This window comes from Hibiscus syriacus, unplaced genomic scaffold (genome assembly GCF_006381635.1).
Source record: "Hibiscus syriacus cultivar Baekdansim isolate YM2019G1 unplaced genomic scaffold, ASM638163v2 tig00110247_pilon, whole genome shotgun sequence".
Taxonomy (NCBI): Eukaryota; Viridiplantae; Streptophyta; class Magnoliopsida; order Malvales; family Malvaceae; genus Hibiscus; species Hibiscus syriacus.
Window position 1 is genome coordinate 8328 of NW_024062645.1, and position 60948 is coordinate 69275.

Below are 60948 nucleotides of genomic sequence, written 5' to 3' on the forward strand. Positions count from 1 at the left end.
CAATTAGAGAAGGACAAGGGCATGTTCTCAGTGGATACGATACCAAGAGGAAAGATCTAAACATGAACTATGTTTCTCAAGCTGATGCCTACGTTTGGAAGGGAATGCATGTTGATCTCAACAGTAATCAAACCACGTACAGAACACCGTTCCTGAAAGAGAAGCAGGAAAGATCTCCTGCTGAAGTTGGGAGTTCTTTGATTCAGCTAATGGTATGGGCTTTTGTTCTGTTCTAAAGTAGTTGAACTGGCATCTAACATGAACAATCGAATATATTCACAAGATATTTGTTGCAGAACAGTTTGTGTGATCTTTTCCGCAATTTGATCTTCTTCCTATGTAACCATGTTTTATTTACATTCAGTTTTGACATGCCTGAAATATTCAGGTTATGATGAACATTTAGAGCAAAGTTTCTGGAGTTTTCAGATTAAACTTTATTGTTGCTTTTGAGCCAAAAACATTCTCTTTTCTTGAACCAGTTATAAAACTCCGAAAGGTACAGAAAAGCGGTTCACATAATCGAGAACTTTGATATGCGTGCATGCTTATTCTGATGGAAAACTGAAGCTTTATCTTTATGCTTACTCTGACCGTAAGTGTTTCCTCAGAATAAGTATCTGCAAAGGTTAGGTATGAAATCATCCTAAGTTCTTTAGACTTCTAAACTACTTTTGCTTCCGTCCGTAGCCGTCACATCAAAATTATGGTTCTGATATAAGCTCATACCATCTTAGATATGAAAACTTAGTAGTATTCTTGCTTATAATTTTGAAGATGGCATGTATGTTAGCACTGATTAAACATAAGCAATCATGTGAACTTTATGGAAGACATTTCCCAAGTAATGAGGAATAATCCGTCTAATTAATGCATCTGTTTTCTGTTTTCCCCATGTTTCGGTTAAACTGAGAGGTTGTTTTTCTCCCATCTTGTCCGTTTCTTTTGCAGGATTTCAGTGGTACAAGAAACAATGGGACAATTGTGGAGTTTCAGGACCATGCAACAGTTTCTCGGGAACATTATGATAAACGTGTTGAAATAGCATCCGAGCAAGGAGCTGTAGATGACATAATGGAAATTGCTGAACTCATGGCAAAGAATCAGTATGAAAGGTGTCTTCCTGATACTGAAATTGATAAACAGCTGCGGGAAACCAGTAACGCCAAAAATCATCAGATGGTGGATCTCAATAAAGCATATGGAAATGAAGAGATGAACCTGTTTCAAGAGACCGCTGATAAACCGAAACTTCAAGCTAAAAACGGAAGAATTGACAAATTTTTAAGAGGGGATAATGGGGGATCTAGTAAACAAAAGTCAGTGGATTATTTCTCACATATGGATCGAAACCAGTGCAGCATGAGCCAATTGGAACAAAGTTATTCCCCTGCAGGCTTTAAGTCTTTTCCTCTATGTGGAGAGAAGCCGTTGAATGGAGTCCAATTTTCTGCGACCAATTCCATCGAGAAAAACAGTGCTCAAAATTGCCAGTGGGTTGGAAATATGGCCGCACAGAAGACTTCTCATGCTAATCTGCAGGTGTTGGCAGTTTGTAACACATGCCATAGATCTCCACAGCAGAACAAGGAAGCGGCTCACCTATGGCCATCCATGATGCCGTACAGCATGCCCTACATGCCTAGCATCCCACACAAGTGTGCCGATCAGGTGACAAAGTTAGATGTGCCCAGACATTGCCCCAGCAGTCTACCTAAGGTAAATATGAGTCGGAATGATGATAGGAGCTTCTTGAATCTGGGTTCAAACTATGAGAAGCAATGTAGGAAGTTCGATTCCGAAGCCCTCAGAAGGACACATGCAGATTACCCGTTTTTCTTGCAAACATAACGGGACAGGGTCGTTAGATCTGTATTCTAATGAAACCATACCAGCCATGCATTTACTCAGCCTTATGGATGCAGGGTTACAGTCAGGGGAACCTGTTGATGTTGATGGAAACCAAAGGTTCGTTAAGAAAACTTCGTTTCTTCCTCGTCAAAACTCTAAAGATTTTTCAAGCTCGTCATCTGGTGGATATAGAACCAATTCAATGAAACATTCATCGTTTGATTGCTACGGTAAAAGCCACTTACCTTGGGAGTTTCTGTGAGTGTATGTCAGCCACTGCAGCAGTTGGTCCTTCTACCTCTTCATTCCAGCATGATAAACATTTCGAGAAAGCACCTGAATTTTCAGGTCAGTTTTCACTGAAGTCTAGAGAAAAGGTGAAGAAAAAATGCTCGGATTCACAAGGGTGGAATAAAAACCACAAATCTAAAAAAGCTGCACCTTCAAATAGTGGCTTAAGTACAACTTGTGGATCTATTCCCGTTCATAGTATGCCAAAACTGGCACTTGGAAATTCAGAGTTTATGATGTTTTCCGATAAACTTCGTGAAATGGAGTGTGCAACAAAATGGAAGCAGAAGGGCCATACTTCGAGTGGTACTCTTTTCCATCCAAAAAGTGGTTCAGAGAATGGAATCTGCGGCATTAATAGAAACCCTGCTGATTTTTCTGTGCCTGGAGCTGGAAATATGTACATGATCGGTAGCGAAGACCTAAAATTCGGAAGGGAAAAAGCTCCCTCGTCTGGCTCGGCAAAATTGGCCGGACACAAACGTCAAAGGAAGCTTACAGTTAGAAAAGAGCTTCCACGAAATCGAATTTCATGATACATTTATATTTCCTGGTAGCATCTCAGAATGCTTTTTCGACTTCATTTTGGTTACGAATCGATCTCTTCCCTTGCACCCCCCTACCTGAATTCTTCAATCAGTATCTGACCTATCTTAATCTTCTGCAGGAAAAATCCGAGTCACCTCCTTCGACATTGCAAAACAAAGATTAGCGACCATATTTACCACTCAAACTAATACCGTTCTACTCGCACTCGCAATCTCCATTTCCAAGCCCGAGGACATAAAAGAAAAAAAACGAAGTTACATCCACGGTAAGGCCTGTAAATATTCGCGTAAGCCTCGACCCCTGCACGCTCTTCCTTAACATACCAACTGAAAGTACTCCATGTTGTATGCTGGTGTTGTCCTGAAATAGTGTTTGTAAAACCTAAACATTACCCTTTATTAGTACTCAGAAGTGTGTTTGTGATTTAAATAAGTTGGTATATGCTCCATTGTTGAGCTATTTATTGAGAGTTCAAACAGAACAGGCAATCAGTCAAATATAATGCCCCCTACAGGGATAGTATACCCTTTGTTGTTACCAATTTATTCAGCTGTAAATATATATATATATATATATATATAGTATTAGTTTTGTAGTGTGTTTCTCTTCACTTTTCTTGTGCTATCCCATGTTGATTACTAAATTGGAGAAAGAATTTGAGGATGATGAAAGCTTTGTTTCGGTATAAAAATTTATGTTGATTACTCCTTCCATTCCATTATTTTTATTGTGTTGACCAAGTACATAATTTTAGGAGATAAATTTAAGGTAAAAATCTATCAAAGGCCCCTGTACTTCTGAAAAAAATCAATTTGGTCATCGTATTATTTTCTCTCAATGTGAATCTCCAACTCAGAAAATAAACTCAAAGAGACCCTTCGACAAACATTTTTCGTCGTTGACCATTATAGTACTGGCGTGTCAGTTCACTGTGTTGACATGGGAAAGTGACAGTCCATCTGTCTTATTTGAGTTATCAATTTAGCTAATACGTCATGTCATCAGTCACGTTAATTTGTCACCCTGGATTGTCATGTCAGCACCGTAGACTATTATGTTAGCATCACGAACTGTAACATCATCACTGTAACGGTCAACGACGAAAAAACGTTGGGTTTTTTTTTTAGTTGGAGGGCCACATTGAAATTAAAAAATAATAAGAGGGTCACATTGTTTTTTTTAAATACAAGGACCTCTGACGCTTTTTTGCTTAAATTTAACCACATATGAAGTATAAAATAAAGAGGAAATGGTTTATAGATTTAAGCACAATCTTTACAAGGTTAATTAGTAATTCTATCTCCCATTAAAGTTGTCTGTTGTTATTTTTTTAAAAATATTTTAAATTTTGATCATAATTATTTTATATCGAGTCGAGGTTACGAATGACACTATTAGAATCGAATATGTTTTTTCTTTCTTTCTTTTAGCAATGCCTATTGTTGTCTCTCTCTGCAATTAGCCAATTACTAAATTATTTCTTTGAAAATAAAATTTAAAATCAGAGGACCAATCTGCTAAAGCATCAAAGATTGGAGGATGAGGATGGTGAATATCTGCAAACTCTAGCTTCATTATAAACAAGTCCTGGTTTGCAGAAGTACCCTTTACTTGGACTGCAATGTCTATCTTCCGAACAAACGCAAAGCCCTTCCAAAGCACATCCATCGCTTCTTACGCTTCCTTTTCCGAACAATATCTCGTCCGACCAGTCGCCGGACAACATGTTTTCGGGGTCCAATTGCTTCTTCGCCGCGACAAATTTGTTGAAATTCGGGTACTTGGTCCGAACATTCGTAAACGCCAGGTTCCTGTTCTTACCCCAATGTGGTCGTGCCCCATACTTGAAAAACGCCATCTGCTCGATCTCTTCCATGACATCCTCGTTTAGTCTCGGTGTCGAGGCGTCGTCGGCTCGATAATAGTTGAAATCGATCACGACGGAGTCCTTGGGTTGTCCTAGATACGCATCGGAAGCCTTTATGTATCGGATCATGATGCCATTGTAGTGATCGATGCCGCAGAAGCTTTCCGGTTCGATGTCACGGAGTCTTTTGACGTCTTTGATGAAGTCTCCAAACTTCGGGATATCGAATATCGCCGTCGACTCGTAGAAGAAGAGGCCTTTGATCCTGGGGTCCCAAGCACAGGAGGCGTCGAGCCTTGTCGTAGGTGAATATAGACATGAACCGGATGTCTGCATATTGCCTTGGCGGCCGACGACCGGATAGCCGGTGAAGATCAGGCCGTTGTTCTTCAATCCGTTGCCGATCAGTTTCTTGTACGATAATGTAGTGGCCGCCAACGTGCAGTGTCCGGTGACGCTTCTGGTGCTCTCGAACAGTTTTTCTGCAAAATTTCTCACGTTTCAAAGATCTAAATTCACGATGTCAGTCACACATCTAACAATTATAAATTTATATAAAATTAAAAAAAATTTACGAATGGATCCTAAAATATATATATATATATATATATATAAAATTGTCGACTAAGTGAAAATATAGGACAAACTAGAATGTGTGTATAATTATCGGATAAGTGAAAATACGTGACAGATTATTAAAATGTGTATAAAATTAAATATTTTATCTTGTGTCCTATTATATATATATATATATATATTCTTTAATAATAACAAATCGACATGTCAAAATTAACTTCAAAAGTTTATTAGAATAATCGTTTTGGTCTATATTTTATTTGGAGTATTCTGGTCCCAACGTCTTATTTTAAGATAAAAATATCTCTAACGTTTGATTAAATATTTGATATGAGTCAAAATGATCATTTTAATAAACGTTGAGGACTATTTTTTTTATATTATACCTAAGAAACTTGGATATTAACCTATCAAACAAAGCACATCTTCGTTCCTGCATGTACCGATGTTAGATATGCGTCCCTATAAATACTAGTTGTTTGATTTATGAGTAAATTGTATATTATGTTCTCAAATTATGATCTATATTTTAAATTGATCCTTAAACTTTTAAAATTTTTAATTTCATCCCTAAAATATTACCCTCGTTCTGCATTAATTCTTAAACTTTTAAACATTCTAATTTCATCCCAAACTATGACTTTCATTCAGAATTGATCCTCAAACTTTTGAATCTTCCGATTTCAACCCTAGCTTAACCTAAATTTTATTTTATTTTCAAGCATATAATATATATCTGTATAAGAAAGAATTGAGTACCAAGTGGAGCTTATACCTGATGTTCTCACAGATTGAGAGATGAGGATTTCATTGGATTGGAAGCCAAGAAAATCATTAACTCCATCACCAGGGGAGCTAATGGACACTCTATTATCGTATCTGTACACCGTCGTATGTTTCGACGGATACCATGTGATATCTCCGAACTCGTATTTCTTCCCGTGTTCTATGAAATTTTCTTCCATCAAATCATCTTTCGTGAAATTATACGTAACGCTTCTCTTGAATTCCGGTTCCAGTAAAAATTTCACCTGCATGTATTATTAATTTTAATATAGGTTTTTAAATTTTTTTATGTGTTTCGATACGAAATTTTTACTATACAATCCACCTCGTAATTTTAGTAAGAAATCTATTTGATTAAGGGCATAAAATTAAAATTACCCCAAAGTTTCTCAAAATGGTCATTTTGACCCCTAACGTTTCATTTTAGGATAAAAAACTTATTTTTTTTGTTAAAAATCATAGTTAACAACTTATTTTTATCGAAATGTTGAGGATCAAATTGAAACTTTAAAGATCAAAATATTAAAAAGAATTTGAAAAGTCAAAATAATTATTTTGATAAACATTTTGGGGGCTATTTTTAACATAATTTTTACATTATGCCCTTGATTAGATATGTACAGCTTATGTTTCCTTTGCCGCAAAGTTTCCTAATATTTTATGTCCATAAAACAAATAAGAGCATATCATGATCCAGACATGTAATTAATTAGTTCTTACGCTATTGTCGTTTTCTTTGGGTTAATTATATAAGAGGTCGTAAACTATATATAAAATTTCAAATTAGTCCAAAAACTTTATTAAAGAGAAACAAATTACCTTGGAGATGACACCCAAAACTCCCAGTGAGACTTTAACTGCATTTAGGAGTTGATCTTGAGGACCAATTTGGATCACTTTGGCGTACCCTTCCGATTCATTTGCAGGAACAATCATGCTAATTCCGACGACATGATCATGAACGGCTCCTCCTTTGCCCCACCACGAACTTCCGTGTGCCCCGGTGGTTATCATCCCCGCCACGCTGACACCCTCCCAATACGGCGCCGCAACCAGACTCAAACCGGACTTTTCGACCCGATCGATCAGGTCACGTAACGCCACCCCGGCATCGGCCGTCACCGTCGAATTCGATTCGATTCGAATGACGGAATTGTATTTCGCCGTGCTTATCAACAACGAGTCGCTTGACGAAGGGCAGACTAGTTTCGGGATCGTGTGCGAGAACTTGCTGACCACTTTCAACTTGAGCTTGTTTTTGTTGGCGTACGCGACGGCCGAACGAAGCTCTTCTTCGGTCGCTGGGTACTTCACGGTTTTGACGTGACAGTCATTTCGATCCCCCCACGGACCGTAGGAATTGGAGACGGTGCACCCGGTTCCGTTGCATTGGACCGGGTCTCGTGGTGGGATGGCATGGACCGAGATGGTCCAACACCATAGAAGCAGAAGCAGCCACCGAGAACAATACATGGAGTGCATGTTTTTTTTTGGACAATTCAAAGACTGTTTGTAGATCTGAGGGTTGGGTGTGAAAGTATTTATTTGGTGAAATGTCTTAGTATGGGATCTTTTTATACAATAGAAACCAATGCTTAGAAGAAACTAAAAAGGAAATATATTTTTATATTCTAAATAAAAAGATTACATGCATTGTACACCAAGATACAAATTTGGGTAAAAAGGGTAAATCAAATGTTTAGTACATAAACTATCAGTTTTGATCTTTTTTAGTACCTAAACTTTCATTTTTTTCAAATCATACTTAAAGCTTAGTTTTTGTTTCATTTTAGTACTCTGCCGTTAAAATTTTTAGTTTTTGTTTCATTTTAGTATACCGTTCAAAATTTAATGTTAAGTTTTAGAAAAATTGAAAGTTTAGGTACTAAAACGGACCAAAACTTATAGTGTGTACTAAATGCATTAAGTTTTTAATGAGGGGTACCAAAATGAAATAAAAACTAAATGTTAGGTATGGTTTTGAAAATATTAAAAATTAGGTACTAAAACAAACCAAAATTTATTGTTTAGGTACCAAATGCGTAATTTACCCAAAAATAAGGTGACAATATAACAGACCAAAACTGAAATGAAATGAAAACTTAATGTTAGGTATGATTTTGATAAAAAAAATGAAAGGTTAGGTATTATAACAGACCAAAACTGATAGTTTAGGTACTACATACATAGTTTACCCAATATTAAAAGATTAATATGTTTATTTTGATGCTAAGAAAAAGGAATTAAAACCATAATTATCAGAAGCTGACTAAATCGATTAATTGAATAAGTTAAACCAATAATTAATAGTTTGGTAAGTTGAATTAGTGAATTTAAATACATTAAAAAAATCATTTATTTTCATTAAGAAGAAGGTGACGGTACGAGGAAGTACGTATGGTTGGTTGGTCAAATTATTTATCTTTATTCTCTTGTATTCCCGTAGTCATAAGTTCTAGATCAACTAAGAGTACTTTTGTTCTTTTTCCTAGGGTCTCCTTCCTTTCTCGAATTAAATTTAAAATCGTAAAAAAAATTATAACACAACATTTGTTTAAATAAAAAAATTTATTTTTTCGTTGAAATTTAAACATAACTCCTAGGCTTTCTTCTTTTTAGGTTTAATCTTAAATTGTTTAAACTAAGGTAGGTAATGTGATAAGTAATTAGGTATTGGAATAGGGTTACTTTGGTGAGAGAATTTTTCAAATATATATTATTTTGGTATAATGTCAACAAAAAAAAAACTCATAACATTTGACTAAATATAGCTATTTTAATCCGGTTAACCACTTTGCCCCTGTAGTAGACCTAATTTATCATTTTCGTCCCTATCGTATTTTCGCATCAATTTACCTCAAAGTTGTTTAATTGCATCATTTTATATCTTACCCTAACTTAAAACCCTAAATTATAAACCCTAAAATAGGGTTTAGAGTTATATTTTATAGTTTAAAGATTATGGAGTTATGATTTAAGGTTTAAGTTAGGGGTAGGGTATAGAATGATGCAATTGAGCAACTTCGATGGCTAAATTGATGCGAAAATATGATAAGGGCAAAAGCGATAAATTGAATCTATAACAGGGGCAAAAATTATCCTTTTGCCTTTTTTTTAAAGAATTTTGGCACATAATGTTTTTTTTGGGCAAAAAGGCCCTTATGTGGATAGAAATCATTAACTAACGAATGGTTAGTGCTCCAAAGTACGGGTTTTTATCTCCAAAATGAAACATTGGGGGAATCAAAGTGATTATCTAGTCAAACGTTAGAGGCTTTTTTTGTCTTAAAAAGAAACGTTAGGGGTTAAAATGCTCTAAAAAATAATATAGGTCAAAATAACTATTTCGATAAACATTAGGAGTTAATTTTGACATTATACCTAATATATATTTAATATGAAGTTTATAATTCTAGAGTGCGATCACTATTTTAAAGAGTATTATTTTTATAAAAAAATAAAATATAAAATTAGAATAAAAAAATGGGAGGTTTCAAAATGTAAAAATAAAAATTAAATTCTTCTTAAAAATTGTGTTTTTTTTTTTAAATAAAAAAAATGTTGTGAAGAAATTGGGGTGACGAAACAGACAAAGTAATAAAAGTAGTGGAACTAAACAGTATACAGAAATAGCATAGGGGGACTGACAGTGCAAAACAAGCATACGGCGTCGTTTGACATTAATTGAAAACATTTTATTAAAAATTCATATTCCATTTCTCATTTAAATTTTATAATAACCTTATATTTAACATATTATTAATATATTAAATAATATTTTTAAAATAATTTATATAATTAATTATATGTATGAAACATTTATCAAATTATATAAATTCATTTACTCAAATCGAATTTGTTCAATTAATTGATTAAATTATTAAAATCTAAACAATTTGGTTAAGAGATCACAAAAAATTAATTATCAAAACTGAAAATAATTGTTTTAAGAAAAAAATTCTTCAAAATATGACATCCCAAATGAAAAATATATTATTTTACGGGTAATATTTTTTAAAATATTAAAAATTGTTTATTGTCAATGAAATAGATAATAATAAGAGATCTATTACTTAGTCGAGTGGTCAAAATTATTTATGTATTTTATTTTATATAATTTCAAATTTTAACATTTATCTTAAAATATAATATTTTTTATTTAATAAAATTTTAATAATTCTTCACGAATCAAGCAACCTCGGTGATAATAAAATTGTAGTTATTTCTTGAGATCCCGGTTACGAACACCAAGAATGTCATGGGTGCGAGTGAGCAACGTCAAATGGTTGAGAGTTATCTTTAAAACTATATTATCTTGTATTTATCTCAGATTAAAAAAATATTTGTCAATTTTAAAGATATACAAATCGGTTTATTTCATAAAAAAATATTAAAATTTAAAATTTTATAAAAGTATATAAAATGAATAAATTATTATTCAAATTGAAAAAAATTTGAATATTAAATAATAATAATAATTTCATTCCAAAATGATAAATCCAGGGGTAAAACAAATTAAATGTCCTTTGCTTTGCTGCACTTTTTGCGTGATCTGTTAAATAAGATATTATAGTTTGATTTGATACACAATCAAAAGCGTCGAGATGTCCGTGTGGTTAAGGAGACGGACTCGAAAGCTGTTGGGCATTGCCTGCTCAGGTTCGAATCCTGCTGTCGATGTTTATATATTTTGGGTTAATTACACGTTTGATACCTAAAATATTAATTTTTGCCTGTTTTAGTAATTAAACTTTGATATTTTTTAAAACCATACTTAAGGTTTAGTTTTTGTTTCATTTTAGTATTTCATTCAAAATTTAACGTTAAGTTTTAAAAAAATTGAAAGTTTAGTTACTAAAACAGACCAAATCATTTCAGTACCTGTTCAAAAATTAACGTTAAGTTTTGAAAAAATTAAAAGTTAGTTACAAAAACGGACCAAAACTGATATCTAAATTAATAATTTTGGGTAAATTACACGTTTGATACCTAAACTATTAATTTTGGTCTATTTTAGTACCTAAACTTTGATTTCTTTTAAAACCATACTTAAGGTTTAATTTTTGTTTCATTTTAATATCCAACCGTTAAAAACTTTAGATTTTGTTTCATTTTAGTATCCCATTCAAAATTTAACGTTAATTTTTTAAAAAAATTGAAAGTTTAGTTACTAAAACGGCCAAATCATTTCAGTACATGTTCAAAAATTAACGTTAAGTTTTGAAAAAATTGAAAGTTTAGTTACTAAAACGAACCAAAACTGATAGTTTAGGTACTAAACGCTTTAATTTTTAACGGTGGGGTACTAAGATAATATGAAAACTAAACGTTATGTATGATTTTGAAAAAATTAAAAATTTAAATACTAAAATGGATCAAAATTAGTAGTTTAGGTACTAAATGCATAGTTTACGCTTGATTTTATAGAATAACATATTTTTTTTAAATAACTTTAAAAGTTCAAATTCTAGTATTATAGATAAAATAAATTGAGTTTGACTTTTAATATTATAATTTTTATAAAAATATATTATTTAAAAATGACAAAGACACTACATATACAAAAAAGAAAACTACGTAAATAATAACCGAATTTTTAGAGCAAAATGTTTTTTGTTCATCACTCTTAAAGATGTTATAGTCGTAACCCACCGTTAAAAATTTAACGCGTTTAGTACTTAAATTATCAATTCTAGTCCATTTTAGTATATAAAATTTTAAATTTTTTAAAACTTAACGTTAAATTTTGAATATGAATACTAAAATGAAACAAAACTTTAGGTATGATTTTGAAAAAAAATAAAAGTTTAGATACTCAAACAGATTAAAAATGATAGTTTAGGTACTAAACGCATAAATTACCTAAATATATTTTAGATCATTTCTAATTTTAAAATTAAATAAATTAGAGTATATGGTTTTTTTATTATTTTAAATATATAAATTAATAATTAGACTCCAATTATTATTTTATTTTTATTCAAATAATTTAGATATTATATAAAAAAAATTAATTATTACAAGGAATATCATAAGTATATATATATCACACGTATTGCTCAAACTTGTGGTACTCTACTTCCTCGTTGAGGACCGGCTCGCATATAGTTGTTTGTATTCAGTTTAAATTTCACGATTCAATTCGTTTTCCCTTCTGCTTTTCTTTTCAAATTCCTCGGATTTTCCATGGATCCAAACACTTACGTAATCAACGAGCTTCATCGGTTTTCTCCTTGTTGTATTGGACTTCGCTCGCTAAACTCCAAACCCGCCGCTAAGTTCCCTCAATCTTCAACTTCCAATGCATGCTCCCCTCGACGGCTCCGCCCTCTCAGCCGTGTAAGATTTGGATCCAACTCGCCGGTTGTCGCCTGCAGCTCCATCTCCGAGGCCGAAACCGCTTCGCCGGCAGCCGAGAGGCCGGTTCCCGTTAAACCGGTTTATGTTCCCACGCCGGCCAAACGAGACACTCGAACTCCGCACAGCGGGTATTTCGACTAGTCTTTAAGTTTTTAAAATTTAAATTAATATTATATCATGCATGTTATGAACCGGAATTTTTAATTAATAAAATTATTATTTAAGTATGAATTGTTATTTGGTGCAGTAATAGTGGATATTTTCATAAACAGTTTTAATCTACTCGTGCGTCTTTAATTAATAATTAATTAATTAATTAATAATATATCTGATTTTAGATGAAGAAAAATTAGTATAATTGGATTAAATTGCAGAAGTCTCACGGAGTAATCCAACTCTTACATTACTGTCAAACGTCCTTAAAATGTAATAATCAGGTTCCTCAGGGCTATATTTTAGAGTGATCAGCTAACCAAAGGCTCTGTTTTATAAAATTCCAATAATTGAATGCTAAAGTTGTTTGTAGGTACCACTTTGATGGGACTGCTCGACCATTTTTTGAGGGTTGGTACTTTAAGGTATCAATACCAGAACGAAAACAGAGCTTTTGCTTCATGTATTCGGTTGAGAATCCTGCATTTAGGAAGAAACTGTCGCCATTAGAAACACTGCAGCACGGACCTAGATTTACAGGAGTTGGGGCTCAAATTCTTGGTGCTTATGACAAGTATATATGCCAATACGCCGAGGAATCTCAAAGCTTTTGGGGAAGTAGTTTTCTTCTCTGCTAGCTTTTAAGCATTTAGTAGTGGAAGTATGAAACTGCTGTCTTTAGGATATATGCTGATATTCTAATTTGTTTTACCATGGAAATATATGCTGCACCATGCTGATTTCAGTGTAAAATAGCATATATGCTGATATTCTAATTTGTTTTACCAATTCTTACGAAAAAAAATAATTTGTTTTACCAAGCGAATTTAACTTGATGTTGATTCATTTCAACCTCTTAATTTTGTTGCACTGTGATGTTTCACCCATTTTTTGCACCATAGCAACCTAATAACATTATATGCGTGCTTAGGTTGTTCAGCATCGCTATATCCCACTGTTATAAACTTTATAAAAGCTCAATTGCATCTGTTTAGTTGTTTTAGTATACTATATTCAACTTTTGGTGTTTTTACCTTTTATACCTTAATAGTGCAGCGATAAAATGTATATGCCTAATTAACAGTTTTTCATTGCATAGGAAGACACGAGCTAGTATTGGGGAATACTTTTGTAGCCAACAAAGCCTCACGACCTCCAAGTAAGGAGGTTCCTCCCCAGGTTAGTCAGCAGTTTTTGGATTCTACTCCTCGAAGTAGAATGCCTGCAAAGCTAGCCTGAACGCTTCTGCTTTGAGATATTTTATATTGGTTAATCTCAATTCTTCAGTAACTTCAAATGTTTTGTATGGTTGCTCCTTGTAGGAATTCAATAGAAAAGTTTCGGAAGGCTTTCAAGTTACCCCTCTTTGGAATCAAGGCTTTATTCGTGATGATGGCAGGTGATTCCGCATATCAAAGCCATATTAATATCCAACATATGAAATAAATCCTTGCTTTGGTTTTACCTTCTGTCATTTTTACTTTCCGTAGATAAACATAAATCATTTAACTCTAGCTGTGAAGATGTATCAGACTGGTGGTGCCAGTGTGTGAAGAAACAGCAGATACTTTTTTTTTTAAGTGTCCTAAAATGTTACGCCTTTGTGAGATGTATCGATGAACTGTATTTTTATGGTAGTTGTGCTTGTGCTCCCCTGCACAGGAATTCCTGCTCAATAGTTACAAAAGTTCTTTCCCTTACAAACATGCCATCAGAACAGAAGTGGTTTTCCCTTCAAGTCCTATTTCCTGTTTCCATTCAAAAGTATATTATACAAAGTTACATGTTAGGTTAATCAAAACTAGAAATTGGGAAACATTTCTAACATTATTATCAGTTATTTCAGCATTCCTTTTATATGGTCTGGTTTTAATTGCAGGACATATTATACAGAAACTGTTAAAACTGCATGTTGGGAGTACAGTACTCGCCCCATATACGGATGGGGTGATGTTGGGTCCAAGCAGAAGTCAACAGCTGGTTGGCTTGCTGCTTTTCCCGTATTTGAACCCCATTGGCAAATTTGTATGGCCTCTGGACTTTCGACAGGTACTTGCTTCTCTCCTTCCTATTTTCAATTGTACATTGATTGGATTTCCTCTTTTTTATTTACTTTTTTTGTGTGTACCGCGGTCTGCGTCTGTACTCAGTTTTCTATGCCGATCAATCACTATTATTTCCGATCATCTTGACTGAAATTTATTCTCTTTGGAAATCCATGCTTTTATTGAGAATACTATCTCATGTTGTGACTTTGGACTGCAGGCTGGATAGAGTGGGATGGTGAAAGGTTTGAGTTTCAAGATGCCCCTTCATATTCAGAAAAGAATTGGGGTGCAAGCTTCCCTAGAAAATGGTTTTGGGTAATTCTTCATTCCTTCGCATCCCCTTGAATGTTTAGCTGAACTATGGATGATCCAAAGACATTTTTTGGTTGTGCTAGGTTTTCTACTGAATCAAACTTAGCCGTCTTCTTTTTAATCATGGTGATTTCATGATTGACCTATTACTGCAGGCTCAATGTAATGTCTTTGAAGGTGCTACTAGGGGAGAAATATCTCTGACTGCTGCTGGTGGATTAAGGCAACTGCCTGGCCTGACCGAGACCTTCGAAAATGCTGCATTGGTACTTCAGTTTTAGCAATTTTCATGTCTTCTTTTCTTCTCTGGCTCTGTCAATGATTCCTGTAGCATGAAAAGAATCTTGTAAGGCCATATATGGTTGTATTCTTAAAAGTTTTAAGAACTGAAAGCTGGATATTGTCACATCATCTATGCCTTTTAATCAAAGCAAACTATATCTTTTGTTGTAAACTGGTAGTTAATTGTGTATAGCTTGATGTATAAACTGTTTCTTTATGCTTGTGTAGATCGGAGTGCACTATGACGGAATTTTCTACGAATTTGTGCCATGGAATGGCGTTTTAACTTGGGAAATTTCTCAGTGGGGTTACTGGAACGTTGCTGCGGAAAACACAACACATATGGTAATTTTACATTTGGCCTTGGAGATTTGAACTCATAGAATTGATTTTGCTAGGTGGTCTGGATGATTGTAAAATTTCTTTCAAGTTTAACTGTATTTATTGGTGAACTCTTATATACTCCTATTTACGAGCACAGGTCGAGTTAGAGGCAACAACAACCGATTCGGGTGCAACATTACGCGCTCCCACGGTAGAGGCCGGTCTTGCTCCTGCTTGTAAGGACACTTGTTCCGGTGATCTAACATTGAAGATCTGGGAGAAAAATGCTGGTGGCAGTAAGGGCAAGGTACGTTATCGTTACCTTCCCGACAGTTATGAACATATCGTTTCATCGATTTACAGCTAGAAAAAAAACCCATTTGTATCAGTTCTTGCTGACCAATGATCAGAAAATTTTTACATCTTATTCCTACCGATATATCATGCTTCCCTGGAGGCTTATACTCGCTACCGGTACATGTTTCCGATATGCAGCTAATTTTGGATGTTAAAAGTGACATGGCAGCACTAGAAGTAGGAGGAGGGACATGGTTTAACACTTGGAAAGGCAAGACCACAACACCAGAGGTCATTAAAAGTGCTCTCCAGGTCCCTGTTGATATGGAAGGTATCTTTGGTCCGGCTCCATTTTTAAAACCCCCCGGGCTATAACCGGATAAAGATCACGGTGGCATAGGTACGGACCATACTTCTAAATCTTTTCTACTTAAACAATATTGTCGGTGACGATCCATTGCCGTAAAATCATGTGTTGATAAAACGCAATGCCATTCTAAAGCATAAAATCACAGTTTGTATATGGTGAAGGGATTATACTACACAAGTTCTTGAGTAGTTTTTCATTTATAGGTCAATGCTCTGATATAGTTTGGTCGGGTGTAGGGTTGTAAACGAGCCGAGTTAAACGATATCGTAGGTGACAATCCATTGCCGTAAAATCATGTGTTGATAAAATGCAATGCCATTTTAAAGCATAAAATCACAGTTTGTACATGGTAAAGGGGTTCTACTATACAAGTTATTGAGTAGTTTTTTTATTTATAGGTCAATGCTCTGATATAGTTCGGTCAGTTGTAGGATTTTAAACGAGCCGAGTTAAGTTCGAGTATTGCTGAGCTTGACTCAATTCAAAAAGTTCAAAGTTGAGTTCGACTCGACATGAAAACTCGTGAGCTTAAAATTGTCAAGTTCATCTAGAACTCAAAATCAAAAGTTGAAGCTAGACTCGAGCTCGAAAAAACTTAAATTTAAAACATTCCCAAACTTAGTTCAATTAAAGCTCAAACTCGAATCTGAACTTGAAGTATATGAAAACCTTACAATGTTAATTTTCGAAAAATAAAAAATAATATAGTTTTTTTTCAAATCGGGTATCAAGTAGCTTGTTTAAAATTTGAGTTGAATCGAACTCAAATAGCTTGTGATCTATCTAATTTCATTTACAACCATAATTAACCAAATAATTATAATAATTAATAGGACAAACTATGCATTTAGTAATTAAACTATCAGTTTTGGTCCGTTTTAATAGCTAAACTTTCAATTTTTTTAAAATCATACCTAATATTTAGTTTTCATTTCATTTTAGTACAACTCCTGTAAAAACTTAACGCACTTAGCACCTAAACTATCAATTTTGATATGTTTTAGTACCTGAATTTTAATTTTTTCAAAACTTAACATTAAATTTTGAACAGTGCACTAAAATGAAACAAAAACTAAAGTTTTTAATAGTGAAATACTAAAATAAAGCAAAAAGTAAACGTTAGGTATAATTATGAAAAATTTAAAAATTTAAGTACTAAAACAAATCAAAATTAATTAATGTGAGATTTTACTTTACATTAATACAATTTTTTAGACCGGATGTTTATTCATCGTCGACCGGGTTTCATCGGTAGATTTTTTGTCATTTTCATCATTAAACACAAACATAAAAATATGTTGTTACAGTAGATGTAGATGGTGAAGTTTTTATATGAAATATTATTATGATTTCGATTAGAGACAGAAGTAGTATTTTATGTCGGGTAAATTTAAATCTATAAAATTTTAGGGAAGATGTATTTAAATTTATAAAATTTCAGGGGTGCCAAAATATATAGAAAAAATCTAAAATATATAATAATTTTTAATTTTCAAAAGAGACAATTGTCTCTGTCCGCCCCCTCATCCATCATTGATTCTGATAATAACACGTTGACTCAGCAGCCACGATGAACCGTTTGATTCCTCCATACTCAGTGTTAAAAACAACAGGTTAAATAAAATCTCTATAGGAATGTTTGATTAGTTGATCGATTATGGTAAAATGGTAACTTTTGTTTCTATAGTAAACCCAATTTATTATTTCCGTCCTTATTATATTGTCGTATTAATTTAGTCTTGGAAGTTATTCAATTACATCACTTTAGATCCTACCCCTAACTTAAAACCCAAAATTATATATCATAAACCCTAAACCCTAAACTTAAAACCCTAATTTATTATTTCCTTCCCTATTATATTTTCGCATTAATTTAGTCTTTGAAGTTATTCAATTGCATCACTCTAGATCTTATTCCTAACTTAAAACTCAAAATTATAAATCATAAACCTTAAATCATAAACTCATAAACCTTAAACTCTATTTAGGATTTTAAGTTAGGATAGATATAAATTGATACTGCTAAATAAATTTAAAGGTTAAATTGATATAAAAATACGATAAAGGCCTTAAACTATCGATTATTATTGGGTTGGTTATTTAATATATTGGAAAACACTGTTTGGTTACTGGGAAAGACGCAAGAAAATTTTGGCTTCATTACGTTTCAGTCAAGAATCGACATGATTGTCAAATCTTCAACCCATCACCATTAAATGGTCAAAACAAAACTGAATTATGCAAATTGCTAGAAAACAAGATGTGTATGTAAACAGACGTGATTATAGGGTAAACTACGTATTTAGTATATAAATTATCATTTTTTGTTTGTTTACTACCTAAACTTTTAATTTTTTTTAAAATTATTCTTAAAATTTAGTTTTTATTTTATTATAGTACTCCATCGTTAAAAACTTTAATTTTTGTTTCATTTTAGTATCATGGTCAGAATTTAACATTAAGTTTGAAAAAATTGAAAGTTTAGGTACTAAAACGGACCAAAACTGATAGTTTAGGTACTAGACACGTTAAGTTTTTAACAGTGGGTTCTAAAAAAACAAAAACTAAGCTTATGTATGATTTTATAAAAATTAAAAGTTTATAAATTAAAATGGATTAAAACTAATAGTTTAGGTACTAAATACATAATTTATCCTAATTTATATTATGGAGCATCAAACTTATGTTGCGATTGTTCCACTAATAAGATGTCGGCATTCTCTTTCCATAATACATTACGAATAAGAGATCAGATGAATGGTAATTTTTTTATTTAATCATTTGGTATTTGATCGGATTATACATTAAGAAGTCGATATATTTTTTTCATTGGTAACATAAATTATTTAAAGTTTGTACACGAGCGGTGGTCGACGGTGGTAAACAATAATTGATGGTAAAAGTTTTCAACGGAATTCTAATGTTGAGAGAGTTTAAAGGTTTTTTTTTTCTATTTGAAAAATATGAAAAATGAATGAAATTAAAATTCAGAGATCAAATTAAAAATTAACTCTTTTGTTCAAGAGCTAATAATCAATAACCAAATTATAACAAATTGGTAAATTAAGTGATCAAAATATAATTTTTGAAATTTCAGTCATGAAAAATGAGAAAATGAAAATAAATGACCCGAGGTAGTTTATAATATATGTTATGTGTCACGAAATGCATTCAAAGAGTATCGTGTGGATTTTTGTACGAAAAGAATAGGATGGCAATTTAACTCGAATTTGATGGGTTTTAACTTGATCCGGTTTTATAGGGTCATTTTTTTTAAAAAAAATATAGTTCTGATCAGGTCGATTTTTTAAGGGGTGAAGTCAGGTCGGATTAGATTCGGGTGGAGTGTGAAAAAACTCTTATATGACTAAACCCGAGAATAATAATATAAATTCTTTAAAAATTTTATTATTATTTTAATTAAATCCTTAATTTATATCGGGTCAGATTGGATCAGGTCGAATTTATACTCTAAAAAATTGGGTCGGTTCGAATTCGGGTGGATGATATATATTTTTCGAGTTAGATCAGGTCGGATGTATGATATAAAATTTTCAAGTCGGGTTAAGTTCAAGTGGATGTTGCATATTTTCGAGTTGGGTCAGATTGACAAAAAAACCGACCCATTGTCATCCAAAAAAATGGGTTCTGATAACATATATCATGATTAAAAAAATTAATTATTAAATTAAATATCAAAAATAATAAAATCACAAAATTATAATGAAATACAACTTCATAGGTTAAAAAATATTATTTAATCATTGAAAAACAATAAAATCTATTAAGTGTGAGTCTGCCTAAATAGAGTAGAAAATTTCAAACATCAAATCGAAAAATTCATTTTCCCCCTCCGATTCCAGAGTTTCGTCTCGATTAATCTGGATCAACTCGCATCGTATATTTGATTTCAGCGAGTGAATCTTTCAACGGTGATTTTTTGTACACACAATGACTCGAATCAAAGGCCTGACCGCCGTTTTATGTTTGAAAATGTTGTGGCACTCATAGCAATCATGGAAATTGGACCCTCAAGTCTCCACTAATTAAGAAAATTTTATTAACCCCTAATTAAAATATAAGGGCATTGGTTTGTTGTGGGAAACCCTAATTTTGTCTGCCACAAAAAAGAAAATATTTTTTATAAAAAAATAAAATAAAAGAGAAAGCCTTTTTTCTATAATAAAACAAAAAATAATGAAATAAGTACTATATATATGTCATGTATTAATAAAAATTCAATTGAGGGAATCAAGAGGGACATGGATTAGACCTTAGCAATTACAAGGGTGTTGATTGCTTAGGGCAGTTGAAACACTAATCCCCCCAATACCAAACTTGATACCACCTCAAAATAAAGGGTAAATTGTTCATTTAGAATCTAAAATATCAGTTTTAGTACGTTTTCATACCTAAACTTTCAATTTATTTTCAAACCCATACCTGAAATTTAGTTTTTGTTTCATTTTAGTACAACCAAAGCATATCTTATTGTTTTGAACGATTATTTTAATATTACATTAATAAATCATAGAAAATAATTAAATCCGGGGATTAAATTTTAAAAAGTAAAAAGTATGATTGAAAATATTAGGGGCCTCAATTATAAAGGTAAAAAGTGCATGGAGTTTAGTTTTTGTTTCATTTTAGTACAACAAAAGTATATCTTATTGTTTTGAATGATTAATTTAATATTATATTAATAAATCATAGAAAATAATTAAATTCGGGGCTTAAATTTTAAAAAGTAAAAAGTAGGATTAAAAAAATTAGGGGCCTCAATTATAAAGGTAAAAAGTGAGATTAAAAAATTAGAGGACTCAATTTTAAAGGAAAAATGTGGTATTGAAAAAATTAGGGAGCTACATTGTATAAGTAAAAGGTGGTATTGAAAAAATTAGGGGCCTCAATTATAATTATTACAAGTGAGATTAAAAAAAATTAAGGGCCTCAATTGTAAAGGTAAAAAGTGAGATTGCAAAAAATAAGAGCTCAATTATAAAGATAAAAAGTGGGATTGAAAAAAATTAAGGCAATCAATTATATATGTAAAAAAGTGAGATTAAAAAAATTAAGAGCCTCAATTATAAAGACAAAAGATCAAATAAAAAAATTTTAAGGTACTCAATTATAAAGATAAAAAGTAAAATTAAAAAAAATTAGAGCCTTCTATTATAAAGAAAAAAAAATTAAATGAAAAAAATTAAAGGACTCAATTATAAAAATAAAAAATTAGGAGTAATGTAAAAAACAGGGTCCTGAAAGATCGCTCAGGATACCTTAATAGCCGAATCTGAGGAAGATCCAGAAACTAATTTGATTTGTGATTTTTTGTATAATTAAGCATATGCATGGTCCCAGACAAAGCACTTTTACTTTTTTTTCTTTATACAGAAGCAATAACTATGATTAAACATTAGGGTAAATTACATGTTTACTTCTTAAACTATCAGTTTTGATCTGTTTTAGTACTTAAATTTTTAATGTTATGAAAACCATACCTGAAGTAAAGTTTTTGTTTCATTTTAGTACCTCACCACTGAAAACTTAAGTTTTTGTTTCATTTAGTATCACGTTCAAAGTTTAGGTACTGAACATTAAATTACATGTTTACCACTTAAACTATCAGTTTTGATATATTTTAGAACTTTTAATGTTATGAAAACCATACCTGAAGTAAAGTTTTTGTTTCATTTTAGTACCTTACCATTGAAAACTTTAATTTTTGTTTCATTTTAGTACCACGTTCAAAGTTTAGGTACTGAACGTGTTAAGTTTTTAATTGAGGGATACTAAAATGAAACGAAAACTAAACGTTATACATGGTTTTGAAAAAAATAAAAAATTTAAGTTCTAAAACGGATGAAAACTGATAGTTTAAGTATTAGACACGTAATTTGCCCTAAAAAGTTACTGAAAGGTGACAAAATTGGGATGAAGGGAATGATGACAATAATAATGCTTGCCATTTGGGGCTCGATTGTAAATTATTCAAAGTGTGTTAATTTTACAATTCTATGAGACCTACTGGCCAACACATGGGGTCCTAATGCAACCTTACACGTACCCTAATTATTATAAAGTTTGCAACTTGAAGAATTCACATTGCCCACCTTCCCAAAGGGGTATGGACTATGAACTCATGGAATTTGGGTGCATATCTATATCATATTTAAGAAAATCTTGATCATGGTGAAAATCATTGATGCTTTGGAATTCATGGGGAAGTTTTAAATTTGTTTAATATCCCACTTTGGGTGGTGAGATATTCTAATTAAGGGTGTGTGTTCGATCGAGTAAAAAAAATCGAACTGATGAGTCGTCCTTCGTCATTTAGATTTATTTGAAATTGTTTCGAGTCGAACCGAGTTTATGAAATCTGAATAAATTATGAATTTCGTCACTCGACTTTCTTGTCACTCTTAATCTGGTCATGAAAGGTTGAGCATTTTCAGTCCACTCTGTAAAGGTTCGATTTGGTCCATTGTTGATCGCTCGGGTGTTTAATCATAAACAGAAGGTTGATATGATAGTCATGTGTGCTGGTGTAGACTACTTTTATTGACATGGAATCTATGTGCCATCCACGTTATTTCTTCGTCTTTTTTTAACCTTCTTCTTTTAAAGATGAAAGTTTTACGATTCCACATGTGTTACGTTGGTGCTGCAATTACCATTCTATGGTGTTTTCTCCAACCACTGAAGATACCGATGAACTTGCCTCATTGTCTCCTGTCACTCTATCTATTTAGATTTTAGCTAAATCATTTTAAAACTCAATCTTAATCACAAAATTCGTGAAACCTAAAGCCACTTTTTTAATACCCATCATCTGGTCAGCATAGAATCAAAATATATAGCTCGTTTGTTCCTTCACCTCCCCACCGTTGTAATTTAGAAGAAGATGTTTAATTATTGAGAAATCAAAGAAAAGTCAAAACTGACAATTTTTCACAGAAAATAAAGAAAGTTTAGAGGTTCACAATTTTTAAAAGAAAAATGTTAAATCATAACATTGTTAAGAATTTAATGATGGAGTAACCAAAATAGATAAATTGAAAATTTAGTAACCCAAATTCACTCATGGCCTTGCCTTTAATAATACTTTTCCGCAAGTAGTGAATTTGTTGAGCGTTACAAAATGGTCTTCTAACTATAGAGTGTTGCTTTGCTGAGTCTCTCAACTATTAAAAGTTATTAAATGGTCACCCAACCATTCATTATGTTCCAAAATCGTCCTTTTATGTTAAAAATTGACGGTATTCTGAGTTTAACGTTAATCCACTAATTGTGATATGATAAAATCTAATCCCAGAATCTCAAAAAACTATCATATCTCAGTCATCATGTTGACTTTCACTTTAGACAATCGTCAATTTTTCAACGAAAAATAATGAGTTTGGAACATAATGAATAGTCAGTTGACCAATTTGTAACTTTTAATAGTCGAAGGATCAAGGGACTTAATGTAAAAATATCCTATAGTCAAGGGACCATTTGTGTACTTTACCCTAAAAACAAATAACATTTTTTATGCTTGAGGATATGAGAAATGGAAGATCCAAGCAACAAAATTTTGGCAACATTAACATCATCGAACCAAAATATTCTTGATGGGCCCATCAAGGACAAAGGAAATGACAATATTTAGGCGATGGGTACCCTTTTTTCCTTACAAGCAAATCAAACCCCCATGTGCTGCACTCAACGTCAACTTCTCAAACTTATTTCAAACCTTAAATTTAAATAGTGTTAATTGCATTGTATGTCCCCGAATTATGACTTCTATTTCAAATTAATCTTTAATCTTTTAAATATTCTGATTTCATCCCCAAACTATGGCTCTCATTCTAAAGTAGTCCTTAAACTTTTGAACATTTGAATTTCATCCCCAAACTATGAATATCATTCTAAATTGATTCCTGATCTTTTAGACCTCCCAATTTCATCCCCAGATTCATCCAAATATGTATTCCGTTTCAACCATAGTTTAACCTAAATTTCATTTTTTTCAAACATATAATAATATAACTTGCCTAATGATTTTATTAACAAGAGATGTGATTAGTATATACGAATAATTTAGGATAAAATTGAAATATTCAAAAAGTTTGGGGACCAATTTAGAATGAATATCCCAGCTCGGGGATGAAAATGAAATGTTCGAAAGTTTGAGGACTAATTTAGAATGGTAATCATACTTTAAGGCTGAAATTTAAATGTTTAAAATTTAAAGACTAATTTAAAATAAAGGTCATATATTAAAGACGTATGATCCAATTAACTCATTTAAATATGAACACTCTAAAATTATATAACCCTAAATTTTAAATTTTAAATAGCACAAATAACATCAATATAACTTGATTTATTGATATTGTATAATTTTATGCACTGTTAATGAATAAAATGATAATATATCATTAAAAATTTAAAATTGAATAAATTTATTTTTAACAGTGTTTCACATTTTATTTATCGATCGGTGCATAAAAATATATACTCGATATATCAAATATCAATAGTTAAAATTAATATTTTTTTAATAATATAGATGATTATAAATTAGTATTATTCAGAAAATTTTTTACCTATTAACAATATACATATACTCTACGGACCAATTACTCAAACCCGAAGACCTTCAAAGAAAACAACATTCTCTTTTATTGTTTAGTTCACTATTCTTAAAATTAATACCTAATAACGTAGAGATTGTATAATTTTATACATTATTAGTTAGTTAGGACGTAACACTTTATTAAATTATTGATAAACATATAATCATTCGATTTTCTTTTAATAGTTTAGGGTGATTTACAAAGTATAACTTATTAAGGGTTTTACTTAGTTATTGACAACATACAGGTCGATTAATGATAAGTGTATAATGTGATCCGTCATATGATCCCAAAATTTAAGTGTCCTACACATGAATGTAATTTAGGTCCGTCCATGTCATGGTTATCAAAATCGGACCGGACTGGCCGGTTCAATCGGTTAAACCGTGAACCGGTGGCATGTCCGGTTATCTCACAAAACCGGTCTGGCAATGAATCGGCTGAAAACCGATAAAACCGGTTTGAACCACCGGTTCACTTTTTTTCTTTTAAAAAAAATTAAACCAAACGACGTCGTTTGTTCAACGAGCCAAGTCAAATTCGAGTATTGCTGAGCTCGACTCAAACTCAAAAACTTTAAAAGTAAGCTCAACTCGACTCAAAAACTCACGAGCTAAAAATTATCAAGTTCAACTCGAACTCGAAATATAATATTAAAACTTGAACTCGAAAAGGCTCGAACTCAAAAAAAAATTAGAAGTTCGACTGAAACCTAAAATTTGAGCTCAATTAAAGCGAAAGAATAGTTCGCTCTGTGCTCACCAAAAGGCTTCATAATTTTGAATGTCAAATTACCTCTATTATTTATAGAAATAAGTTGGGATGCTCTTCAATGTTTCTTAGCCATGTGAGATTGTTTTGTTCTCATATTGTAAACTTAAAAAAAGTGTTACATATATATTAATATTACTTTGAATATTATGTAAAATTAAAAAAAAAATTATTTTATATAAAATCCGATTCAACCGCGGTTGAATCCGGTTGAACCAGTACCTTCACCGGTTCAATGTCCGGACCGATTTTAAAAACATTGGTCCATGTATAATATATGTGCTCTAACGATATTTACATTCAAATGAAAAATAAACTTTTCGTTTGATTCTCGAGAAAATGACAGTGTAAGTTGTAAATGAGAAAACCTATTTGATAGGTTCGATTCAATTTACTATAGAAGTATAAATTATATCATATGAGTTAAGAGATTAAACCTAGTGTCTTATAGTGCAAGGGAATTCCACTAATCAAGATTCCAAATACTAAACTTTTGTTTCTCTCACTAGGCTGTTCTATAAATACTTACTGGGATTTACGCCATTAAGACAACAACAATCACAGCTCGTCCTTATTAGTGTCGTTTTGAGCTGCATATATATATATCTGGCCTGTTCTTCGTCTCTCTCGCATGGATTCCCTGTCACTTTCTGGTGTTTGCAGGCACCATTTTCCAGTGAAGAATGGTGGGTTTTTCTTGGGGAACAAGGCTGGTTTTACTAGGAGACGGGTAGCGATTGCCGGAGTAGCGAGTCCGTTGCGACGGCCGGAGATTGTTCCGTCGTTGGAGGAGGAAACATTCGGTCGCCGGGATCGGAACCACCACACTGCATGGACGAGTGTCAGGCAAGAACGGTGGGAAGGAGAGCTAGTTGTGCAAGGAGAAATACCTTTGTGGCTGGTACGTACATCAGGAAAAAATACTATAATTACATTGATTTTTGGATAAACTACGCTTTTAGTACCTAAACTTTTAATTTTTTAAAATTTAACGTTAAGTTTTTAACATGATACTAAAATGAAACAAAAACTAAACTTTAGGTATGATTTTGAAAAAAATTTAAAAGTTTAGGTACTAAAACAAACCACAATTGATAATTTAAATACTAAACATGTAATTTACCTTTGAGTTCTTCATTATAATTAAGGGAATAAATAATGAAAATCACTATTCTATTCGAAAAGATAAGATAAATTATAAATTTCGTACTCAATTCTCCTCTTACTCCTATTTAGTCATTGAAGTTTAAAAAATTAATTTATTCATTGAACTCTCTATTTCCTTTTATTTTGATCCTTGGGCGTTAAATCATAAGTGAAATGGTGACATGGTAATCATGTATGCTGATGTGGATCGGTTTTTCGTAACATGTCATTCATGTCATTTTCTCTTTTTTTTCTATTTTTTTATTTCATCTTCTTCTTCTAAAGATGAAAATTTTATAATTTTATTATTGTCTCACGTTAATGTCGCAACTATCATTCTCTGACGTCTTCTCTGACCATTCAAGATATCGATTAACTCATTTTATCATCTCATACCACTTTATCAATTTAGATTTTACTTAAATTATTTTAAACTCACAAAATTTAACCCCATACTCTAAACTCATGAAACCTTAAATCATTTTGGCCTATAATATCTACCATCCGATCAGCAACGTAGAATCAAGATATAGAACTTACTTTCATTTTCTCCATCTCTCTATTGTTGAGATTTGGAAGAAGATATTTCATCATCAATAAATCAAATGATATTCGAAACTAAAGATTTTTTCATAAGAAATAAAGTTTTGGGTGCTTTTCATATTTTCTAAAAGAAAAATATTCAGCCATGATGTTGTTAAATATTTAACGACGGGCGATTAAAATAAGAATAAAACAAAAATTAGTGAGTAAATTAAAACAAATTTAAATTTTAAAGACCAAAATAAGACTGAAAAAATTGAGTGATGAAATTTGTATTTTACCTCAAAAATAAATTATACATCAAACTTTACATAATTTCATCTTTGATCGCCACTCAAAATCACAGCTACTTTGTCCTTTACATATTTAGTCCCTGAACTTTGTAACTTTTTCCAATTTAGTCACAACTTTCTTTCTGTATGTATTAATTTAAAATAATTTATGTAAACATTGGATCCATAGTCATCGTTTTTTATATAAACTATGGAGTACATATCAGAAGAGCTTGACGACATGCTAATATTTTATATACAAGAGATTTATAAACATATAATCAATATCAAGTGTATATTTTATATGGTAATTATTGATTAAAATAAATAATTAATTAATTAATTTACCTTAATGACATGCAGAAAGGGACGTACCTGCGAAATGGCCCAGGCCTATGGCATATAGAAGATTACAACTTCCGTCACCTCTTTGACGGCTACGCAACACTAGTCAAACTCCACTTCGAGAACGGCCAGTTGATCGCCGGTCACCGACAAATCGAGTCCGAAGCCTACAAGGCTGCAAGGAAAAACAAGAGGATTTGTTTCAGAGAATTCTCGGAAGTTCCCAAGTACAAGAACTTCATGGCCTACGTTGGGGACATCGCGAAGCTCTTCTCCGGTGCTTCGCTAACCGATAACGCCAACACCGGTGTAGTCAAGCTCGGAGACGGCCGAGTCGTTTGCCTTACGGAAACTCAAAAAGGGTCGCTAGTTATCGACCCCGACAGCTTGGAAACACTGGGGAGGTTCGAGTATAGTGATGGCTTAGGGGGATTGATACACTCGGCTCATCCGATAGTGACCGATACCGAGTTCTTGACCTTGTTGCCTGATTTAGTGAACCCTGGCTACTTGGTGGTGAGAATGGAACCAGGGACCAATGAAAGGAAGTTGATTGGAAGGGTTAACTGTCGGACTGGACCGGCTCCCGGTTGGGTCCATTCATTTCCGGTGACCGAACATTATGTTGTCGTGCCCGAGATGCCATTGAGATACTGTGCACAGAACTTACTCAGAGCTGAACCAACCCCATTGTACAAATTCGAGTGGCATCCTGAGTCTAAAGCTTTTCTCCATGTTATGTGCAAAGCTAGTGGAAAAATTGTAAGTGAATTCCCATTTCGAATTCGATTTTCTTTCTGTCACGCTTCGGTTTTTGTTTCATCCTGAAAAATGCTTTTGAAGGTGGCGAGTGTGGAGGTGCCATTATTCATTACGTTTCATTTTATCAATGCGTACGAAGAGGAAGATGAAGATGGTCGGGTGACTGCCATTATCGCCGATTGTTGCGAACACAACGCTGATACCACCATTCTCGATCGGCTTAGGCTTCAAAATCTACGGTCCTTCAATGGAGAGGACGACATATTACCAGATGCAAGGTAAGCCCCAAGACATACATGCATACATACATACATACATACATACATATTACATGCATGCATGACTTGCAATTAATTTGATTGCCAGGGTGGGAAGATTCACAATTCCATTGGATGGGAGTCCCTATGGGAAGTTGGAATCAGCATTGGAGCCTAATGAACATGGCAAAGGCATGGATATGTGCAGCATCAACCCTGCAAATTTGGGTAAAAAATACAGATATGCTTATGCTTGTGGGGCCAAACGCCCATGCCATTTCCCTAATACCCTCACCAAGGTAATTTATGATGATGATGATGACTAATATGACAAAAAGAATGTGCTGAAGTTGATTTGTTTATGATGTGGCAGCTTGATTTAGTAAAGAAGGTGGCAAAGAATTGGCATGATGAGGGAGCTGTGCCGTCAGAGCCATTCTTCGTGGCTCGGCCAGGTGCAACGGAGGAAGACGACGGTGTTGTAATCTCCTTGATTAGTGAGAGAAATGGAAGCGGGTACGCTTTATTGTTGGATGGATCAACATTTGAAGAAATTGCAAGAGCAAAGCTGCCTTATGGTCTACCATATGGACTACATGGATGTTGGGTACCCAAAGAGTAAAAATCAAACTCAACCTTCTTCACAACCAGAACCATCTCATGCTTCATAAATACAGATGCATTTTACATATTATCAATTGATGCATATTGTGAGAAGCTATTTCCCGATCGGGAAGTTAAGAAACTCCATTACCGATGTATGAAACAAGGACTCTAAGAAAACAAATGGAATATATAGTCTGTGCTTCCTTCGAGTGAAAGATGTATAAACATTCTTGATCAAGTATAAGCAAAGCCAATAAAATATCAATCTTATTACTACTATATCAAAGGCATTCAACCATGAATAAACTTTGACAAAACCTTTACAATAACAAATGATTTCGAGTATTAATATGTCTAAGAACAGTACAAGTGTGATTTATGACCAGAAACGAACATGATAACTATAATTCATGGCTAACAGTATGCATAATCCTTCTTAGCAGAAATGAGCCAATAAAAGTAGTAATGTGTATCTGTAATAGGGAAGCTTATCGCAGTAAAAACAATGCTGAGTGTCCTTATGTTTCTGTTGTTTCATTAAGATGTTACCGTACTATTTTCCTTGCGTTGAAGAAGGAAGATACTCCTTTATTATCTCCTGGATCCTTTTCTTCATCATCTTAACCTTCACACCAGCGAGCATGTTTCGATAGAACATTTCAAGCCTAACAAGATTGCTACGATCTGCTGACTCCAACATTCTTTCCCATTCCCTTGCAATATCAAAAGTGCCAGAGCTTTGCAATGAATTCGGGATATCTTGCTCTTCAAAAGGTTTACCAAAGATTGAACCATGAAGTATGCTTGCATAACGTTCCATGCTGGAAAGTTTCGATTGTAGGAGTTTCATCTCTTCAATGGCCAAAGATAACTTACATCTCTGAGTTTCCATCAGAGCCCTTCTTATCTATAGTTTTATCTGGCTGGTTCAGCTCTTCTTGTTTGAAATCCTCGTTCAGTGGGGGCCATAGCACAACTGACGGGGTGAAGCAGTCAACGGTTTTTCCATTTCCAAGAACTCCACTCCTTCCCCTGCCCCAGGACCATAGCTTGTATCCATCATGTGCAACAAGAACAGTATGTGCAGCTCCACAAGATACTTGGACCGGATCATTAAATTTTGGTCCATGCACTCCATCACCAGATATCCGCAGGGGAGAAATTGCATCTCCTGAATCTGTTCCTGTAAAACTAGCATCGGGGCATAGCCCTAGACCCTTTTCCATTCCCCATGACCACACATCTCCGGCTGATGAAACAACACTAGTGTGGAACAATCCGCAGTCAACAGAAACAAGATATATAGGCTGTTGTAACTCTCACTGGTTCAGGAACCAAGGCAGTTTGGGTGGTTCCATGCCCAAGTTGCCCTCTGTCCCCAAGGCCAAACGTCCAACACATACTCTCAACCGTGTCACTTGGTCTCTTTTTGCGAGTAAGCAAAGCTGTGTGGAAGGCACCACATGCTACCTCGTAAACCGTCCATTGAAAGTCCTGGTTAAATGTTCCAATCATTTCAGGCCGGACCCTGTTCTCTGTATCTCCTAAGCCTAACTGACCATGGCCATTTCCACCCCAAGTGTAGCATACGAGATCATCACCTCCATGCTTTTCTCCAGCACTGACTAAGGCTACAACATGCTCGTTTCCGCATGCAACCTTAACAACAGTATGGCCATGGAAATCCCAAACAGGAATTGGAGTAAAACAACTCACAAATGTCAAGCTTCCATCCCCATTGCTATTCTCCTGTGGACAATTGCCCCACATCCAAAGGGCTCCAAGATTATCTATAGCAAGTGACATCATCCCCCCAGCTTTCACAGCACAAATCTATGGTAGAAAAAAACGATGAGAAGAATGTAAAACATATCATTTGAATTACGGCAACAATTAACTCGTGTCATACCTTCAACGATGTTTTACTCTTTCTCTCCGAGTCTAACTCTAACTCGGCTTTCGATTGACCAGGGGAGCCCAATTCGAGGAACCGCTCCATCGATTGAGGTGCCAAAGAACTCTCCCCGTGCATACCAAGTTGGCCATCCATATGGCAGTCAAGGTATACACCAAAATGCATAAATAATGAAAGCACATAGAGTAGATGACAATGATGCAGCTTCAAAAACAAATCTTACCACAAATTCCACTGTAAAAAGGATACATGTATTATAACTCCATGACCAAACTGACCCATCATCTGCAATCCATAGGCGTCAAGGAAATCAAATTTAGATCAGCTAATAACAATGGAAATTCAGTGTGGCATTTTAACAAACATCAAAAAGACTATTTCAACAAAAAAGCAAGTCTAAAAAGTTTTAGCATAAAACCCAAGAATATACTGAACCTGCAAGAGCAAGATTGTAATAAGCGCCAGCAGCGACAGCTATGAACTTAAGCTCCGATTCCTGGAACTTGACCCGAACCGGGAAAAGTTCGTCGGATTCTGAACCAGTCCCAAGTCGTCCAAACATTCCTCTGCTCCATGAATACACGTACCGATCCCCTGCAATTTTCCATTCATTGCAAATTACATTATTAAAATCCCCCCCCCCATTTTAAAAATTCTTATCACTATATACAGATCAAGGAAGAAGAAATTGAACTAATAAACGAAAGCTTTTTGCTTTTGTCTGCCAGAGAGAGCCAGAGTATGAGCTTCACCGGCGGCAACTGCAATAACTTTGCGCGGCATGTTGCCGGAAACGGAGACAGACCCGGCGGCGGATTCCATTATTTCCGGCTAATGTATAGCTTAGTTTTTTATGTAGTTGACGGAGCTAATAAAACATATGAATCTGATAAAAAAAATGGCGCTCGTTGAGCATGAAATAGAGAGCTTCATTGATGTCTGAAAATGCTCGACTTGTAATTATCTTGATGCTTGGGGGTGCTTTTGGAAGTCCATAATATTTGGTTATATGAAGGTATTTGGTCCCTTTACTATACTCAAATTTGTAATTTGATCCTATACTTTAGTTTTATATTATTCAATCCCTCTATTTTTGTAATATCATTAATTAATCTAAATTAAACAATATCAACTATATTCACTAGAATATTGATGTGGATAGAGAGGGTTGATCATAGTGGGTGATCTCTTCTGAAAATTTTAAATTCATATATAATTTAAATATTTTTCTATTTTTTGTTGATAATTTATTTGTCTCTTAAATTTTTATAAGTTTTTCATATAGCATAAAATCATATGTGTCCTCGATTAGCATGATGGATTGGAATTACTCAAATTATAAATAGATAATTGGCCCGAACTTGATGGTGGTATGACCTGACCTTATAAGATCGAGGTTTTTTTTTTAATTTAAACGAGTCAAATCAAGTTCTTTAAATGATTGATTCGGGTCGAGAGGAGTTCGAGTTTATGGTGAAAATATCATACTCGACTTGAGAATAATTATATAAGTGACCTTTATATATTTACGGATAATTGCTACAATACTCTTTATTTATATTTTTTAGTTAGGTCTCTAATTTACTTAATAAAACGAGATATTTAATACTTATATATTTAAGTAGAAATTGGGTGAATTAAACGTCCGACTTAACCTGGCCCATGATATTTCTAATTGAAATAAATATTTGTAAGAAAAAAATTTTGCATTAACAATTTAACCATAATAATTCAAGATATTATTATTCAAACTAACTAATAACATTATAGAAAAAAATAGAAGGATCAGTTAATACTAAATAAAAGTATAAAGATTTAAATCTCTAGTTTGAACATAATAAATGGACCAAAACGACAATTTCACCTTTCTATACTTCAAATTTCCAACATGCAAAAGAACATGATTAAATCGTTTTTATAATTTAAAGGGAATTATGTGTCGGAATTCTAATAAGTGTGTCGGTCCAAATAAATGAAATAATGAATTATTATTATAAAGTTAAGGTAATGGGAATCAAAGATTTCGTCCGCAGCATGACTTGTTAATTTCTTGTGTACGTGTGCTTATGGTTATCTTAATATGTGACCAAAATGGATTGAAATTTGACCAGCTTACAAATAAAATAAAATAAAAGTTTATTTGTTTTAGGGTAAACTATCCATTTAGTACTTAAACTATTAGTTTGAGTACTTTTTAGTACATAAACTTTTATTTTTTTTTAAAAATATACCTAACGTTTAGTTTTTGTTTCATTTCAGTACACGCCATTAAAAACTTTAGGCAAAAGGATAATTTTTACCTTTGAAGTAGATTCAATTTATTACTTTTTCCTTTATCGTATTTTCACATCAATTTAACCCTCGAAGTTGTTCAATTACATCATTTTATATTCTACCCTTAACTTAAAACCCTCAATTATAAACTCAATTTATAACTTTTGCCCTTATCATTTCATCAACTGCCAAAGTTTGTTCAGATGCCCTCAGGGCCGGCCCTGGGCCGTGACAGAAGGGGCGCCCGCTCGGGGCCCATAATATTTTCCATAGTGCCTATTAATTTAGAACTACAAGATTTTGCATAACTAGGGGTCCATTTTTTTTATTTCGCCCCGGGCCAAAAAATACCCAGAGCCGGCCCTGGATGCCCTACACATTGTGTTTGATCTTGCACTTTTACAGCGAGGGATGACTACTGCTTCATTTTTAAGGAACTTAGCTATTTAGCCAGATTGATTGGTCACAGCATCAGGGAGATGATGTATGCAAAATTCTACTTTATTGTCACCATAATGTAGCGTCTAATCAGACACCTGTGCACTGTCATCCAATTAAGTCAAAATCTTTGAGCTCGGTCTTTTCTCGCTTTAGATGCTGATGTTCTTACCTTGTATGGTTTTGAAATCATAGTTTCTTGGTTGAAGGCGAGTGCACAGGCTAAGTTTATTGTTGGTGTGCGAGGAACATGCAACGATGGTTTTATTCTGGGCCATAGACGCTTTCAGTCATTCGATCTGTGTACAACTAAGATCTTGAAACATGCTTGTGTTTGTGTTCACTTGCTTTCAATTCATTTGAGAGCCTCTAATGCAGTTGTGGGGTTTGTCTGTCATGGTCTGTGCTAACCTATGTTACTCGGACCTTAAATGTCGAATATAGGTACATACTTGATTAGGGTATGCTCAATTTTCCAAGTTCTTCCGTGTATTTAGAGGACTTATGTCTAGATATGTGTCGGGGGCACGAGTACTTAGAACAAAAGGAAGAGTTGGAGTAGGTACCTGCCTCAACCATGTTACATAGTCGCTTCTTGTTCCGGACAAGAAACCTGAAGCAACAAGCAGGCATGTCTTACTAAAGTGACTTGTTTATGCATCATATATGTCTGCCTCCGTGTCGAAACTTGTGTCGAAATATTGATTGGTGATCGTGGTGTTTCTTGCAGTTTTTCCGGAACACTTCTTTGGCACTTTATTTTACATAATATATACGTCGGATTGTGGTGCGGATTGTGATCGACCAGTCGGACGGAAGAGTTGATAGACTTTATGCGGGTATTTTACCAATGCATCCAGCTTGAGATCAAATTCCAGAGATCTTCATAGCACTAAAGAATGATGGTTTTACGTAGGGATGAGCACGGGTATACCTGTTTTCAGGGGATGGGTATACCTGTAGGAAAACTTTCTCTATACACAGCTTTGGGAGGAGTCCGTCCATCTGCAGTAAGCATTGCTAAAATCACCTTGTTTTGTGCTCGATTTTCCTTTTCCGTTTTTCGTCTCCTTTTTCCCCTATGGATGACTTTGTACTGAAAACGGGGTTACGGTAAATGTCGCAGACGCAGTAGTGTCCTAATTGCGTGTATGATGTCGGTTCGGATCTCTGCAGCTTAACCGAATGGGGTAAACTCCTTATCAACTAATAAGTTCTTGATATTTCAGTGCTTGCCTATTACTATTGATGTCGGGACGAACAATGAGAAGTTGTTAAACGAAGAGTTTTACATCGGCCTCAGGCAAAGGAGGGCGACTGGACAGGTTTGATGGTTCTTCTTTGCTTCTATATGCTTAACATCCGGTCATATATAACATGCTTATTCTGTACATGTGTTTACTTCTCTGAAATACATACCGAATCACATCGGTTTCAATGGTGTAGGAATATGATGAACTTCTTCATGAGTTCATGTCTGCAGTTGAGCAGAATTACGGGGAGAAAGTCCTGATACAGGTAACTATCGATTCACGGTCGTCTTGCCATTTGGTTTCGGACTTTTACATACTCGATGAATAAGATAAGCAATATTTTCAGTTCGAAGATTTTGCAAACCACAATGCATTTGAGCTGTTGGCAAGATATAGTTCTAGTCATCTCGTTTTCAACGATGACATACAGGTAATATACTCTTTAACTAGATTCTCCTCTTCTCATTACCCTTGATGGCTGTGATTTTATTCTGGTTTCTTATTCGGAAACACTTTTGTAATGGCAGGGTACCGCATCCGTGGTGCTGGCCGGGCTTATTGCGGCCCTGAAATTACTCGGCGGAACTCTCGCTGACCATAGGTTTTTGTTCCTTGGTGCTGGAGAGGTAAGGCTTTTGTAGGCAATACTTGCTACTTATTAGGCTGTTCGGATTTCATCGATTCTTCGCAGTATTTCTATTCAGATCACTTAACCTCTGTTCCTTCTTTTTCATCTGTCAACCTATTACATATGTTTGTCGACTAAGTAGGCGTTTCGTTTTTGGTGTCGATAGGCCGGAACCGGTATCGCAGAGCTAATAGCTCTTGAGATGTCAAAGAAGGTAAGAAGTTACTGTATTTTCTCATGACAAGGATTTGCTTCCTCAGGTTCATGGCTAAACATATTTTATTTCGTGACAGACTGGAAATCCGATCGAAGAGAATCGCAAGAAGATTTGGCTCGTAGACTCAAAGGTACTGTGAATCTCATCTGAGTATCTTGTGTTAAAGATGCTTAGATCTTACCAAAAATGACTGATTTTTGTCCATCGTTCCTCACTGCGATGAGTTCGAACCATGCGGCAGGGGTTGATTGTCAAGTCCCGTAAGCATGGTTTTCAGAACCGGACCGGTTAACGAACCGGTCATGCTACCGATTCATTGGTTCCATCGGTCCGATCGGTCGGAAGAACCGGACGACGTCATAATTATTTAAAAAATTAAATAAAATACCAAAAATATTTAATAAAAAATAATTTTTTATATCACAAGTCATATTCAAAGCAAGTCATAACATATATAAGTTAAAAACCATAAAATCAAGTGAAACAAAATGATTCAAATTAACTACAACATAATATTTAAGGTAAAACATATTAAATAATAAATATAATTATATAACTATAATTAAAAAATAAATTTGGGGTTAAAAAATCATAACAAAATTATATAACTATAATTATATAACTATTCTTTCACTTCAATCAAACTCGAATTTTAGGCTTCAATTGAGTTTCTAATTTTTTTTGAGTTCAAGTTTCAATATTATATTTCGAGTTTGAGTTTAACTTGATAATTTTTAGCTTGTGAGTTTGAGTTGAATTGAGCTTACTTTTAAAGTTTTCAAGTTCGAGTCGAGCTCAGCAATACTCGAGTTCGACTTGGCTCGTTTAACAAACGACGTTGTTTGGTTTAATTTTTTTTAAAAATAAAAAATAAAAATTCCGGTTTTTCCTGATTTTTCTGGTTTTTTTCGGTTTTCAGCCGGTCCGATTCGAACGGTTCAACGATTTTAACCGGTTCACTAATAACGATTTAACCGGTTTAAATTGAACCGAATTAAACAATAATTTCCGGTTAAACCGGCCGATCCGGTCCGATTTTTAAATCAGAGCCCGTAAGCGGTCACTTCAACACTTCATGAAACCGTGGGCTCATGAGCATGAACCTGTCACGAAACTTGTCGATGCCGTCAAGGTGAGCAACTTGACTCGAATTTTTCGCGATACGAGAAAGAACTACTTCATATACATACATTTACACATATATTACCTTTCTTTGGATTAAACAGGCAATCATACCAACGGTCTTGATTGGAACATCTGGAGCGGGAAGACAGTTCACAAAGGAAGTTGTTGAAGCAATGGCATCCATCAATGGGGATTGTCTCATGAAAGGCGGATTAATATACAGTTAATATATAATATTACCGGATACATTAAAAGATATTTGATAAATTCGGTTTAGCGTTATCGAAAATATCGAGTAATAATAATGTAATAGGTGGAAATCATGAAGAAATATTAAAAAATTTGGCAACCGAAAAACTTAGCTTGTCAGTTTGTGTCGATACTTTATAAAAATATATTGATCTAAAACAATATAACAGGTAAAAAAATGACAAAACCGGTCTATAAATGACAAAACAGCGCTACCGGATATATTGAAAGTGTCGATACTTTATAAAAATGTATCGATCCATAACAATATAACTGGTAAAAAAATGACAAAATCGGTCTATAAATGACAAAACAGGTAAAGCGCTACCGGATATATTGAAAGTGTCGATACTTTATAAAAATGTATCGATCCATAACAATATAACAGGTAAAAAAATGACAAAACCGGTTTATAAATGACAAAATATGTAAAGCGCTACTGGATATATTGAAAGTGTCGATACTTTATAAAAATGTATCGATCCATAACAATATAACAAGTAAAAAATGACAAAACCGATCTATAAATGACAAAACAGGTAAAGCGCTACCGGATATATTGAAAGTGTCGATACTTTATAAAAATGTATCGATCCATAACAATATAACAGGTAAAAAAATGACAAAACCGGCCTATAAATGACAAAACAGGTAAAACGCTACCGAATATGTTGATAGTGTCGATACTTTATTATAAGTATCGACACTTTTGAAATTTAAAAGAGAAGAAGTTATATCGCTAATAAAGTGTCGATACTTTATAAAAATGTATCGATCCATAACAATATAACAAGTAAAAATATGACAAAACCGATAAAGAGCTACCGGATATGTTGAAAGTGTCGATACTTTATTATAAGTATCGACACTTTTGGAATTTAAAAGAAAAGAAGTTATAGCGTCAATAAAGTGTCGATACTTTATAAAAATGTATCGATCCATAACAATATAACATGTAAAAATATGATAAAATCGGTCTCAAAATGACAAAACCAGTAGTAAAAAAGTGTGCTTGTGTGGTCATTTTTATTTCAGAATTTTCATTTTTTAATACAAAAAGTTGGATATTTTAAGCAAAACCCAGTAAGAAAAGAACAAAAACTTTACAGTAACAAAATAATAACATTGAGAAAACCACTATGTTATCAGTTTCTCAAAGAACAAAAACCCAGAAATAGGTAAATTTACAATGTAACCGGTAAAAATATACTGGTTAATTAGCAAATAAGTTTACATTATGTATCGACACTCTTTAAATATGTGTCGATACTTTTTTCCCAAAATGAAAGCACAACGAGGTGCACGCATAAAGTGTCGATACATTTAAAATTGTATCAATCCCAAAAACATCAAAACCGATAATTATAATGTAATAGGTAAATTTACAATGTTACCGGTTTAAATATTCCCGTTTAATTAGAAAATATGTCAATATAAACGCTACCTATTACATTATATAAGCGCTACCTAATATATTATTGTACTTGATAATATTTCCGATTAAATGATATAACATAACCGGTCTAAATTTTAACCGGTCACTTATTTAACAAGTCACGCCGTTTTTAACCGTTTTTTAAGCGTCGCACAATATAAGTTCCCCCATCAATGAGGTTCTCTCTCTTTCTAACTATATATATACATAACATGGATGGATGCGCATACATACACATGTATGCATGCATGTTGCCATCAGCTAAATCGAAGATTTTTGCACTAACCTTGACGGTCGACTTGCAGAATCCTCTTATCATGGCTCTATCAAACCCGACCTCACAAGCCGAATGTACATCAGAAGAAGCATATACATGGAGTGAGGTATATGGCGTGCAATTTTCTTCTACGTTCTTATAGCTTGGATGCTTATATCTCGCTTTAAAGCTTCGAATTTTATATGGATTCGAGTAAAATTAATCTTCAGGGTCGTGCAATCTTTGCAAGTGGAAGCCCATTTGACCCCTTTGAATACAATGGCGAAGTCTTCGTGCCCGGCCAGGTAACTACCGTCCGTCCCTTGAGCATTTTCGGAGCTCGAAAACGCAGTTTCGTTACATCTCTAAGCTTGTAAATCTAACTTCAACATCTCTCCATGTTTGATGTAAATCTAGGCAAACAATGCTTACATTTTCCCTGGATTTGGTTTGGGATTGATAACATCCGGTGCGATCCATGTACACGACGACATGCTTTTGGCAGCCTGTAAGTGCATCAAGCCACCTTTGGTTATCTTTCTAGCCATGCAAATGGACTTAACCGGTTTCTTTCTACCTCGACAGCGGAAGCTTTGGCGTCGCTAGTGACAGAGGAACACTTTGAAAAGGGATTAATTTACCCACCATTCTCCAATATGAGAAAGATCTCAGCTAACATTGCCGCGAAGGTTGCTGCCAAGGCATACGAGCTCGGTGAGTTCCCCGACGTTATCGCTGGAAAACATACTCGTATCCGACATGTATACACGAATGAATTGTTTGATTAATTGAACTTGTTCTTGTTGGCATACTAGGGTTGGCATCTCACCTTCCTCAGCGGAAAGATTTGGTTAAATACGCAGAGAGCTGCATGTACAACTCTGGCTATAGATCCTACCTCTGAAGTTCAATCAAATTCTTTGTATTCGGGGCTCATTGCATAGTTATTAGCAGGGTCTTTTGTTTTCTTCCTTCTTTTCTCTTCCTATGGAAGCTGTTGGCAGAATACTCTATATTTGAAATGAAAAGCAGCAATAATATTCGGCCGTTTAACTGTTGATAGTAGGAATGATTATTTGATCGTATAAAAAATCGAATCAACTGATTTTACGACCCTAATTCAATAGCCCGTAGTATTACATAACAGACCAACTGCCGGAGCAAACCTTGTCACCGACCGAACATCGCTGTCGGTATTCAAAATCACTTCCCCCTACTTCTGGCTTTCCCAACACACCCATGGGGGAGTAAGGGTGATAGTGATGTAATATTTTCTTTTTGGCTTAATACAGTGTCTAAAATATACCTCAAAATGCAATTTGATGCCTTAATAATTTTTTACTAACATAGGTAAACGTTACACTTTTAGGTATCTGAACTGTAATGACCGTTAAACTTGATCGTTGTCTGGCACATGTCACGTATATAAAAATTTAAAAATTATTTTATTAAAAAAACTTAATATTATAATTAAAAATACCAAAAAATGTCAAATTTCACATCTTTCGTTGCCGATGGGCCACTCCATGGCCGTTACCATTGACACTATCAGAACCGTCTCGCCGTCGCGACTAAAATCCAGTCTCCCACTCACCGTGAAACTATGTTGATCGTCGTGAAAAATGTCGCAAAGGGTTGTCAAATTTCTAGGTTTTTCGTTGTTTTTTGATGATTTCAACGGCTACAGCCGTCCGTATGTTACATGGTTGCCATTGTTAAGTTTCTCGTCTATTCCTAACAAAATCTGACCTGTAGTGACCCTTCGCCCTCGATAGTGGGGGATGGGGAGGGGGATGGACAACGCAGGTGTTTGATTTTTTTAAATAATATTTTTATTATTAAAAAAATTTAAAAATATAACGATAGACACATAAAAGTGTAACAGATAAAATTGTAGGCACCTAAAAATATAACGGAAAAGACGTTAGACACCTGTTGTTGGCAAGAAGATTTTTAGGTACCAAATTATATTTTGAGATATAGTTTAAACGCTAAAAAGTGTCTAAACTATAATGGTGATTCGTGGCAAGCTTAGCTATTCAAGCAGTCACCAGGAGTGGACCAAGGGGTGAGTGAAGGCAATCGTCAAAATTATCATATATTTTAGATTTTTTATGTTTTTTTATTAAAAATATGTTTTCACGCCTAAAAATTTTATAAGTTCAAATTCACTCTCCCTGAAATTTTAAAAGTTCAAATTTAACCCCTAACATAATATCTTGCGTCCGTCCCCGCCTGTCACTGTATTATCATTCCTTAAGACCCATTGAAAATGGATCTCATAAGGACGTTTGTGCGGATCTGTGATTGCTTTAACAAGGGAAAACGGATTGCAGGTGGCGTCCCCTTCAACCCTCATTTGAACTGTTTGCTTACACTAGAACTCCAGTAATGTCAACATTCCAAGCAACAAGAAGACCTTCATGTATACTCCAAAGTTCGGCTTGGAGAACAGAGCTCATGCCAATAGTTTTTGTTAAAACCGACAATCTAATCGCCGTGTGAACCACGAAGAATTCCTCCAATCGAGCCTCTTCCATTGTTGGATGATACAACTCCATTTACTCGGTCTTAACTCGAAGCGGCCATAGGTTTCGCCGTGTTGTAGCTGCGATGAGGGACTAAATCAGCCGGCATTATACCGGCATTGAAGATCAAACCATTCCTTTTCTTCCATACCTGCTAAATGATCGATGCAAACATTGGTGACTACGTAACGGCTCCCCATTTCTACAAGGTTTCTTCAATACCAGATTGTTCTCAATCCACGTCCGGAGGTCACTATTAAAGAAAGTGTCTATCATTCCAGTGGGTACAACTAGGATGGGCATGGGTTGGGTTGGGTCGAGTTTTCAATCTACTCGATCCCGCCCGAAAATTATACATCTTTCATTTGACCCGAATCCGACCCGAAAATTATACCCTCCATCCGATCTCATCCCGACCCACTATTTTGAGATAAAACCTGACCTGATTACGACTTGTCATTTTGAGATAAAATCCGGTCTCGACCCAACTCAAAATAATATATTTATAAATTTATTATTTTATTCAATAAAAAAAGAATTTAGTTGAAAATAATAATATATATATATGAGTCTCATTACAATTATCCCTAAATATATAAGGTAAAATTACAATTTTTTGTAATTTGGGTCGGGTCCGATATTTTTCACGTCAAACCCGAATCCAACCCAACCCAAACATAATCTCTAAAAAAGCAAATCCAACCTAACCCAAACCTAATTTCTTTTTTAAAAAGACCTGATCCGATAGGATCAAATCGAAACTCGTCGAATTCATATCTAATGTCCATCCCTATATAAAACTCGGTGCCACGAGCTACGAGTTCGGGTATAATCTCTCAATACATGGAGTATAGATTCAGTAGTAACACCACATTACTTAGCTTTTGTTTTGATCATTTAACTATTATTTTTCAAAAGCATACCTAACATTATATTTTAGCTTTATTTTTTTCACACGTCGTTAAAAATTACCGATGATATTGGCGTGTCACCGTAAAATAACGTCACATTACTATTGAAAAAATTAAAAAAAGTTACATAAGCAACGTTGCTAAATTTTTAACAATATGTGATCAAAATAAAACCAGAACGTAGAATTAGGCTGATTTTGAAGAAAATAATAGTTGAATGACTAAAATAGAAATTAAGTCATAGGTAAGTGACCAAATAGGCAGTTTACCCTTTTTTAAGGATAACCATATGATAATCACTCATGTTTGTGTCATCCAATCGAATGATGTCACATATCATTGGTGTCATATGTCACCATTCGATCGTATGATTAGCTTTATTTTATTTTATTTTAATTTATTTTAAAAGTAAATATATTAAATTCAAATAAATCTAAATTTAAATAAATTTAATCTTCTAATCGAATGATGACATGTGGTACCAGTGACACATGGTATTATTCGATTAAAGGATTACATTTATTTCAATTTATTAAAAATATGACTAAATTAAGAGAATATATAAATAAATGGACCAAATTTATGATTATACTAAAATATTTAACAACAGTGAACTCATAATGACTAGGGGTGTGCAAAAAATCTAATCCAATCCGTTGATCTGATTCGAAAAATCGGATATCCGATCGTTATTTTACTTTCGGATAGCTCGGATCGGATATCCGAAGAGAAAATCAGATATTCGGATCGGATACGGATCGATTAAAACTTAATTTCGGATTATCTGAATATCCAATAAAAATGGTCCTTTAAAATATTTTATGCAGGTCCTACTATTTCAGCCAGCCCACCCCTAATTTAAAATACCCAGCGCCCCAGTTTTAGCCTTGTTTGACCCATGAATAAATCTTCTGTATACTTTTATATATGATGTATTTTATATTTTGACCGAAAAGCCCTCTGTATTTTATATTTTTATCTAATGAGTAAAGTGGACGTGTAAAATTGAATTGTGGGGAACACGTTTTATATTTTATAAATATTATGTTTTTAATATTTTAATTAATAAGTTTTATACTTTGGTCCAGTTTTGAAATGAGTCCATTAATTTTTATTTTTTTATATTCAATCATCATATTTTTCAAATTAAAATAAGTTTTATAATATTATATTTTTATGTATAATTATATTTTTTTTATTTTTAAAATTATGTATTTTTTGAACTTTAAAATGGTATATTAAGAACTTATATTATATTATAATTATTTAAGTATATTTTGGTAAATATGAATAGTAGAAATGTAAAATATATTCTATAAAGTCATAAAATATAAAATATAAAATTGATTTTTTTATTAAATTAAAGTTTACATTTGGATCGGATATTCTTTAAAAAATAAATTATTTAAATAGTTCGAGAAATATATTATATAAAAATATGAAATTTAATTTTTTTATTAAATTAAAATTTGTATTTGGATCCGGATATCAAAATATCCGATCCGAAAATTTGGATATTTGATTTTTTTTTATTGGATACGGATCATAATTTTTAGTGATCCAAATTTTTTGATATTTGAATTTTTTGATCGGATAATATTTTTATCCGAAAATGCACACTCCTAATAATGACCCCATCTTAATCAAATAAAAACGAAAACGGAAGTGATCATATATTATGTTTTTTAAAAATTAGTGAGAAAAAAGTGGATAAAACATAAAAGTAAGGATCCAAAATGTAATTAACTATTTTTATTAATAATCCGGCCGATTCTGCTACCGGATCAAACGGTCTCGTTTTCTCGCTCGTTTCCTTTTAGCTGGATAAATCCATTTTTCCAAACACAAATTGGAAAACTGCTCCGAGAAAAGAAGTGGAGAAGAATGGGGCGCGCAGCTCTCTCGCAATTCCTCATCCTGTCCAATTCCTCTCCTCGCCTTTCATCTTCACTGTACTCCTCTTTCATTCTCACTTCCATAATTTGAATCGATGAAGAAGCATAACTTTCATTTTCATTTTGGATTTTGTATGGAAGCAGGTCTTTTGGCGGATTTCGAAGCAAATGCTTGAAAAGGCCCGGATTCGTCCGACAAAGTCGCGCTATAAATGGACACAATGCCGCCGGTTTCCAGTGCTGCTGCAGCGTATCGCTCTCTCAGCCGGTGGCTCCTGATACTTCTCCAAGTTCGGTCAGGTAAATCTCCTGCTCATACCTTTGATCTTAATTGTGATTGAAGTAATGAAATGGATTTTAGAGTTGAGTAGTATATTTCTTGACACTGCAATGGTAAATACTTAGCTCTTTTCAGTCAAACTGAATTGTTGAAAGGCCAGCATGCTTTAGCTGATGTAGAATAACTTGCTTATAGCCTCTTTTAACCAAATTAAAGTGGAATTCACTAATTCTTAGAATGAATTTTATAGGAAAACTTGCTCAGAAATGGTTTTATCATTAAAAAAGATTCACTGAATTAGGATCTGAGCAACTTATGAATTTCGAATGACCTTAACTTTTTTTTGACACTTTAACTTTGAAAGCATTTTATTGCAAACATGGTTTATTGAACGTTCTTTGAATTACTTACAGGAAGAGGATAGTGTCAGGAGTCCAGCCAACAGGAGCTATCCACCTTGGGAATTATCTTGGTGCCATAAAGAATTGGATTGCGCTTCAGGTTCTAATGACTTTCTATGCTATATTCTCAATTTCAAACATGATAAATGATAAAAATAATGTGATTTGATGGAATCAGCAATGTAGCTACTTTGTGAAGTGTATGGAATAGATTTTGGTTTCCTTTTTGACCAACTTCAGTCCCTTTTGAAGTGAATTTGAGCACTGATGTTTTCGAATAGGTTCCTAGATGCCAGATCAATTTGAATTAATGAACTAGAACACTGAATGCCTTCAATATTTGGGTTTAGGTAAGAATCAAATAAATTGAACTAGTACAAGCTAGTTGTTGTCTTTGTTAATGTGACACTTAAAAGGACACTTATCGCGACATTTATCTTTTTGCCTGCTCATGTATTTCTTGATGTGGTTCTTTTTTTTGCAGAACTTATATGACACACTCTTCTTCATTGTGGACCTCCATGCGGTATGTTTGAAATATTATCTACATGCAAATTTCTCATATTGCTGTCTCTCAATCAACCTTTTACCATGGACTGCTGTTTTAAAGAAGATTTCCGGTGACTCCGGTGATCATTTAGCTATTTTTAATCAATTTATTTTTCTCTACACGCAGATTACACTACCATATGATACACAACAGTTGTCAAAGGCATCCAGGAATACAGCAGCTATTTATTTGGCATGTGGTGTGGACACCTCAAAGGTGGGCTTTCACTTTTGGTCCTTAAAAATATTTTTATGAGTCAAATCACTGTATGTTTGAAGCTCTTGTTGCTTAGAAATAGTTTCATTTGGCTATGCAGGCTTCTGTCTTTGTGCAGTCACATGTTCGTGCTCATGTAGAATTGATGTGGCTACTGAGTTGTGCCACACCAATTGGTTGGCTAAACAGAATGATTCAGTTTAAAGAGAAATCTCGCAAAGCGGTGCGTTCTTAGCCTATGAGAGCTCCATCTTCATTACTTTTATTGATGTTATTATTACTATCAGTGTAGCTTTAACTTTTCTTGGATTCTGTAGCATAATCTCTTACCAACTAATTTTTTTCTTTTTGCATTTGGAGCTGGTCAAACTGGGAGTGTTCTAGCTTTAATCATTTAATACAAATATCGGGAGAATAGTTCAACTGGCATCAAAAGTTTGTTTAGTCTGCAAATCATCATTCAGCATCACCCCACATGCTATGCTTTGCTGATGTTAATTTGTAGTCATATGTTCTTAAGTCAATGGTGCAGAATAGTTTAGTGAGGGACTTAGAATATTCTGTCTGATATCAGTTCCTGCAAAAGTCCTGCCTTTTCTGGTATCACAATTTTATCCAGAAAAAAGAATCAGGACTTGTAACATTCATGCAAGATTCTTATTTAATATCAGGGTAATGGAGGTTGTTATTTTTCTTGTCGTCATTGATTCATTACTTGATTTCATCTCACTTCTCTAATCTAATTTATGCTTTTGGTCTCTTTAAATCGTCTTCTGCTCTTATGGTCTTGCAGGGAGATGAAAATGTTGGAGTTGCTCTATTGACATATCCAGTTCTGATGGCTTCTGATATTCTTTTGTATCAGGTGATTTTTGAAAGCTGAGTCTTATCCGCTTTTTGAGCCCTCTTAACAACCTTGATAGGTTGAGTATCTTATCTGAAAAATATTGATGATTTTTTTGATAAAGTACTCTGAAGATGCATGATTCTTACACAATCGCAGCATGCTTCTGCAGTCTGATTTTGTCCCAGTTGGTGAAGATCAGAAGCAGCATTTGGAATTGACTCGTGAGTTAGCTGAGCGTGTTAACTATTTATATGGAGGAAGGAAGTGGAAAAAACTGGGAGGGTGAGAATATAAAGAGTTGATTCATCATTATGTATGTGTCTCTTTTTTTGTTGCTATAATTATCAATTCTAAAGTTTGACCCTTCTAATATTTTATTTTGGTCTCAGGCGTGGTGGCCCTATTTTTAAGGTAGTGGTTCTATAACAATACTTGGTTTGAACCTTGTATTAGAAGCTTATGAACCATCTCAAATTATGGTTCTTGTCTAAGTTTGTTTCCTTATGTAGGTCCCTGAGCCCCTAATACCACCTGCCGGAGCACGAGTTATGTCCCTCACTGATGGTCTTTCAAAGGTTTTTAGCTATCTATATTTTGAAAACTTCCCTATGGTAGATCAATATAATAGTTTTCTGACTTATCCACATCCTATAAAGTGCAAATTCCTCATTGATGAACTTTTTAGGTTGATCACATGGGGAACTTTTAAGAATCAAGTTTATTTTTATATCCATGCTGCTACAGTTTTCATAGACTTAAAACCATCTGAAAGTAATGGTTACGTTTAATTCTCATGATAATCAAGGACAGCTAGACCAAACAGTCTTACGATGGCTTCAATAGTCTCCCTACATTTATGTTTTGTGGCTTATTTAATTATGATTAGGCATGTAGTTCTGTTGATTGAAGAAAAACTGATCACTTTTATTCAGTAATAAGCTTCCTGTATATACACATAATGTTTCCCCAAGGAAAGCAATCAACTAATAATACAAAAAATCAGCAAAGAAATCAGCGAAAAGAATCAAAGAATATACTTCTAAAATATTTCCTTACAGCTTGTTCTGTCTGTTTTCCCACAAGTTACTATCTTCTTTTTCACTTCCATTGCTTAATGAAGATCTTGAGAATGCTTTCTTCAAACTTTAATGTTGTTACTTGTTCATAGAAGTAATCATCTCACTATTCAACATATCATTGGCAAAGCTTTGCAGTTTTAAATGGCATATTTCATCCTTGCTCTTGAATATATCTTTATTTTCCAAAATATAGTAAAAGTTCCATGTCCTTTTACAGAGTGGATGATAATAGAAATTAGGAAGTCACCTTCACTTAATCTTTGACTGGCAAAGCAGGAATAAATAAAACTGATCAAACTGTTATAACCTATTTATTTGTTTCAGAAATTATTTTTTCTGATCTGCCTGATAAATTTCTTGTGTTCGATCTTATAGATGTCCAAGTCTGCACCTTCTGATCAGTCTCGAATCAATCTTCTTGACCCCAAAGACGTGAGTGATTTAATACATCTTTTCCTTGTCTATCCCTGCATTGTGGGTGCTTGAAAACTATTAAAGGTTTCTAAATTTGTTCTGTTTTTTTTTAGATCATAACAATTTTTTTGGGAGGGGATGGGGATACCAGGATTTGAACCCTGGTTTTTTGTGCCAGCATGCAACAAACTTGCCACTTCAACAGTGGCTATGTCGGCAAACATTTTGCTGTTGAATTTAGTAATTATGTGTAGTAATTGGCAGGGTAGTCATTGATGTAGTGGGCCTTTAACCTGAAATGGACTACAAAAGATAATTTTGAGTTGAATATTCCGGGAGGGGAATTGTTTTGTTGGGAGGGGGGGGGGGGGTTGGTTGTATCTATCATACAAAATCTTTTCCTTGTAAGTTTATAAGGAATTCATGCAGTCAAGGCCCTTACCAGTGTTTTGAAAAAAGTTACAAGGAATTCAGCTTCTTTTTTTTTTGGATAGGAAGTGGAGGCCTCGTTAAAACCCCCCTTCATTAAAGGAACACCAAACGGTATTCCTTAATCAGCGAAGAAGGAAAAGAGTGTCTCAAAATTCATAAATAACTGAAAGATTACATAATGTTTAAAACAACCAATCCCCCTTACAAAAACATCCCAAAACACTCCAAACAAAACATCTTAAACCCCTTACAAGGAATTCAGCTTGTATGATAGATACTGTTATTGGCATCTTGTATGACTTCATGCAGTCACCAGTGTTTTGAAAAAAGTTATGGAATTCAGCTGATTTCTGTTTTTTCCCGTATAATTGCTTTGATCAATTAGCCTCCCCCTTTTTGTGGTAGGTGATAGCAAACAAGATAAAGCGTTGCAAGACTGACTCATTTCCTGGGTTAGTTCCTAGTCTATCACGATAATTTGAAGTTTTCCTTCTATTTCCATTTATTTTTCTTTGTTTGTGAATGTCTTTATACGACATTAGACTCTAATGTGAAGTCTTTCAACTTGCTGTCTTCTTTGCGCTTCTTCTGGCAATTATCATAGCTTGGAATTTGACAACCCTGAACGTCCTGAATGCAACAATCTTCTGTCCGTATATCAGATAATTTCAAGCAAGACAAAAGAGGTTTGGAGTTTGTACTCTTATTTGTACGACATTTGAAAATATGTGTCTGTTTTTATCCATCCAAGACAAATTAATGCTTTGGACTAAGCTTAACACTAAGCCGCCGAATGGTTGGTTTAGTCTTTTGGTTATAGATTTCACTTCAAGCAAATGAATCAGGGAAAGTTCTCTGCTTACAGTAGTAGTTTTGTTGAAATGCTTTAAGAGAGAGAACAATTCTCTCCTTCTGATTTCCATTCTATTTTTTTGTACAATATCTAACTTTGCATTTGAAATTCTTATTACTGATGCTGTGATATAAAAAATTGTGAGATCATCAATCAGTCTTATGTTTGTCCTTATTCCAGGAAGTTGCACAGGAATGCCAAGATATGAACTGGGGCACGTTCAAAATCCTCTTAACAGATGCATTAGTTGATCATTTACACCCTATCCAGGTTCTTGGCACTATATACACCATTTTTTTAATTGAGCATCCTAGGAACATATATGCATGGTATTCTGTTTTACATATAATTTGATTTTGTTGTGATTGGACTATTTATTACCCCAAGGGACTTTATACTTCATTGTAATTAGCGTTGTGGATGCTTGGTGGGCTGAACCCATGTTAGGAGAGGCCATTAGTATCGGTTCTCTAATTAAGGCTTAGATTTCTCAGTTGCAATTTTATTCCAGTTTATTTCTTTCCTCTTTGGAATAGGTTTTTTAATTGTGTGATAAGACCCGTCCTTATTTAAACCTGCAAATAGAGTTCTAACTAGGCGTGTAAACGAGCCGAGTCGAGCTCGACTCAAAAACTCGCGAGCTTAAAATTTTTAAGCTCGACTCGAACTCGAAATCCTTAACTGAAGCTCGTGAGCAGCTCGAAAAGGCTCGAAATGAAAAAAAAAATCTTAAACTTAACTAAATTGAAGCCTCAAACTCGAACCTGAACCTTAAATACATGAAAATCTTATTATATTTTTTTTTAAAATCAACACATAAATGTTAATATTATTAATAATTTACTTTAAAAAAATAAAATCTTAATATATTATATTTTCGAGCTGTTCACGAGCTTTTCGAGTCGAGTATCAAGTAGCTCGTTTTGGCTCGTTAAGAATTTGAGTTGAGCTCGAGTCGAGTCCATTCGATCTGAGTGAGTATTTATCGAGCCTTGACCGAGTCGATCTCGAGTAGCTCGCGATCTGTCTCATCTCATTTACAACCCTAGTTCTAACCTTAGTCGATTTTTTATCGAAAACCTTAAAGAGATCCGGGTTTTTCTCCAATAAGTCCGAAGGTTTCAGACTTGATTTTCCCATCCATTACCACGTGACTCAATCCCTAGCACGCCATCTTAACATTCAAGGTTTTTATCATATTAAATTCAATGCTTTCCTGCAAATAATTCTAGCCATAACCGTTCATAGTGTGGAAGAAATATGTTTTTATGGATGTTTTCTGCTCTGATGAATTAGTTTCCCTTCCAAAGCATTGGTAATTTGCTAAGAAAACTTTCCTGAAGTACATTTACACAAATGATTCCTAGAAACTGTTCTTCTGAAGCTACGTACTGCAGCCTCGGCTGTCGAATGAATGTAAAATCTAGTCAGATCCATGCTAATGCTTCGGTGTTGAACCTGCATCGGGTGTCCAAATGGTACCGATATGTTCATATTTGGTCCAAGCATCGTTATTATTTTGTTCATCTTCCCTTCTCTGCTAATGGCACTATAGTTTTGCATGTCTGATAGCTATCCGTCATCCGTCTCTTCCACCGTTGATATTTCCCCTTCAATAGTCAGGTTTTCTCTTTCAGGTTCGATACGAGGAAATCATTGCTGATCCGGCTTATTTGGACGGTGTCTTGGCAGAAGGGGCTACGAAAGCTGCAGCTATAGCGGACGCTACTCTCGAGAACGTCTACCAAGCAATGGGATTCTTGCGCAGATGAATGAAAATGGTCTGTATACAAAACCTTAACAAGTATGATTTTATTGTCTTTTGCCTTATTCTCATGCTGGTGAAGTTCTTATTTATTTACTCTTTTTCCTTTTGGTCAACACAAGCATGAACTTATGAATTATGATTATCTCTATCGGTACCCCGTTCCCGTTCCGGATATACCCGGTTTTTTATTATGCAGACAGATATCATACGCAAATGTCGAGATTCGAACCCGTTTTGATCAAAATGTCACTACCGGTTCGTATTGGTGCCCACATCTCTCGGTACAAGATTTTAAAATCTTAAATTAATATTTAATTGCAACATTTTTTATAATTACATTGTGAAGTATAATCATTTAATTAAATTGTTTATTGATTTTAAAATATATATATATATATATTTTTATATATTTACTAGTAAGTACGTAATGAACACTTATATGAAAAATATTTAAATAAAATAACAATAAATCCGACAGGTACATCGTACAGCATTGGTACTTGTATGGGGAGTTTATCGTGCGACAACTTAATATACGATTAAGGAAAGGTGTTATCGGTTTTGTTATTATTATTTTTAAATAAAACCGGCAAAAAGTTGCTGAAAACATTATTATTCCTACCGGAAATATTATTATTGGACGTTTTACCGGGTTTGGTAATATATCGGTAGAAAAAAATAATGTTTTAGGTAGTGTTTTGCCGGATATATTACAAAGCTCGATAAAACGCTCAATAATGATTTTGGTAGAAATAATAATGTTTTCAGTAAATTTTTACCAATTTTATTAAAATAATAATAAAAATCGATAGCGTATTTCTTTAGTCTTATATTAAGACGTACGGTAAAACTTCTCGATACTTGTACCAAGGAGAATTGGTATGCCAAACAGTATAGAATCAACTACCGTGGTCATAGATGGGTGTATTCATTGCTCAATTTTAATTGAATTAACGAATTGGATAAAATTTTGATTTAGTTATTTGATCAGATTGGTAATGGTTAATTTGACTTCCAAATTTAATCTCTCTAAATTTATAATTAGCTGAAATTATCAAATACATTTAAAGTTTAAACTCGTTAAAAATTAACTATTTTAGGTGTCCATACGTTAAATGTCGTTACATAACCTCGTTAACTGACACGTGTTACATTCTGTTATTTTTAATTTTTATTTAAAAATATTTTATAATAAAAAACTGCACAAGTGCGTTTCTCCCCGCTCTCCCTCCTCGCTTCTCTTCTCCCTCTCCCCTGCCACGGCCAACTGCCAGCACCAAAGACCGACTGCCATGACCGACTGTCATGATCGACCATCACATCTAATCAAACGGTCGATTATCACGATCGATGTAAGGGATTTTATGGTTTTAAAACCCTAAAACAAAAATTTTCAATTACATCATTTTTTGGCATTCGATCAGTTGCGAAAAGCATGGAGGTTTTGGTGTGGGTAGTTGGTCGATTAACGACATCAATGGCGGTGGTGACAAAAGATTAGAATGAAGTTTTTAAAAAATTTGGATTTTTTTAAGATTTAAAAAATGGTTTTATTTAAATTACATTTCTTATTTTATATAAATTTTCAAAATTACCCAAACGGGTCACTCACAAGTGAATTTTATCGACAATTGACGATAACTAAAAATACACACTTAAAATGATAACTGAAAAACATTAGACACCTAAGAAACTTTAGACGCTAAATAATTCAAAAACTTACTTCTATTAAACCTTCTATTTTTTTTTTATTAAATCCTTCTTAGACCATTTTACAAACGCTTATTTTTTTATTTTATTTTTTTATTTTATTTTTTTATTAAGCCTTCTTAGACCATTTTAAATTTTAACCAAGTGTCCATTTTATGCTTTACAAAGTGGGGCCAAAACACTAAAAAAAAAGGATCAAAAAGATGACTAGGCTATTTTTAGCATTTTCTAACTCTATTAATGTTACGTTACACTTGTTTACAAGAAGACTAGCTTTCCCTTCTTAAACTTCAATGGAATATTGCCTGCACTTGCATTAAATAAGTAATGACCGCTCCCAAATTTTCGTACTAAATCGAAAGGCTTTAACATAAATTGGTGGGGTGCGCCAGGCCCGAGCAATAGTGCAACACTTGGGCGACGCGCTAGAGTCCCAGTAGCAAGCTACTGTGATGAACCCTACCCCTCAAAAAATAAATTTAATATCGTGTGGGCCATTGGCCCACGTATCAGATATTAAACTGATAAGAACAGATACTACACTTGATCTTAGCCAAAAGGCCGAGAAAGGTATGCTTCGAAACGTTCAAGCCCGCGTGTTTTATAAGGCGCCGCTGCCCTCGTCTCTTCATATGCCAACGATGTGGGATTTGGGATACTGGCAGTGTGTATTCAGCTACTTGCTTGCAAACTGCTTCATTGGAAACTAACAAAGGTTTAGTTATTAATGGATTAAAGTAGAGTTCACTGAATCATGTAAAAATGTTATAGCTAGTTAGCAATCTTTCAAACGTTACATAATAGTCATTAAACTTCTTAAATGGTTACAAAACGGTCCCTGCAATGTTCAAGTAACAATAAGTTTGACAAAGCTTCACCATTTCCTTCACCCAGAATAGAACAAAATCCCTCGTTTCCTGTTTTGCTCTATCGATGGGAAACCCAGTGATACCCATTCGAAGTTACTTCCCGGCGATGCCGTTTCCGTGCTCGAAGATATTCCTCATTTTACTGATGACCCCCTCATATCAGCTTTGGGTTTCATTGTTGGATCTTAGTGAACCCAGGTTTTTGCTTTTGGTTACCTTAATGTGCTTTCCTTTACTTGGTTGCCGGATGTGTGTATGGATCGGCAGTACTTGAGCCCGACTCGACTCGTTTTTGGCCCTTCTTAAACCATGGTAATGTTGCCGAAGACCGTAACGACACGAAGTCACCGAAGACAATACATGCTTGCCATGAAAGTAGCATTCGGGATTTAACAATTAAACCGCTGTTACATTCAATATGAAACCATCTTTTTGCTCAATCATCATCTTCATCATCATGGAATGGTATTAGACGAACAAATGTATCTCAAGCTCTATAGATGCTAGATGGGTCAGCGTTTTGAACAATCCATGGGTGCTCAAGAATCCTTGACAAGCATCTCCAATTGAACTTAAACGTTCATAACACGTCCACGTTGGGGCATCATCTATATCCACAAGTAATACAAGCTACAACAGATACCAGACAAATGAGGTCCTTTGCTGCAGATGAAGCTATTGGTTACAAGCTGCTCGATAAAGAACGTGCCGAACCGTAATAAACCGACAAAAGGTGCAGACATTAGAGCTAATACCTTAGATCTAATGGCTTACAACATACCCATTTCAGCAGGGAGATAATCGAGTGAACCGCACGTAGTCCGCCTGCGGTTAAACGTTTGCACTGACCATCCAAATTCTGCAATCTTTTAGTTCACCCTGAAAGCAAATCCAAATAGAATAGATAAGCACAACGAGACCTTTATTCAATGACCAAACAAATACAGCCATAGGTTACCTACACGGTTTGGAAGCATATGCACAGTGGTATCAGTTTGTAGCTAATTATTGTGTAACTTTGCATTGTCTATTGGCATTAGTATACTACGGCAGCCTTCGGAATGTTGTCCCCTTCTTTGATCAGCAATCGGTTGCACGCTCGACGGATGCAGTCCAGTGAAATTTCCATGGGGCATTTTAATAAAGTCTTCATGCTCAAGTACTTCTGTTTTTCTGAATCTTTACTGACTCCATTATGTTATAGGCCGGACTGGTCACATGCATTATACGTAAGAAAACTACGTGAGAAGCTCGGAGAGACGGAGACTCGACATCGTTGTCCTATCACGATAAGGCCATTGCTCTGGTTTTTATCGTCGAATCAAGTCGAGAATGCTGCTGCTGCTGCTGCTGATCCTGCATGTAGCTTTGAGCATCAACTAGGGAAGATATCTGGTTTCTTCTGTTCTGCAGTTGAAGATGAAAAAGAGGGCTGTACCGCAAAATACGAGCACTAGCATTGTTGTATCACATTCGTACTGCAATTATCATTTCTATTGTATTCTTTAATCATCTAATATTGATAAATTCGCTTTATTGTTTATTATCATTTGAAAACTAAACGTTAGGTATGATTTTGAAAACAAATTGAAAGTTTATATATTAAAATGAACTAAAACTGATAGTTTAAGTACTAAATATGTAGTTTACTCTTAAGTTTTTAAAAATTTAGTAACCAAAATAGATGTTGGAAGAAAGTTGAGTGATGAACTTTATATTTTACCCAGTAAAAAGAACACCACTTGTTCTTCCCCTTCAACTCCAATCCAACGGTTCCTATTAGTTTAGCCTTTTATTCTCCCGTAGCATTTGTACCTTAGAAGGCTCAGTGGTGCGTTTGAAGCAGTTTTCAATCCATTAACCCAAAAGCATCGCAATGGGGAGCAGCAGAGCTTTGCTGATGCTCGGCAACTTCAAATTCAAACCCAGTTTTCCCTTTGCTTCTTCTTCTTCTTCTTTAAAACCATTCTCCCCAATCATTAACAATAATCTCAGAACTCGAAGTTTCTCCACGAAAACAAGGTCCTCTTTGCAGCCACCGGATTTGCCTCGCTTGGCTGAAACTGCTCGAATTTCACTCGCCCCTAATGAGGTTTCTTCTTCTTCTTCTTATCGCTCTCTTCGTTTCCCTCCATTTAATTCACTTTCTCATTCTTTTTTTCGCTTTGGTTTCAGGTTGAAGAATTTGCTCCCAAAATCCGACAAGTTATAGACTGGTATTATATGTATAGATAAAGGATTTTGAGAACTGGTTTAAATTCAAATAAAGATTGATATTTGGTGAATGATTTGGAGATTTCTCAACAAACTGAGTGCTGGGTTTTAGGTTTTTATATGTGATTTTAGCTGCTATCGTTTATCGGGTTATTATCCAAATTATCATTTTTTGTCATTGAATCTTCGGAAACTGTGAAATAGCGTTAAATTGATCGAGCTGTTATGGACTGAATTACAAAATGGTCATTGTTATAGAACTTTATTACTCCTTATAAGGCCGTGGCTCGATTGATTTAATGACCGGTTTGTAACTTTTGGAAGTGAAGGGACTAAAAAGTATAGTTCAGCGGCCTTCGGTATACTGAACCTGAACCCTTGTTTTGAAGATGAAGCTTTTACAAATACTGTATGGTTATCATGCTTGTACTACTATGGAGGAATGTACTTCTTGTAATCCACGGATATACGTATTTTGATTACATTGCAACTTGAAAGTGGCAAAATAACAGATGAAATTTTGGTTTGGTTCTTGGGTTATTTATTGCAGGTTTGGGCAACTTCAAGCTGTTGATCTCGGCAATGTGGAGCCAGCTCTTAGAGCAGGTACTTGAAACTCGTTTATATAAATTCGTATTTCGTTCTTGTTAGCCGGCGTTGCAATTACGACGTACATTTGTGATGTGTGTTCGAATGAGAACGAACTAAAATATGGGGTTGCATCAAAATTGAGCATGTTTTAGTCATTCGTTAACGTATCCGTGAAAAGAAGTTTCTATATGGTTGCTAGATTCAATGCTGACAAAGGCAAAAGGCATGCTCTAGGCACAAAAATGGGTCTCACTCGGAGCAAAATAAGGCACACTTATACATATATACATGCGCGTGACCGCTTGTATGCGTACACCATGAAAATAGATTTGATACACTTGATTTATTGTCTATTTGAGTTGTGGTACATCTTCTTCGTTGTGCTAAAACACCCAAAGTGTCTGGTATTGCTCCAACTGATAGAAGAAGTACTTGTTGTAGTTGCATATCTTAATAAAGCTACGAAGACTACCACTTATATGAATTTGTATTTCCTTCTTGTTAGTCGGTGTTGATGTGTTCGAGTGAGAACGAACTAAAATATGGGGTTGCATCAGAATTGAGCATGATTTAGGCATTCGTAAATGTATCCGTGAAAAGTAGTTTCTCACTCAGAGCAAAGCAAGGCACATTTATATCTATATGTTATTCGTATATGCATGTTTGTGTATGCATTTTGTTCTTAATATTAATCTCCGATGAGCTTTTTTGCCATTCTATTTATTTACAGACACCGAAGGCGATAATTTGCGCGAAGATGTTCCGGAAACATTTGATAACGAGTGAGTACCTGCATTGTAGTAGTTGGTTTATACAGTTCTTATAACCGGCTTATTCTTTGGGCGTTTTAACTTCGAATATGTTCTAAACAGGGAAGCACTGATAGCGTCTGTTCCAAGTTATGAGGAGCCATATATCAAAGTTCCTAAAGTATTGAACAAGGAGTGACACTATTCGGGTAATTTCATAAATCTGACCTTGGATTATCTATTAGATTTGCTTCGGAAGAGCGTAATTTCACCTCATAATACTCGTGCACTGGTACCTCCGTGCGCAGAACATAGGAGAGCATCATCGAGTAATACGAGGAGGGAGGGAAGGAAGCTTTCTCTTGTAACAAATGCCTTTCGGGTTTTTCGGAAGCTTTTCGATATAGGAGAGCATATGTCTCTGTAAGTGTAATGTTTTTATAAGCAGAACTGTTGAAACCAGTAATATTGGGAGAGGTAATTTTGATGGCATGTCTCCTTCACGAGGATTCAATGGAATAAATGGTTTAATCATAGGGTTTAGCTTTTTCGAGCTCGTCTAAACCTCGCATGTCGTCGGTTACACACTCGAGCTTTGCCGGAATTTTCCGACCCAGCGGTTCGTCTAGTTGAAAATTTGCAGTAAGACTAGGCAACCAAATCATTGTTAAGGCAAAAGATTTGGGCAGAAACTTGCATATAGAGAGAACCTTAGGTAAACTATTGAAATGGTCATTTTCATTTTTTTAAGCATTTTCTTTTGGTCACCGGATTTAGAAAAGTACTGTTTTAGTCACTTACATTATGGATTTATAATATTTTAGTCATTGAGATGTTAAATGCATTAGTTCGATGACACATTAGGAAACTGGGTTAATTTTTAATTTGGCTCTTAAAATTTGAATTAAATATTAATTTAACATTTGAATTTTAGATAAAGTATCAGTTTAATTTGTAAATCCGACTAAAGTTCTCTGTTGTCGATTGTTGCTCACTGCCGTCACCGGTCACCGCCAACCTCCATCGATCGTTTTTACGGATTTGTTTCATAAATCCGACCAAAGTTCTCTATTTTATTTGGTTGCCTTCTCTATTCTAGGATTTTACCCTAATTAATTTGGATCGACTTGCGTCACACACCTGATCTTGGTGGATGAGGTTTTCAAAGAGGATTTGTTGCATATCCAGTGACTTAAATTCGAGACATACTTAAGTGATATCAAATTGTTTATCACTTGAACTAACCTTGTTGATAAATACATGTAAATTTGATCCGTGTACTATAGATATTTTTATATATTTTTTTTATAAATATGAAATGAATATAAGGTAGTATATGTTCTCTCATTCATTTGATAATAAATGTTCATATTCCTGCATATACGATGCTCGAACCAGAAATCTTAAAGGACAAGCTTGAAATATTAAAGGACAACAACAATTCCTTAACCATCAATAACTCGATAATATTGGATCCATGTGCTTCAGATAGGTTCCATGTTAAATACCAATAAACATGTAGATTTTAAGTTAATTTAATGGGTAAATTACACATTTAGTATTTAAACTAACAATTTAATCCATTTTAGTACCTAATTTTTATTTTTTTCCAAAATCATTTCTCATGTTTAGTTTTTATTTCATTTTAGTACATCGCCTTTAAAAACTTAACACATTTAGTACTTAAACTATCATTTTTTATCCATTTTAGTACCTAAACTTTCTCTTTTTTTTCTAAAACTTAACTTTAAATTTTGAACATGGGTATTAAAATGAAATAAAAACTAAACTTTAGGTATTGTTTTGAAAAAACTGTAAGTTCAGGTATTAAAACGAACCAAAACTAATATTATAGGTACTAAATACATAATTTACCCTAATTTAATTTATGAAAAGATTGAATTGATATGATATTATAGTTTGAGGACTCGATAAGATTGTGTGATGACCAAGTTAAAATAAGAATAACAGTTTAGGAATATTTAATACAATTAATCATTTGATTATCAAAATTTTAATTTGAGAACTATATATAATGTATCATATAAATGTTTATATATATATATATATAATTTAATTATTATTCCAACTTATTGTTAAAATATTAATACGGGTAAATTACATGTTTAGTACCCAAATTATCAGTTTCGATCCATTTTAATACCTAAACTTTCAATTTTTCAAAACCATACCTAAATTTTAGTTTTTATTTAATTTTTGTACCCCGTTCAAAATTTAAAGCTAAGTTTTTTAAAAAAAATTAAAAGTTTAGGTATCAAAACTAATAGTTTAGGTATTAAACGCATTAAATTTTTAACGACGAGATACTAAAATGAAACAAAAAAACTAAATGTTAGGTATGATTTTGAAAAGCTTAAAAGTTTAGGTACTAAAATAGATCAAAACTGATAGTTTAAGTACTAAATGTAATTTACCCTATTAATAATTTATAAAAATAATAATAAAATCCCAGCTAGCTATCATGAAGTTTGCCACACCTACCATTTTCTTCTATAAAAGGTTCCTATAAAACCCTCACTAGAGATGGGCATAGGTCGGGTTGGGTCGGGTTTTTGGTCCACCTGACCCTACCCGAGAACAAGAGAGCCTCCACCCGAGACCCGACCCGACCAAAACAAGATTTCACCCGACCCGAATATATGACATAGAAATCCGACCCGACCCGAAATAATAAAAAAAACTATTCAATAAAAACAGTGACTTAATTGAAAAAAAATTATATATAGAGGGGTATTATTGTAATTATCCCTAAATATATAGGGTAAAAATATATATTTTCGGGTCGGGTCGGGTCGATTTTTTTACCCTAAACCCGAACCCGACCCGAACACCACATAAAAAAACACAACCCGACCCGAACCCAAATTTTTTTTAGAAAAAGCCTACCCGAACGGGTCGGGTTTAAATGCCCATCCCTACTCAGTACTCACCACTAGTTGGGAATATACCTCTTCTTTCTCTTAAGATATGAAAAAAGAGGGTAGTAAATTTAAAATCCAAAAACATTACCAGGGTTAAACCGAGTAAAAGCTCATTGGGTCCATTTCATTTGAACCAAAATTAACCTGCATTATCAACATAATCATTATGGTAAAATTCTCTCCTTTTTACCATTGGGTTGCAATCAAAGATGCATTGTGGTAAAATTCCCTTAAATTAGACCAATTTTTCCCTAAACATTTTCTGATTTACTCAAAATCCTAATTAAATTATTCCTTCAAGAAGGATAGAGAACATAAGATTACAAATCTAGTTGGTAGGGCTATAAACTAGCAGAATTGTGCTTAAGTGCTGCTGAGCTCGACTCAACTCGAAGACTCACGAGTCTAAATTTTTTAAGTTTGAATTAAACTTGAAACTATGAATTGAAGCTCGTAAAAACTTGAAATGAAAAAAAAATCTTAACTTAATTAAAACCTCAAACTCAAATATGAACCTTAA

At 34.1% G+C, this 60948-nt stretch overlaps 6 protein-coding genes, 1 non-coding gene and 2 pseudogenes across 9 annotated transcripts; 6 read left to right on the top strand and 3 right to left on the bottom strand.

The window, feature by feature from the left end:
• The window catches only part of LOC120114803, a 6884-nt pseudogene extending 3653 nt beyond the window's left edge, over window positions 1–3231 (top strand).
• A 929-nt stretch (window positions 3232–4160) lies between these two features.
• LOC120114866 (L-gulonolactone oxidase 3-like) lies at window positions 4161–7437 on the bottom strand. Its single transcript, XM_039135650.1, has 3 exons — window positions 6740–7437; window positions 5910–6165; window positions 4161–5040 (listed from the first exon to the last, which is right to left on the bottom strand). The coding sequence occupies exons 1-3, from the start codon at window positions 7400–7402 to the stop codon at window positions 4217–4219; spliced, it is 1743 nt and encodes a 580-aa protein (XP_038991581.1). The 5' UTR covers window positions 7403–7437; the 3' UTR covers window positions 4161–4216.
• A 4567-nt stretch (window positions 7438–12004) lies between these two features.
• Window positions 12005–16262, top strand: LOC120114804 (tocopherol cyclase, chloroplastic-like). The gene is made up of 10 exons (XM_039135580.1): window positions 12005–12408; window positions 12807–13051; window positions 13533–13612; window positions 13756–13832; window positions 14313–14482; window positions 14699–14796; window positions 14949–15059; window positions 15304–15420; window positions 15557–15706; window positions 15895–16262. Exons 1-10 carry the CDS (start codon window positions 12107–12109, stop codon window positions 16069–16071), a joined length of 1527 nt encoding a protein of 508 aa, XP_038991511.1. The 5' UTR covers window positions 12005–12106; the 3' UTR covers window positions 16072–16262.
• A 9827-nt stretch (window positions 16263–26089) lies between these two features.
• LOC120114869 (carotenoid cleavage dioxygenase 8 homolog B, chloroplastic-like) lies at window positions 26090–29475 on the top strand. The gene is made up of 5 exons (XM_039135652.1): window positions 26090–26359; window positions 27783–28526; window positions 28608–28804; window positions 28893–29082; window positions 29157–29475. The coding sequence occupies exons 1-5, from the start codon at window positions 26090–26092 to the stop codon at window positions 29403–29405; spliced, it is 1650 nt and encodes a 549-aa protein (XP_038991583.1). The 3' UTR covers window positions 29406–29475.
• Window positions 27221–58027, top strand: LOC120114806 (glutamyl-tRNA(Gln) amidotransferase subunit C, chloroplastic/mitochondrial-like). Its single transcript, XM_039135585.1, has 7 exons — window positions 27221–27247; window positions 55769–56024; window positions 56108–56148; window positions 56697–56752; window positions 57468–57519; window positions 57610–57695; window positions 57795–58027. The coding sequence occupies exons 2-6, from the start codon at window positions 55809–55811 to the stop codon at window positions 57683–57685; spliced, it is 441 nt and encodes a 146-aa protein (XP_038991516.1). The 5' UTR covers window positions 27221–27247; window positions 55769–55808; the 3' UTR covers window positions 57686–57695; window positions 57795–58027.
• On the bottom strand, window positions 29700–32236 carry LOC120114807 (annotated as a pseudogene).
• On the top strand, window positions 34919–40083 carry LOC120114764 (NADP-dependent malic enzyme-like). Its single transcript, XM_039135556.1, has 15 exons — window positions 34919–35026; window positions 35246–35341; window positions 35463–35534; window positions 35616–35699; window positions 35797–35895; window positions 36064–36111; window positions 36191–36244; window positions 36356–36369; window positions 37162–37246; window positions 37341–37417; window positions 39216–39306; window positions 39410–39484; window positions 39597–39687; window positions 39765–39893; window positions 39995–40083. Exons 1-15 carry the CDS (start codon window positions 34919–34921, stop codon window positions 40081–40083), a joined length of 1212 nt encoding a protein of 403 aa, XP_038991487.1.
• LOC120114805 (tryptophan--tRNA ligase, chloroplastic/mitochondrial-like) lies at window positions 44396–51446 on the top strand. 3 transcript variants are annotated; one of them, XM_039135581.1, is made up of 15 exons: window positions 44396–44570; window positions 44655–44813; window positions 45207–45294; window positions 45679–45720; window positions 45871–45960; window positions 46061–46183; window positions 46754–46825; window positions 46977–47089; window positions 47197–47218; window positions 47317–47382; window positions 48262–48318; window positions 49138–49184; window positions 49337–49418; window positions 49766–49855; window positions 51223–51446. In XM_039135581.1, exons 1-15 carry the CDS (start codon window positions 44503–44505, stop codon window positions 51355–51357), a joined length of 1254 nt encoding a protein of 417 aa, XP_038991512.1. In that variant the 5' UTR covers window positions 44396–44502; the 3' UTR covers window positions 51358–51446. The 3 variants fall into 3 exon arrangements, with proteins under 3 accessions (XP_038991512.1, XP_038991514.1, XP_038991515.1); XM_039135583.1 differs by having other exon boundaries at window positions 44658–44813; XM_039135584.1 differs by lacking the exon at window positions 51223–51446 and adding an exon at window positions 50143–50175 and having other exon boundaries at window positions 49766–49964.
• Window positions 53442–53637, bottom strand: LOC120114871. The gene has a single exon (XR_005515437.1). It is a non-coding gene; the product is annotated as a U2 spliceosomal RNA (small nuclear RNA).
• Window positions 58028–60948: the final 2921 nt, after the last annotated feature.

Bases quoted from the DNA above. Each gene is read 5' to 3' on its own strand.
- LOC120114869 (XM_039135652.1), top strand. From the start codon at position 26,090: ATGGATTCCCTGTCACTTTCTGGTGTTTGCAGGCACCATTTTCCAGTG. The intron at 26,360-27,782 runs GTACGTACATCA...AATGACATGCAG, and splicing joins GAGAAATACCTTTGTGGCTG to AAAGGGACGTACCTGCGAAA. The intron at 28,527-28,607 runs GTAAGTGAATTC...ATGCTTTTGAAG, and splicing joins GCAAAGCTAGTGGAAAAATT to GTGGCGAGTGTGGAGGTGCC.
- LOC120114764 (XM_039135556.1), top strand. From the start codon at position 34,919: ATGGTTTTACGTAGGGATGAGCACGGGTATACCTGTTTTCAGGGGATG. The intron at 35,535-35,615 runs GTAACTATCGAT...CAATATTTTCAG, and splicing joins GGGAGAAAGTCCTGATACAG to TTCGAAGATTTTGCAAACCA. The intron at 39,485-39,596 runs GTAACTACCGTC...ATGTAAATCTAG, and splicing joins AAGTCTTCGTGCCCGGCCAG to GCAAACAATGCTTACATTTT.
- LOC120114804 (XM_039135580.1), top strand. From the start codon at position 12,107: ATGGATCCAAACACTTACGTAATCAACGAGCTTCATCGGTTTTCTCCT. The intron at 13,052-13,532 runs GTAGTTTTCTTC...TTCATTGCATAG, and splicing joins ATCTCAAAGCTTTTGGGGAA to GAAGACACGAGCTAGTATTG. The intron at 15,060-15,303 runs GTACTTCAGTTT...ATGCTTGTGTAG, and splicing joins CCTTCGAAAATGCTGCATTG to ATCGGAGTGCACTATGACGG.
- LOC120114866 (XM_039135650.1), bottom strand. From the start codon at position 7,402: ATGCACTCCATGTATTGTTCTCGGTGGCTGCTTCTGCTTCTATGGTGT. The intron at 6,166-6,739 runs GTAATTTGTTTC...TAATACATGCAG, and splicing joins TTTTGGGTGTCATCTCCAAG to GTGAAATTTTTACTGGAACC. The intron at 5,041-5,909 runs GTATAAGCTCCA...GAAATTTTGCAG, and splicing joins TCAATCTGTGAGAACATCAG to AAAAACTGTTCGAGAGCACC.
- LOC120114805 (XM_039135581.1), top strand. From the start codon at position 44,503: ATGGGGCGCGCAGCTCTCTCGCAATTCCTCATCCTGTCCAATTCCTCT. The intron at 47,219-47,316 runs GTAGTGGTTCTA...TTCCTTATGTAG, and splicing joins GTGGTGGCCCTATTTTTAAG to GTCCCTGAGCCCCTAATACC. The intron at 49,185-49,336 runs GTTAGTTCCTAG...CAATTATCATAG, and splicing joins AAGACTGACTCATTTCCTGG to CTTGGAATTTGACAACCCTG.
- LOC120114806 (XM_039135585.1), top strand. From the start codon at position 55,809: ATGGGGAGCAGCAGAGCTTTGCTGATGCTCGGCAACTTCAAATTCAAA. The intron at 56,149-56,696 runs GTATTATATGTA...TATTTATTGCAG, and splicing joins ATCCGACAAGTTATAGACTG to GTTTGGGCAACTTCAAGCTG. The intron at 57,520-57,609 runs GTGAGTACCTGC...TGTTCTAAACAG, and splicing joins CCGGAAACATTTGATAACGA to GGAAGCACTGATAGCGTCTG.